Genomic DNA, 72,089 nt, shown 5'->3' with positions numbered 1-72,089 from the left:
GAGCTGGTAGAAGTTTCTATAATTTTGATATTATTTGTATCAATAGTAGTACACTACACTGTAAAAATCTTTTTGAGATAGAGCAGGTGCGATTTTTTTAATTTGAATTTATTGTCTAAAAGAACTGCACTACGAAATAACTGTGTTCTCGGGCCTAAGAGATGAATTCCATAAATGTAGATTTTGTACTTTGGCAACTTTCCTGAATGTTTTGCTGGTTTCAATTTGTCAAACTCAATAAAAGTAAAGGATTTACATCTTTGTTTGACAGAAATTCTGTTAAAATGTCCCATTTTGGCATTATACGGCTAAAATAAGCATTTTAAAGCAGTTTCCATTTTATGCCTAAGAGCCATGCTGACTTTTCTATCTGACAGTTTTTTATGTTCCTGATATTTGTGTTTATTTGCTTAAATCAAATTTAATTAACCATTTGTGAACTCTGAATCTAGAGAAAAGTAGATTATCACAGACAAAAATGTGCAGAATATTTGTATTTATGTCCCTGGTTAAACGGCCTGTTTGATGTATATGAAATGTGAACAGCTTTGTACATAAAATCTGTAGTCCATCACAAATATTTCACTTAGTCTGTAAAAAAAACACTCTACAATGATCAGTACACCCTATTCATTACATATGCTACCATAATTTTCTTCTTTAGGATAGTAAGTGGTTCAAATATATACCAATTGAGACTAAAACTACATGCAAGTTTTTCATTGAAAAGTGAAAAACTGGTCATCAGACCATATTGTCTGCAAAAAAAAGTTGAATTCAAGAGTCCTTTTGCAATTAGACTTCTTGTATCATGACATCTTAGCATAGAAATGAGCAAAAAGTAACAGATTTCCATTTCTTATAGCCTCTGTGTGCATTTTTATATGTAAAAATTGGCTACAGCCTAAATCGACTCTAAATAATTCTCAGTCTTTATTGGCCTAAGACCATTTTATACTCATGTGGTATGCTTTTTGTAACTTTTCCTTATATTTAAAGTACATTTAATATATATGAAAGAATAATGTATGGGTTAAAAAACTTCAAAAACCTCAAATTGGTTGAAAAAAATGCATGTTTATGTAAGACTTCCCTTAATTCGAAAATCTCTTATTTTCAGGCACAGGCTCATATAAATTTGACTTTTGAATAGCTGTAATAAATCTGATAAATCAAATGAGTGTTCCGTTGCTTTTAATACTTATTATATTATATTCAAGAGTATTTAAAAAGCAAATTTTTGCAATATTTAAATTTTTTAGGCCAAAATCTTGACAGTTGAAAATATTTGATTTAAACGTCAAAAATAAACATCCAAATTTTAATATTAAAATGGCCCTAGTTTCTATAATATATATCCTATGGCCATGAAACTTGGCCACCTATCTTATAATTTCCTAAGCTTAGGTCATGCAAAATTTTATTATGTGAACAGTGTATAACTTGCATTTTTTTTGATACACTTTCCCAATTTATTTCTTGATATTTTATGCATGAAATATTAAGTAAGGGGATGAAATTACATGTTAAAAAAATTTGGGTGCTGAATCTTTATGTTAAGTAGTGATTTGGTCCAGTTAAAAAAGGTCAAAAATTAGAATGTCTGAAGCTGTCAAACTGAATTTTAGCCCCCCTTAACACAGAATTGTCAATATTTTGAGTTAGAGCTGGTAGAAGTTTCTATAGTTTTGATATTATTTGTATCAATAGTAGTACACTACACTGTAAAAATCTTTTTGAGATAGAGCAGGTGCAATTTTTTTAATTTGAATTTATTGTCTTAAAAGAAATGCACTACGAAATAACTGTGTTCTCGGGCCAACTCCCGGGACCCCCCCCCCCTCCCTCGGTTACCCATTGGCAGATCTGGGGGTGGGGGTTCTGCGGTTTGGACCCGACTTTAATTTAAAAGATAAATGCATTTGAATGGTTGGACCCCTCCCCCCTTTTCTCTTGAGTTGGGAACCCCCAGCTGGATCAGCCCCTGTTTGCCCCCAAAAAGGGTGTTCCTAAATATCAAATCTGTATCTTTGTATGTTGAGCGAGTCTGGTAGTCGGGTCACACCTATCCCTTAGTATGTCCGAATATGAATGTTTGTTTATTCTCGAGAAGAAAAGGGGAGAGGGTTTATACCGTAAGATATAAAATACAGTTATGATTACCTTTATTACACTGATACAGGTAAGTACTTTTGGTTATAATATTGCCTTTTTCTTAAGTCTCTTCTACCAAATCCAACGCTTGCCACAAAACGTCGTCCATCTTATACCCGTCCATATTGACAACTGCATACAAGGAGCATGATGTTTTTTTGTTTTTTTTTGAAATAAGAATACACGAAACGGTCAACCTTGACCTGCTGATCCATTTTAGCACATGGATTTAACGGGAATATGCAAAACAACTTTGACATATGTAAAATATACTCACTTGTCAAAGTTTGAACAAAGATACCATCAGAAAGGTTACTAGTGGGGTATCCTGTAATAAAAAAAAAAAATCTTATAAATCATGGTTTGATATTGTCAATAAATATGCAATCGGGTTTTTTCATTTAATAATCAATGTTAACAAATATAGGGTTAAGAATGGGGTGTAAGTTAGTTATACACCTCGGGATATGGCGTGTCTGGATAAGAAACCCCTCCGGCCTCCGGCTGACGGGGTTTCTTACCCAGACACACCTATCCCTCGGTGTATAACTATTACAAAACTTGCCAACTCTTACCATATTTGGTAATTCATGAATAGTAATGACATATATAAGTTCATGTAATTTTGAATTGTAGCTTTAAGTAAAAACTGTTCACAGTTGAATGTTAAGTGATTTCTAGTTTAAGAAAATTATAAATTAAATAGATTTGTATGACTTTGCCCCCAGCAGAGCTATAGAAAAACAGTAAATTAAGTATATGTTAGAGAATAATAATCCCTTTCTTCATGATTAAGTACGAGCATTAGCGAATATTTATCATGAAGAAAGGGATAATCATTCTCCTACACGGACACTTTTTATGAATAGTCACTCGTGCATTCAGTGAGTTCATAGGCACTTTATTGTACAACTTGTGACATAATTACCTGCGAGATTTATGAATATAATTTATACGAAAAGTGTTCATAAAAATTATATTTATAAAAAAGCTAACTATGTCCCAAAATGCTGTAATTAAAACAAGTGTCTACGAAGTAACTGACTGCAAGAGTAACTGCAACCATAAAATGTTTCCATGTACAAACATTTCGTGGGTTTGCTTAGCAGTTAAGCTGACGAATCTTGTAAATCAAACTATACGGAGGATTTCCCATTTTCTCTTCGTGTTCAAGAAATTTGTTTAAGTCGAATTGTGATCGCAAAATCAGTCTAAACGTCAAATAAACAACAACTCATTTTGGCTCAAGGGGTGGAAAATAAAAAAAAAAAAATATTGTGTCATGTGATCAATACTTGGGTCTACTCGAATATCCCATTACTGTAATGAGCATAAAACTAAACCAAAAAAATTGATTTCCAAAATAAGTGGATAAAAAAAAGTTAAAACGAAAGAAAATCAATTATATTTCATTACATATTTTTCCCCATAAAAGAAGAGAAACATTTTTTTTTAAAATTCATATATTTTGTTAATTATTTTATTGATTTTATACTTATACATGTTCTATTACGTTCTATTTACGTTTGTCTGATTACTCTTTCTTATTTCATTTTCATACGTTGTTAAATCTGTTATTCATATTCTTGTTGAATAATTTGGTTTTGTTTTTTGTTTTTTTAGGGGGGGGGTATGAACCAGGGAAGGGCCACATTTTCAAAATAGGGGAGGGCGGAGGCAAAGCAAATTTCTTTGTTTGTTTTTGATTGTTTGTACGTATGTATGCATTTTTCTGAGGAGGGTTATACATAAATGAAGAGGCGTAGGAGCCTGGAAAGGGAACCATAACCACATTTCATTCACACTTGCAAAAATGAGGAGCAAAATTTTAAGCGCCACCCCTCAATTTTGGCAATTTATTAGCTATCAAAATATAAAATGACTACAAAAGAGGACATTAACTTATTTCTAGACAATCAGACTATTATGAAAGAAAATATCAAATAAAGGTCTTTTTTTAAGAAGTCCCCATTCCACCCAACTTTTCAACCTACTTCACTGATATGAATCAAAGAAATAAGCAATAATTTTACTCACACACAGTTTATAAAATTGAGAAGAGCTATACATAGTGTTAACGCAAAATACATAATTTATCAAAGACTAAATATCTCCAAGCATCGTAGTACATAAACCAGTGTGCACATTTTTTGTGTTCAATCTTTTTAAGTGTGTAATCGTCATTTAATGCAGATGTATTACTTTCTAATTAAAACGTCGTACAAGTCAGATACAAAACAAAAGTAACAAAAGAAACGGGATGGTAACAACCAGCCGTACAGTTTTCTCTGCACTTGTAGTCAGGTGTAATACCTGACCCTTCCCTAGATTTTCCATCAAACATAATGGAATTTTGTGATGGAAAAAATGCCATCACATTTCATCATGTTGATGGAGTATTAGAACAACTTTCCATCAATGCTGGAAAATGGTTGATGGAAAAGGTTTGATGGAATTTGTGTTCATGATGATGGAAAATTGATGGCATAATTTCCATCTGATGGATAATTGATGGTATTTTTGCCATCTGATGGATAATTGATGGTATTTTTGCCATCTGATGGAAAACTGATGGTAATTTTGCTATCAGATGGAAAACCAATGGAATATTTCCATTACATGTAAAATGCATGGAAACTTGATGGAGAATTGACCATCAGATGGAATTTGATGGATGAGTAAGGAGAATGTCCTTAGAAAATCTTTCCATTTATGGCATTTTCTGTGATTTAATAAAACAATATTTGTTCTCTGTTGTCTATAGGTAGTCCTGTTACATGTGTGTATCTTTTCGTTCAGTGTCCCATTGAACTCGCTGTCCTTAAAGTTGAATTTGTTGATGGCAAATTCTGCAAAATAAAAGTAAAAGAATCTAGCATATAAAAGAATAAGTTAACATTGTACAGATATAAAGTTAGTTAGTTACATTTGTTGTCAATTCTGAAATTATCAAATGAAAATAACACTTTTTGAAAAGATTTGTATTAATGTGTCACTTGCAGGGTCAATTTCTAAGAGTGTCAAATCCTTCTAGAAATTTAATATTCAGAGGTGGATTTAGGAAAGGGGGCTCCCCCTTTCTGAGCTTTAGAGCTACATAACTTATTGCATAGAAGTTTTATAAGTCTTACTCCTAATGTTGACTTAATTGCCACCACCACCACCCTGGTTCAGCAGCTGATATATAACTGTACAATACATTAAACCTCATATCAGTACTAAATTATCATCATTATAATAAGTGACTGTCCCTAGAAATAAAGAGGTTGTCCTTTCTTTTTTGTTTAATATTTGTTTTTCATAATCATTGTACTATAACATAATGGGTCTTGCCCATGTTTTATATCATACTTTTGGTGGGTAGTGTATATACTATACATGTATATATAAAGATATATTATTTTACCATTTGTGGATATATAAATGTCATATTGTCAGTCACACCACAGATCTCTAATTTTATAGCAAAATTACTTTTTCAGTACTATTTTATAAAACAAATAATGTTTTAAAATGATACAAAATATGACTCATGTCCTACACAATTTTATGATATGTATATGCATATTTTTTGTGTCATTTGGTCTCTTGTGGAGAGTTGTCTCATTGGCAAGCATACCACATCTTCTTATTAATACTTTTTATAAATCTATGACCTTCTTTTTTTCTTGACTCTTAAAAGTTAATAAACACTTTAAATGTCACTACTTTGAACTAAAAGAGCATGCACATATATTCAAAATTGTGGAGATTCTAATACATTGTACTTACCAAAAGATAAATCCAAAATATGTTTACACCCGAGACGTCCCAAAAATATATATAGGTGGTGCTCCTATCATTGGCGGTAACACTACACAGTTTTGTACATACACATGGCGACACGAAACAATCGGAAATCCATTTTACGATATCAAATGTTTCAAAACTGAGTGGAAAATATCGTGCGCCACGTGCATGACGTGGGCGCTTACATTTGTCACTCTATGCACCATTTCTGGTCGAAAAGGGCAATTGGCGCAAGGCGGACGTCCTTCCCGATCACTGTGTTTAATAGCTTATTTAAATGGCGGTCAAGTTCCCATTAAAAAAAATTGACTTGTATTTATTTTAATGTCAGATCCTTAAACTCCCATCAAAATTAGATACTAGTACTTACTACTAGCAAATTTGTTGGCCATTTTTAATGGCTGCTTAGATTGTTAAATTACCAATCAAAATGGTTCCCTTCCCCACCCCCTCCTCCTCATGTTCACTAATACCCTTAAGCATTTCATTGTCTTAATTCAATAATTGTATTTAGATACACATTGTTCACCATGGCTTAACGATGCTTGCTGTTCAGTTTCAAATATTATAAGGCCTAAAATAAAATATTGTCTGTTTCCCCAATCCCTACCGACCCTGCAAAAAGGGGTCCGACTCATAAAATTTTATTGTCAAAACTAAGTCAAATATTATTTTATTCAGTTCCAATTTTCAGGCTTGCCAGATCGACCGATATTGTTCCAGCTTTTTGGAAAAAATAAAATTATTTCCCTACCTACCTACCCACACCTGGCTTGGCGGTGTCGGGATTGGGGAAACAAACAATATATTAATTTAGGCTTAATAAAAATCAGATATAAAGGATACATGTTAAGTTCTTCTCCTTTCTGTAATTAAATTTGCTGTCTCTGTACTTCCAACTAGTATTGCTGAGTAAAGGTAACTGGAATCTGCATGCAATCTGTTTACTATCAAAGTTGGCAGCTCCATTTTAAAATCATTAAATCCCCTAAAAGTAAAAAAAAAATCCACAAAGAATCAATTGTTCAAGACGTTTTGAAGCAATAAATTCAATAGAAATATTATTGCATGTTTATACAGTACATTGGAAGCCATTTGGAATCAAATTAATTACCCTCCCCCTTTTTTCATCCCCTGCAGATTAAAAACCGGCGACTTATTATTTTCACCAAATAACCATTCACACAACTGAATAATTTAATTTTGGATGTGTTACGCGTCTGCTGATTGGCTGACGTTGTTTTGTTTATCAGCTCATAGACATAATTTAGTCATGTGACCGTGACGTCATCAACGTTTTTTCATTGTTTATACTCCGGTTTAAAATGGAATTTAGAATTAAATTATAACAAATAACTGTAATATTTTATCTGTCTATTCGAAATAACATAAAAAATGTGATGCACACTTTAAAATAACCCACTACGCGGGTTATTCAGTGTGCATCACATTTTTGATGTTATTTCTTCATAGACAGAAAAAATATTACAGTTATTCCTTAAATATTTTTTTACATGTCTACCAGTTATGCCTGTTTTCAGTTTATGATTTCAGACTTTCTGATGTTGATTTGCTCAAATAAAAACAATAAAAAAATCATAGACATATAGTTCCTCAATAAATTATAATTTATAATCATAATATACACATGTTGAATTAAATTTTTAATGCACTTATCTGAAAACATCTGCATCGGATTTTCCAGCATCAGATTTTCAAGTTTGACCTCCATATCAGCGTAATCACATTTTGATGACGTATTTCTCAAGTGCGCTAACGTCGAAGTGACAATCTCACCCCATATTATATCAACCAGAAGTTGATCCGTTCCCGTACCGGTATTATGAAAATAGATCAAGGGTGTCGCATAAAAATATTGCAACTGGCCAGTTTTAAATAAAAATAAAAAAACAACGTTAAATTCATCGGCACAGGGTGCATGCGGATGAACTATTGGCCGCATTATCTAGAACGGTATTTTCTAGTGTCGAACTGTTCAGTACAATTACAAAAAACATGTGGTCATGATTTGTTTACATTTTACACAAGTTGAGAAACCTATGTTTCACCAAGGATTTGCACTATACAAATCCTTGGTTTCACGATGTCGATCATTGACAAAGCTGTTGGCGTTTCTCGAGTTCCCTGCCGTTTATATCGCGAAAATCTCGGCATTTTTCTTACTTTGAAATGGTATCGGGTCCGTTTGCACCCTTTTTTTTTTTATTCAAAAACCTGATAAATTTTTAGATGTTTTGTAGATGTTTATATCAAAATATTTTTATTTTCATAAATAAAAATTCGGGAATTTTTAAATGAAATATAGTTTTAAATTGATTTGATGATTAATTATTAAATGTTAATTATGTATGATTACTGCTAATTGGTATTTATTCACAGCCTAATTTGGTGTTATTGTTGAGTGTTTGAAAATCATGGTTGTTTTAACTTGCGTTGATGTAAATACTAAAATTGAGAATGGAAATGGGGAATGTGTCAAAGAGACAACAACCCGACCATAGAACAGACAACAGCAGAAGGTCACCAACAGGTCTTCAATGCAGCGAGAAATTCCCGCACCCGGAGGCGTCCTTCAGCTGGCCCCTAAACAAATATATATACTAGTTCAGTGATAATGAACGCCATACTAAACTCCAAATTGTACACAAGAAACTAAAATTAAAAATAATACAAGACTAACAAAGGCTAGACGCTCCTGACTTGGGACAGGCGCAAAAATGCGGCGGGGTTAAACATGTTTATGAGATCTCAACCCTCCCCCTATACCTCTAGCCAATGTAGAAAAGTAAACGCATAACAATACGCACATGTATTTAGCTTGGTATGAGTAAAACTTTGAAGATTTTAAATAAAAAACATGAAAGATAATTGTTTTTAACTGCTTGGCTCCTTTGATCTCATGTGTGTCAGAATCTCACTTTATTCATAAACAATGAAAAAAACTATTTATAGCAATACACTATCCAAACATGATTAAAAATTATTCAACACAAAAATAAAATACTGGTCGTCAGAATCTCACTTTATTTAAAAACAATGAAAAAAATTGTTTATAGCAATATATTTACCATGACACAAAAAAAAACCTTGTCAGAATCTCACTTTATTTAGAAACAATGAAAAAATATATATTTATAGCAATACACTTACCAAAACTCGTTTACAAATTATTAAAAACAAAACCAATAAAAAATGGGCGCGAACGTTTGAAATACGGTCAAACTGAAATTCGTAATTCTTCCATGAACAGGAAGTTCAGCTACCTGTGTAAACTGTAAAATTAAGTGACCCATTAAGTGCATGGCTTCACCTGACAGCTTTGGTGTCAAACACATTGTTAATTAAACACCAATAATCTTTGCTTTATGTCAAAAACAATTTGTCTGCTTTCAAAAATGTTTGCCAAAAAATAAAAATGAGTTACTTACCCTATTTTATCACCTTTTCACAATATATTCCGTTAATTTATGGGTTTTTTTTCCGTAATTAAATAAATATAGAACAAATTGAATGCAAATGGATATTAGAATATTTCTTTTAATTATTTTTTTTAACCTGAAAACACTTAAAATATAAATATTTTGAAAATTGTTTTTTTTTCATCTTCACCTCCATTCATTGATCTATCGAGTGCATTAAAATAATAATTCAAATTGGTTTATGTAAACCGACCGTGCGAGGGATGTACATCCAGTCAAGGTCGTTAAACACTTCCAGTTAGTTAGTTTATGTAAGTTTGCATAAGATACTAAAGATATGTAACTTACAGGTTAACTTATATGAAACTCATAAGCCACTAAATATTTAAATACAGCTGCAGTGTGAACATGTTATTAGTCACTATGAATGACCCGAGATTTTTATAAAGCTAAACATAAAAAATTGTGCCAAAAGTATTGAATTTTATTACTCCCCTTCAACTGAAACTTGATTTTACCTTAGTGCCTAAGTTTTATTTTAGTTTAATTGCCCTTTTTTAAATGACATTTTACGAATAAAATTGTCATTTTTCTGACTAGAGCACCCTGCCCTTTTTAAATCCTGGCTAGAACACTGTATCTTCATGTGAATGTGAATATATATATATTTAACAAACAATAGTTAATTTCAGTCCCAAAGATTTTCTTTTTTATTTGGTTGAATTTGTAATACAGATTATATTTTTTCTTAAGTCCCAATACCAGGAATCATCCAGGACTTTTGTTTTTTTTTCCCATTCAGATAGAATTTGTAAATGTCCTGAAAGTTGGATGAATGATGATCGACAAAGTCCTGATATATTCTGGTTTATATAATATGATTTTTGAAAGTCTTGAGATATCCTGAGAATTCCCCCAGTTTTAAGCTGCTTGATTTGAAAGTCGTGACATTTCTGGAATTCTCCCATTAAGTTTTTTCTTAAAAAAAGGACTTATAGCCTAACAGGATATTTTCAGGATATCCTTATTATAAAAGTTGTCAGGATTTATTTCTGCAAGGGGTGTATACATCATTTGATGGAAAATGTAAAAATAAAAGTATTGGTTACAGAACAGTCATATAAATAGTGAACCAAAGTATTCTTGAAATCCTTTCCTGTTACAAGATATCATAAGTGTATTGCACAGTTTAGTTAATTGTTTGTTGCAACTTTCTAGCAAACAAACTCTTTCTTGCAACATTGCAGCAAAATACTGCAACTTTCTCACGAACAAATATTATTGCAGTAACATTGAGAGATTATGTTACAGGTTACAGCTGCAACAACATGTAACTTTCTTGCTAGTACTTCTTGTAAACAAATTTGTTTGCTCCAATATAATAGAAAACTTTTTACTTCAGTAAGGGATGTTAAATTTTCAGACACAATTTTGCTGAAATTTTCTAAGTTTTTTTCCATCAAGCAAAATGACAGAGTTTAAATACCATCACACTTTTCATCAACAAAATATTCTAAGTCCAAATTCCATCTCACATTCCATCAAAGAAAATGTTAAAGTCCAATTTCCATCAAACGTCCTTCATTTCCATCCTATTTTCCATCATATGGAATAAATGCCATCATATTTTCCATCAGAGGGTAAAAATGCCATCCAATTTTCCATCAGGGGTTAAAGATGCCATCAAATTTTCCATCAAAAGAATGCAGATGGAAATAAAATTCCTAATTTCCATCATCCTTTGATGGATTTTTTTGGTTTAGGATGGAATTCCATCAAGTACTATCAACTTTCCATCAATTGTCCATCAAGTGTTGATGGAAAATGAAGAAATTGATGGAAGATCTAGGGAAGGCACCATTGTTTTTCCCGTTAGTCTTTGTTAAATTTGAACTTTTCAAAAAATTGTGCAGAATTTATCCTTGTTTCAAATAAAGAAATACTTGGTATCAGTAAAGTTTTATCCTGTCCAGTACTATATATATATACAGACAAAATTTCACATAACATTTCATTGCAAAGAAAATAACCATCACTGGAAGTTAAACCAATCAAATTTTTGACCTTTTTTTTTCCCTGTACATGTACAAGCTTTAGTAACCATGTAATCTCAAGTTTCCAAAATATTCTATAGAAACACCAAATAAAAAAATAATGGTGCTCTGAAACACCCAAGATATATTTTTGACTCAGAATTTTTTTACTGCAATGAAATGTATGATTAATTTCCTACAGCTCTCAAATTCAAGGGAATATTTTTTTCTACCCTTTTTCGTATGCAACCCGATGTGACGTACTATGACTTGGTGGTATTACACACAAAGAAGACAAATATAAAAAAGAAGATGTGGTATGATAGCCAATGAGACAACTTTCCACAAGAGACCAAATGACACAGAGATTAACAATTATAGGTCACTGTACGGCCTTCAACAATGAGCAAAGCTCATACTGCACAGTCAGCTATAAAAGGCCCCGGAATGACAATGTAAAACAATTCAAACGAGAAAACTAACGGCCTAATTTATGTACAAAAAATGAACGAAAAACAAATATGTAACACATAAACAAACGACAACCACTCAATTACAGGCTCCTGACTTGGGACAGGCACATACATACAGAATGTGGCGGGGTTAAACATGTTAGCTGGATTCCAACCCTCCCCCTAACCTAGGACAGTGGTGTAACAGTGCAACATAAGAACGAACTATAAAAATCAGTTGAAAGAGGCTTAACTCATCAGATAGATAACAAGAGGCTGTCAGAGTGACAGCAAACCAGATTTTCCTGCAGAGCTCGAACCTTGAACAGTTGAGCAAGTATGGACACTACATTTAAGCTTAAAACAGCTCTGAATTTGGATTGTGATTGAATATTTGACACAGCATAGATTTGTGACACAAAATGAATGTGGTTTAAGAACTGAAATACTTGAAATTGGACATTTAAATACCCAATATCAAAAATCTAAGTACCTATTAGAATCAGCATATCAAAGAACCCCAAGAATTCAATTTTTGATGAAATCAGACAAAAGTTTAATTTAAGACCCTTTGGACCTCAATGTGGACCAATTTGATAAAGGAGCCCACAATCCAAAATCTCTCAATACATGGTTAGATTCAGCATTTCAAAGAACCCCATAAATAATTTTTTTGTTGAATCAAACAAAGTTTAATTTTGGACCCTGATTTGGGCCAACTTGAAAACTTGGTCCAATAATCTAATATTTAAATACAGGTTTAGATTCAGCGTTTGAAAGAACCCTATATATATTTAATTTATGTTGAAATGAAACACAGGTTAATTTTATCCATAATATTTTCTGTGCAAAGGGAAATAACTCAAACTGGATAAATAGTTCTCTAAAATAAGATATGATGCAATTTTTCAAATTATAATCAATAATATAATAATGTAATATTTTAATGTTTTGTAAATATTGACCTCTAGTTAATTTGACTTTATAACTGTTTATTTGTGTACAGAGAAAATTAATGATGCCAGGCTAATTTGACAAATGGCTAGTTTTATTATCTGCAGTTAAAGTTGAACTGTCAGATGTAATTAAGACAAGTAGCGATGTCTTGGGGTGTAGGGTAATAAAATTAGTTATGCCTATTTGTTTGTCTAGAGATGCAGTAATTAAACTCTATGATAAAGGTCAGTTGGTCAGAGACTGGCAGATTGTGTATCAGCTGTGATACTGAAAGGATGTGTATTCCTTAAGTCTTGAATCAGAAAAGATTCTGGAGGACTTGTTTTTAAAGTTTATATGTTTAAACTTTGTAGCTAACTTTGTCAATAAGTCGATAGTAATGTACATTTGTAAATAAACTTATATATATATATACCGTATTATTTAGTTACTGGGAATTTACCACAGGATATATTGTCGTGCCATAGATGGCTATGTCCGTCCGTCTGTGTCGATGGTGTTGACCTCTCCTCGGTCACGTTACAATTTTTGGTGGCAGCGGTGTGGATATTATTAACATGGATTAGTTTATTTCTATTATAAGAATTGATGTGCTATTTGGAAATTAACAATGTATTTTCGCAAATTATATTCTGTGGATTTATAGTAATATTCAGATAATTTTGTGTGAGAGGATTATTGCAAATGGAATAGAATATTTCTTGTGCGTAACCAAAGTAACTGTAATTAAATTGTTATAAAATGGATAAACGTGATTCTTCTGATAGAGAAATTTATTTCGGAGGTGCAAGACCTAAAGTATCAATGGATACGGGAATAGGATTAAGTTCAACTGTGTTATCAGCTTCAACGCCTAGAATGATTGAAACCCAAAGAGAAATTCAGCGTTTAACTAAAGAGTATGAATTAAACTCTTCAGGAAGAAATTTCAAGTGCTCCGACGCCGAGAAGATCACCAATTCCATCTGTGTTCCAACCTTCTCGTAATCAAGGATCGAATTCACATAAGCATATGGGATCTGAAAAGCCAGTTGTCCGACCCTCTAAATATGATGGTTCTGTTTCTTGGGAAAATTATAAAATTCAGTTTGAAATGATATCCGAATTAAATTGTTGGGCGGATAATCAGAAAGCAATGTTTCTTGCAACAAGTCTAAGTGGGAATGCGCAAAGTGTTTTAGCCGATATTGATCCGATAAAGCGTAAAGATTATCAATCGATATGTGCAGCATTAACAAGTAGATTTGGAACCGAAAACAGAACAGAGCTTTTCCGTGTGCAGCTTAAGAATATCCGTAAAAGAAGAGATCAAGAATTGCCTGAATTGGCGCAGCATATCAAGAGACTAAGCCGTAAAGCATATCACAAAGCTCAATTGGAACTACAAGAGATGTTGAGCCGAGATCATTTCATTGATGCATTAGATGACGCGGATACACGGTTGCATATACATCAAGCTCACCCAAAGACACTAGATGATGCAGTTAAGTTGGCTGTTGAGCTTGAGGCTTTTTATATTGCGGATAAACACAGTGACAAACCTTCAAGTGTTCGGAATTTTGCTATATCGGAAAGTTCAGAAGTGTCTGGTCAAATCAAAACACTATCTGATGTGGTAGAGGAACTCCGACGTGAGTTTCAGTTTCTTAAGAGCGGTATGAGTCAACAGAGAAGCGGATTTAATAACAATAACAACAAGCCGGGAAAAAGAGGATGTTGGACTTGTGGAGATACAGGCCATATCAGAAGAAATTGTCCTAAATATGACAAAAGTAAAACAAATTATCAACAAAAAGACAGAGTAAGAACCGGTCGTGTAGCGAGTGGCGATGGAGGAATGTATATTTCTGGTAAATTTCAAGGTAAAAACATCCAATGTTTAGTAGATACAGGTGCAAATGTGACAATTTTGAACAGTAAGGTATACGATTCTCTGTCCGATGGAAACAAAGTGGTGTTGCGTCCAACACATACAAACATGAAACTTGCCGACGGTAAACCAGTTAAAGTGAGAGGAATAGGTAAAATGAACGTTGAAATTGGAAGGACACTTCTCACACACGATGTGTGGGTAGCTGATATAGATGAAGATATAGACTGTATTATCGGTTTTGACTTCATGAAACAAAATATGTGTTGCATTGATGTGGCTAACAATACAATGACTGTTAACAAAGAACAGATATCTTGTGCAGTAGTAAATACACAAGGTGTGCGATGTTGTCGGGTTGCTGTGTCAGAGACAACAGTTATTCCGCCGGGTGTCGAGCAGATTATTCCGGGGAAAGTTATTGATATTGGTTATGCTCCAGATTGTAGCATGTTAATAGCTTCAGATAAATTTGTGGAGAAACATCAGCTTCTGTTGGCTAAAACAGTATTTAATTCATCATCAGATGTTGTTCCGATGCGAGTATTGAACGCAACAGATAAGTCTGTTAAAGTATATGCAAATTCAATTGCAGCGACATGTGAAGCAGTAACCATACTTAATGAGTCAGTTTGTTCTCAAGAATTGTCAACAGAAGATATTCCTGAACATTTAACTAGTTTATATACAAGCTCATGTGTACATTTAAATGAAAACCAGAGAGAAAGACTCAGAGCCTTACTTTTGATGAATCAAAGTGTATTTGCCAAAGATAAGTGGGACATAGGACGTACCGATATTGTAACGCATAAAATTAATACTCAAAATACAGACCCGATTCGTCAAAAACCGCGCCGATTGCCATTTGCTCAAAGATCTGAACTAGCTTCTCAGATAGATAACATGTTGCGCAGTGACATCATTGAACCGTCCGAGAGCCCATGGTCATCACCCCTAGTCCTTGTAAGAAAGAAAGATGGTTCTACGCGGATATGTTTAGACTATCGCAAGCTCAATGATATCACAAAGAAAGATTCATTTCCGGTTTCTCGTATAGATGATAAACTAGATGCGTTGTCCGGAGCAGAATGGTTCCATGTACTTGATCTTCAAAGTGGATATTTTCAAGTAAAGTGTGATGAAAACGACCGTGAGAAAACTGCCTTTGTGACAGAAAATGGACTATACCAATTCAAAGTAATGCCAATGGGTCTTTGTAACGCACCTGCAACATTTGAGAGACTAATGAACAAAGTTTTAAAAGGCCTATCATGGAAAACTTGCTTGGTATACTTAGATGATATTATTGTCTTCGGAACGGAATTTGAATCTTCACTACAGAGACTACAAGAAGTGTTTGACCGTTTGCGTATGGCAGGGTTAAAACTCAATCCAAAGAAATGTATGTTTCAAAAGAGTGTTAACTACTTGGGACATGTTGTTTCTAAAGATGGTGTTCGCGCTGATCCGTCAAAGATTGAGGCCATCAGTAATTGGCCTAGACCGACAACAGTAAAAGAAGTACGGGCCTTTCTTGGAATATGCTCGTATTACCGACGATTTATCTTTGATTTTGCAAAATATGCACGACCATTGAATAAGCTTACTGAAAAGCAGAAATTGTTTGAATGGACAGATCTATGCGAAGAAACATTCAACATTATGAAATCAAAACTTTCTAGTCCGCCGATTTTAGCGTATCCGGATCCGTCTGGTTTGGAGTTTATACTTGACACCGACTGTAGTAATTCTGGGCTAGGTGCAGTGATTTTGCAAGTTCAAAATGGTCATGAAAAGGTGATTGCGTATTACAGTCGAGCGTTATCTAAATCCGAAATTAATTACTGTACTACAAGAAAGGAACTTTAAGCGGTGATTAGCAGCATCAAACACTTTCATTGCTATCTTTATGGAAGAAAATTTACTGTTCGAACAGATCATAGTTCATTGCGCTGGATTACTAAATTCAAGGATATAGAGGGGCAATTGGCGCGATGGTTAGAAGTATTAGGAACTTACGACTATGAAATTGTGCATAGGCCTGGATTAAAACATTCAAATGCGGATAGTTTATCGAGAAGGCCGTGTTTAGATTGTTCACACTGTGAAAAAGTAGAATTGAAATATGGTGTATCTAGCACACAGTGTAATGTTATTAGCGATAATAAATCTAAAGTGTCAAATTCAAATAGTTGGATTAATGGTTTATCTGATAGTGAAATAAAATGTGCACAACGGGAGGATAAAAATTTAGCATTGATTATCAATTTGATGGAGAATAGTGATCATAAACCTACTTGGCATGAAATCTGCTCGGAAAGCGTTGTTGTGAAGGCATTGTGGTCACAATGGAAACGACTTGAAATACGAAACGACATCTTATACAGGAGATGGGAAGACGACACAGGAAAGAAAATTTCATGGCAGCTAGTGGTTCCAGATAGCTTTAAAACGGACATTCTAACGAACCTGCATGATGCCGTAACAGCTGGACATTTGGGAGTCAACAAAACTTTAGGTCGAATTAGAGAACTATTTTATTGGCCAGGCGTTGGGGAAAATGTCAAAGAATGGTGCCGTCGATGTCATCAATGTGGTTCACGAAAAAGACCTCCAAAAACATTTAAGGCGCCAATGAAAACATATAATGTAGGAGCTGTTATGGAAAGAGTTGCTATGGACATAATGGGACCATTACCGCTCTCTGAACGTAATAACAGATATGTACTAGTTATCCAGGACTATTTTTCGAAATGGGTAGAGGCATACGCATTACCCGACCAGGAAGCAGAAACTATAGCGCAAGTGTTTGTTGAACAATTTGTGACCCATTATGGTGTGCCAATGCAGATTCACACGGACCAAGGTACGAACTTTGAATCAAGACTATTCTGTGAACTCTGTAAACTCTTAGGAGTGGATAAAACGAGAACCACTGCACTTCATCCCCAATCTGATGGGATGGTTGAGCGTTACAACTCAACAATGGAAGCAATGCTGGCTACATGCGTGAATAAAGATCAGAAGAACTGGGATGTTCTACTTCCATTACAGATGATGGCATATCGTAGCGCGGAACATGACACGACAAAATACTCACCGAATGTGATGTTATTCGGGCGTGATGTAAGACATCTGATTGACGTGTTATACGGAACTGTTAGTAATAATGAGAATTTTGATAATCTCCCGGATTATGTGATGCAAATAAGAACATATTTAGACAATGTACATAAATTTGCTCGAGAAAACATTAATAATGCCAGTGATAAACAGAAATGGTATTATGACTATAAAGTTAATTTTAAACCGTATTCTGTTGGAGATGCCGTATGGTTACATGATCCAAAGAGAAAAGTTGGGATTAGTCCGAAACTACAGTGTAATTGGGATGGACCTTATCTTATTATAAACAGTATTAGTGACTTAGTATACCGCATTCAAAAGTTAGAATCGTCAAAACCAAGAGTTGTTCATTACAACAGACTAAAACCATATCATGGAGATTTTGACAATTGGCTAATTAAAACGGTAATTCAAAAAGACACCGAGTCTCACGCTACCGCAATCGAAGAAAATAACATTGAGTCTGACATTGAATTGAGTGAAAATGAACAGTGCGATATGTCTAATTTTCCAACTAACAATATTGAATACGGTCGCTGACATCGTGTGAAACGTCCACCCAACAGATTCGTTCCTGATTAAAACTTTAATTGAACTTTATAAACTATGAACATTTAAAATGAACATTGAAATTAACATTGCATGTTTTCATGATTATGATTGAATTATTTGACTTATTTTATTTTTCAAATGTTGAAATTGTTTTTATTTTATTGTGCCAGAGTGTAAATTGTTTTTGATACATTTTGATTTTTCCTTGTATATTTTATTGCGTATTGTTGTTTTATTTTTGAAAAGTGGTCTTCCATACTTTAATAAGTTAAAGATGTTTTTTTTTATAACATGTGAGACACATGTTTTTCAAAGAGGGAGGCAATGTAATATTTTAATGTTTTGTAAATATTGACCTCTAGTTAATTTGACTTTATAACTGTTTATTTGTGTACAGAGAAAATTAATGACGCAAGGCTAATTTGACAAATGGCTAGTTTTATTATCTGCAGTTAAAGTTGAACTGTCAGATGTAATTAAGACAAGTAGCGATGTCTTGGGGTGTAGGGTAATAAAATTAGTTATGCCTATTTGTTTGTCTAGAGATGCAGTAATTAAACTCTATGATAAAGGTCAGTTGGTCAGAGACTGGCAGATTGTGTATCAGCTGTGATACTGAAAGGATGTGTATTCCTTAAGTCTTGAATCATTAAAGATTCTGGAGGACTTGTTTTTAAAGTTTATATGTTTAAACTTTGTAGCTAACTTTGTCAATAAGTCGATAGTAATGTACATTTGTAAATAAACTTATATATATATATATACCGTATTATTTAGTTATTGGGAATTTACCACAGGATATATTGTCGTGCCATAGATGGCTATGTCCGTCCGTCTGTGTCGATGGTGTTGACCTCTCCTCGGTCACGTTACAATAACAACATCCAGTGATGACTAAGTTCTTTAAAATTAGATATGATTTAACACTCAAACATTGCTAGAATCATCATATCAAAAAACCAAAGAATTCAATTTTTGATGAAATTAATCAAAAGTGTAATTTAGGACCCTTTGGACCTCAATGTGGTATTATCTTATTGATAATAAAAAGAAATACAGGTTTAGATTAAGCATTTCAAAGAACCCTATATATATTCAATTTATGTTGAAATCAAACAGTTTAATTTTGGACCCCAATTTGGACCAACTTGAAAACTGGGCCCAAAATCAGAAATCTAAATATGTTTATTAAGGTAGTTCAGGGGTATAGAAAAAAAATGTCAGAATTTTCTTATACTTTGCCAAAATGAAGATTTTACTATGCATTTTTCAAACAAATAATAAAAAGTATGGGTCACCGCGCTATTTTGAAAGGTACGAGTCGTTCAAAATTGCCAAAATTTGCTTAGATTGTTCATGAAAAAACATATTTTTGTGCATAAATAGAAATCTATAAGACAGAATTTTGGAATAAAATATGAGAAGATAGGTTTTATAATATATTTTGAGAAAACAGAAAGAAAAAATGGTGTCACCGAACTTGTTTTCTTACTACAAGTAAAAAATGAAAATTTCCCTATATGTCCAGTAGAAATTTTGTACTAAAAGAGTTATCTCCCCTTAAATGGCTTATTTAAAAAATTGATTCTAAAAACACAAATATTTGTTATTTGTTAAAACATTTTCGATAATGCAATGAATCATTAAGTTTTCTTTATATAAATAAACAATGTAACCAATAAATTGCAAATCTGTCTCCAAATTTGCAGATTTGGGCAAAGAACCAGATTTGGCCAAAGAACTAGACTGATTTATATGTACTGTGATTGTACAATTCAAGATGGTGGTATACCCCTGAACTACCTTAATAGACAATATAAGCTTAGTTTTTAAAGGAGTTTACTTCATAAAAAAAAAATATATCTTGCATTCAGAAAATTAGTTTTTACAGAATAACAAACAAACTTGCCACAAAATTCTACAAACAATTTACCAACGAAAAGAAGAAAAAATCCAAAATTTTATATATCATTAATATAATGTCATTTCAAATTCTATAAAACTTATCAGTAACAAGAAATAATTGTAACAGAATGCTGTTACGAAGTCTCCAAAACAAAGCTCCAATAATTCGTCATTCCCATTGTCGCTTGACACTGGGCAATGTCCAGTACAAATTGGTTTATGATATGCATTAGTAACGCCTAAGGATTGACCCTGTATGTCATTCAAATCTTCATCAAATTACGAACAGGAATTTATATGGTTTAGGAGTGGAGATCTCGACCGTTTACAAGTTCTCAAAAGGGGGGGGGGGGGGGTGATCCCCAGGGGACTCTCCCTTTATTTCATATGATTGTCCTGTACAAGAATATATATGGTTTAGGGGTAGGGATCTTGACCGTTTACAAGTTCTCAAACAGGAGGGGGTGGGGGTGACCCCAGGGGACTCACCTTATATTTCATTTAATTTGTTTTATGGTCCCATACAAGAATATATATGGTTTCCGCATGGGGATCTTGACCGTTTACAAGTTTTCAAAAAGAAGGGGGTTGGGGTTACCCCAGGAGATTTCCCCTTAATTTCATTTGATTTGTTTTATTGTCCCATTCAAGAATATATATGGTTTAGGGGTGGGGATCTAGACCGTACGTTTACAAGTTATCAAAAAGAAAAAAGAAGGGGGGTGGGGGTGACCCCCATGGACTTCCCCTATATTTCGTTTGATTTGTTTTATTGCATACAAGAATATATATGGTTTAGGGGTGGGGACCTCGACTGTTTACAAGTTCTTAAACAGGAGGGGGTGGGGGTGACCCCAGGGGACTCGCCTTGTATTTCATTTGATTTGTTTTATTGTCCCATACAAGAATATCTATGGTTTCAGGGTGGAGATATTAAAAATGGCGATAACTCACAAAGGAGATATACTTATATCTTGAAAATTGAACTATACCTTCATTAAGTCCCAGGAAACAACATATTTAAATTTGAAAAAAATTTGTTAAAGCGTTTTCATGTTATTGTGCTGACACTGTTTGGCAGCTGCCCGTAGGTCCGCCCAGTAATGCACAGAGTACGTTCGTTAAAATAAAAAACGTCACAACAGACACGGGCATAGCGAACGAGTTGTGAAATATAAACACCGTAAGATGGTGCCAAAGGAACATCACCATCCAAAAAGGGAAAATTAACAATAGGAAACGAAAAATCGTCCCTTTTTGTCTTTAATTTTAGTGTGGAGTTTCCCGTGTAAAACCGAAATATCTAAATCTAGGAAAGGACAGTTGTTACCGTTTAAATTTGATTTATTTAAAGTAAGTTCCTTTGGGTAAATTTCGGCAGTATATTGAGAAAATTCTTGATTATTTAACAAAAAAATATCATCAAGATAAAGGTAAGTGTGACTTAGTGTTGTTGAATTTATCAATTAAATGCAATTTAGACGGGTCTTTACTGAGTTTGGTCATAAACTGTGATTCATAACAGTACAAAAACAAGTCTGCTATTAAAAGGGCGCAATTAGTACCCATGGGAATACCTACAACCTGTCGATAAAATGTTTGTTGATTAAACTGAATGTGATATTTTTCCTTTGTAATACTGGTTATTTTAAGTATTACTATCAAGTTTTGTCATAATAAGTTCAATAGTTTGAGAAAAATCTAGTATAATGTAAGACAACATCTACAGTGATTCGCGCAAACTTTTTTTTCGAAAAATCCAAATCAAGCCGCATCATGATAGAATATAGTGTGGACCAATAAATGAACAAATATTTATCTCATCTGCCTACAAACAGTTTAATATGTTACAAAAGATGATTCTAGGATGATAAATATCACAATGGACCTCTTTGTCTTCATTATAAGGTCCCTTTTGCTCCATTTATACCTCTCATTTCCTCAAAATTTCAATTTTTTAGGCCAATAACTAAAAATTTTGGGGTAACATTCAGTCATTTATGAAAGAAAAGTGATAATAAATGAGTAATTGAAGTATTCAAGCTGAATGAACTATCCATATAAAAGTTTACTGATTCCATGGAGGTTTCAATACCTCCTTATGTAAAACTTAAATTTACTCCGCGTTCCAGAGAGGGACATAAAAAGCTTCCCTTTTAGTGAATAATTTATTGTTACTGCTTCAAACATAATTTCATTTACTTATAACAATATATTTATTAAAGTATCACTTAGGAATACGTTTTCTAATATAGCAAAAAATAAGAAATAAGGAGATAAAGTCAGTAAAAGCTCTCCAAAACATGACTTACTCTGCCTACTAATATTCATGGTAGAGTCCTATTTCAAGGCAATTTTCTCATAATATGTGTTTTTGAGACTCAATCCACTCAGAATATTTCATTTTTGTAATGTTTCACTTAAATAGCATGACATTTTAACAAATGAGAGTACACACAAGGTCAAAGGTTGATGTGCAACTTCCCATAATAGGTGTAATACCAACATTGTTTTCCCCTATTAGTCTTTGTTAAATTTGCAATTTTCAAAAAATTGTGCAGAATTTATCCTTGTTTCAAATAAAGAAATACTTGGCATGAGTAAAGCTTTATCCTGTCCAGTACTATAGACAAAATTTCATTGCATATAAGAAAATAACCATCACTGGAAGTTATATAACCAATCAAATTTTCACCCCTTTTTTTCCTGTGTTCAAGCTTTAGTAACCATGTAACCTCAAGTTTCCAAAACATTCTATAGAAACACCAAATAAAAAAATAATGGTGCTCTGAAACACCCAATTGCAAGATACATGTTTATGACTCAGAAATTTTTTACTGCAATGAAATGTATGATTAATTTCCTACAGCTGTCATATTCAAGGGAATATTTTTTTTCGACCCTATTTCATACCGGTATATAATCAAATGCAAATGGATGTAACGTGATTTGGTGGTATTACACCTAGTTATGTACAGGTCCTAGGCTATGGCCTCGGACTTGACCTGACTACTTGTGCAGAAAACTATACGGCAATGGTTGTTACCGGATGGTTTTTTTGTTACCTTTGTTCTGTATTTAATACAGAACTGGATTATAAATTTCCTCAATATATTGCAATTTGATATAGTTCATACTTTCATTATGAAATAATTAAATATCATGTATTTAGAATTATACTGTTTCATCAAACCATCTCAACTACTTAATTTTAAATGTCCAAAAGAAGATTTTTAATGTATATTTTGAGAAAATTTATTCAGATGTGCTCTGTATAATTTGTTTTACATGTGGCAAATTTTTGGCATTTAAAGAAATGTAATAAAAAACCCATCCAAAATAGGAAAAAATAGTTTGTTTATATAAAAACAAGAGGCTCCATTGAGCCAGTGTTGCCCACCTGGCATTAAGGATTCTATTTTTTTACTCTTAAGCTTGTTATCTAGCGTAACCATTATCATATAGTGGTTACAAATTCTGATATGTTGTAATGTTTTTATTTCTGGACATATCTATTATCTAAAGGGTTAAACTTTGCTGATTATTTTTGTCTTTTTACAGTTTCTCTCTTTTTAAAGGAGTACACTGATTACTTAAGCCCCTTTGACTTATTTGCAGATCTTGTTTTTTTTAATTTTTTTTATCATATTCGCTGTTCAATAACTATAAGTTATAGTTTTCACGATTATAGCAACAAAAAAAACAAAACAAAGAAGGGGTAAAAAATGTCATTCAAGGGCAATTACTCCTATAAGGAGTCGACTCACGATTTCCTCCAATGACTTACATATAAATCTTATTAACTGATCATTTGTGCCATTTAGAGATTTTAACCTTTTACTAATTTCAACAAAAGTACAAAAAAAAAATCATAAAAATTGTCATTCAGGGGTAAGAAAATAACAATTTTGGCCTTTTAATTTAATTGTAGATCCTATTGTGCTGAATATTTTTTCTATTTTCTGTTTCTGTCTGTAAACAAAGCGGCTGCATATAAATCAATTGAACCACAATTCTCTTTCTATTAATAGTATCTATGGGAAATAATTAAAGATGTAAAAAACTTATCCCTAAGATGAAGCACCTTTAAAAGAAGCAAAAACGACATGCAAAAATTGTCTATGATAAACTTCTAGTGAACCTGGTGAAGTTTACTACCCTAAAACCTGTGGTGAACTCCTGTCTACCATTCCTGGTCAACCTTTACCTAACAATGGTATACATTAAATAAAGACAACACATCAGACATTGGTTCAGGTCATTTGAATGACAAGGATAATAAACTGAATCATTTTTAAATGAATGTGGTATTCAATCTAAATGTCTAAATCAAGATATTGCTGTTACCCTGTATTTTAGTTAACAAGAGTGTATACATGCTGAAATGTCTCACCTGCTTTAAAAGTACTTATCATGAATTTATGATGAAAGTGGGAAATATGAAGGTTTTACTGCCAGACAGACATGTACATCTTACAAACATTCCTTACACCAAATATAGTTAGCCTATTGTTTATAGAATATGAGAAACAGACCTAATTACAAAAATAAACATGACCAATGAACCATAAAAATGAGATCAATGTCAGATGAACCCTGTCAGACAGCATAAACAAAATGCAATCATTCCATACACCAAATATCTGATTATCAGACAAAACCATTAAAACTTAACATTGACCAATAAACCATAAAAAAATGAGGTCAAGGTCAGATGAACCCTGCCAGACAGACATGTACACCATGCAACCGGCCATTCTATACACCAAATATAGTCGACTTATTAATTATAGTATCTGAGAAACAAATGTAACCATGAAAACTTAACATTGAATAATGGACCATGAAAATGATGTCAAGATCAGATCAATCTTGCAGACAGACATCTACACCTTACTATCATTCTACAAATCAAATATAGTTAACCTGTTGCATGTAGTATCTGATAAACAGACAAAACCATGAAAACTTAACATTGACCAATGAACTATGAAAATGAGATCAAGTTCAGATGAAACCTTCTAGAGAGACAGAACACACCTGTTACTCATAATATAAGTGAGTATTTCACATGCTTCTTTCGTCACAGGCGAGACAAAGATATTCTTGTATTTGTTAACGCTATAACTGATCGAGTTTGATGATTCTAAGTTACCAGATGGTTACATTTATTTTGCCAAAAAATAGAAAAGGGGTGTAAAAAAATCTGGGGGTATAGTAATGTGGTATCTTTTAAAAAATGCAATTGATATTATGAATGAAATACATCTTTTATAATTTATTTCATTCAAAAGGGTATCTATACCCATAGAGAGGTATAGTGAGAACAATATCTTCTTTAAGTTCTAGCGATCCTTCATTTATTGAAGATCATTATTCACCAGGCATATCCATATGCATATTCATGTAAATAGTTTTGGTATAATATTTATAACATAGGTATGTACCTTCTGCTGTACCTTATGTATTGCAAATGGTAGATTGTATCAGGATAAATTTATTGAAAAACACACTTGTAAAGATGCAAGCCTAGTTGATGAGGGTTGGGAAAGGGTATACATAATGTAGAAAAATGGACATCCAATAAAGTATAGAAACAAGAGGCTCTCAAGAGCCTGTGTCTCTCACCTGACTCTACTTTGGTTTTAGAATTCATGTAAAGATAGATAGAAATCATAACAGATACCCAAATAATGATTGAGGCCAAATTTGGTTTAATATTGGTCCCGTTATTTAATAAAATATCCTGGTGGCCATCTTGAACAGTAAATCGGCAACAAAGTAGCAACACTTGGTCAGCACCTTATAATGAACATTCATGCCATGTTTGGGTTCATTCCATTCAGTGGTACTCTAATAGAAGACATTTGTATGTATTTCCCATAGGGTCCTATGTTAAACTAAGTCCCCCCTGGCGGCCATCTTGGATGATGGATCGGCTGCAAAGTAACAACACTTAGTCAGCACCTCATAAGGAACATTCATGCCATGTTTTGTTTCATTCCATTCAGTGGTTCTCTAAAAGAAGACATTTGTATGTATTTCCCATAGGGTCCTGTGTTAAAATAAGTCCCCCGCTGTTGACCATCTTGGATAATGGACTGACTGCAAAGTAACAACACTTGGTCAGCACCTCCTAAGGAACATTCATGCCATGTTTGGTTCCATTCCATTCAGTGGTTCTCTAAAAGAAGACATTTGTATGTATTTCCCATAGTGTCCTATGTTAAACTAAGTCCCCTGCTAGTGGCCATTTTGGATGATTGATTGACTGCAAAGTAACAATATTTGGTCAGCACCTCATAAGGAACATTCATGCCATGTTTAGTTCCATTCTATTCAGTGGTTATCTAAAAGAAGACATTTGTATGTATTTCCCATAGGGTCCTATGTTCAACTAAGTCCCCCGCTGGCGGCCATCTTGAATGATGGACCAACTGCAAAGTAACAACACTTGGTCAGCACCTAATAAGGAACATTCATGCCATGTTTGGTTTCATTCCATTCATTGGTTCTCTAGGAGAAGTTCAAAATGTAAAAAGTTAACGACGACGGACGACGGACGCCAAGTGATGAGAAAAACTTTGGGCCAGGTGAGCTAAAAATGGGGTGCTGAAATATAAAGAATAAAAAATAATGGTCTAAAAAATTTAAAATAAAGGACATAAAGTACCCCAATCCAGAGTCCAGGGCCGTAAATTACATAGAGGCATGTAGGTAGTTGCCTCCTATTGCGGATTGACAAAAAAAAAAAGAAGAAAAAATTGTTAAAATCAAGCATTTATATTTGAATAGCACTGGTTGTTACTTTTACGTCTATTAATGAGATTGGGTCAAAATGTACAATAGAGCAAGCAATCAAACACATGCACTTCTACCCAAATATATATTTAATCAAATACTATATATATATATATATATATTGCTTCTGTTAGCCTTGCCAGTTGGGTCCTGCAGTTGTGAGAGATGGTTTTCTGTGCTACGGCGCCTTAAATCATGGAACAGGTCAACAATGACGGAAAGTAGATTACTTGGTCTGGCTATGCTACACATAGAAATGACAATGTTGGCAATATTGAATGCATAGAAGTGCTAAAGAGATGGGATTCGTCCGGGCACAGAAAAATCCCCTTAGCAATTGACAAAGCCTAACCGAATAAAACTGTAAAAGTGTTACGTTACAATAATTTGAATTTGATAATTAAAAGTTATGAGTTATTAAGTATGCATTTTCATTTTAAGGTTTGAAAATTGTGTCTCTGAAACGAAGTCAAAATAGCTCAATTGGGACAGCCAAAAAAGCATGATAAACCACAAAAAAGGCTCAACTTTAGGGGGCCTTTCATTTTAAGTTTGTAAATTGTTTCCATAAACATAAGTAAAAATAGCTTGTGAAGAGTCATAAAGCAGGATGAAGCGTAAAAATCTTACTTTACCCGCACACGTAATCTGACTCTGAATTATAACTATTTTCAATATATTCCAGGAGCTTATTTATTGAAATATAACAAAAATTTAACAAGTGGTGAATTCTGAGGAGGTACATTGCATACAGGGAAAAGGCCCGAAAAAATATCATTTTCTGCTTAAAATGGGTCAAAAAAAAATTTTCTTTACGGCCCTGTCAGACCCTCGTTAATTACCAGATTTTGTCGATTTACATTTGGGAATTCGTTTGTTGTTGTCACGGAATTCTAAATATTTTTAATTTCATTTTATAATATCAGATGAACATTTTGTCATTTTTCATTAACAATTAAAACTGCACTAAACATCCAAATAACAAAAATAACACTTACGTCAGTTGGATATCCAGTGAACGAAAACAAAAGCACTTTTCTTATGAGAGAGTCTCGAAAGATCTTTCGGGTCACCAATTTTCTGAGTGTTCTAAAATGTCCTTAGCATGTTACAATTTCCCAAAGTATGCTTATTTTTTTCACACCTAAATTATCGAGCACACCGCTGCTCGGGTGTTGCTAAAAGGCGGAAACAGAATACGGAACGGAAAACGGAAACAGAAAGAATTTACTGTTATTCTGAAATTGTATTTGCTGTTAGCTGTTATTGTCATATTCCTTGTTAGCTGTTATGGGACTATTTTCTTTTTTGTTATCTTTTATTGTGAGAATGTATTTGCTGTAAATTGTTGTTGAAAATTGGAATGAAGTTAGCTTTTTGACAGCCAATCTTCGGTAGAAAATGAAAATCATTGTATATTGGGGTTTTATAACTGGTAATATGGTGGTCCCTTATTCTGAGAATAAAATTGAGAATGGAAATGGGGAATGTGTCAAAGAGACAACAACCCGACCATAGAGCAGACAACAGCCGAAGGCCACCAATGGGTCTTCAATGCAACGAGAAACTCCCGCACCCGGAGGCGTCCTTCAGCTGGCCCCTAAACAAATATGTATACTAGTCAGTGGCGGATCCAGGGAGGGGGGGGGGTTCCGGGGGTTGGAACCCCCCTTTTTTGACGATCAACGCATTTGAATGGGGACATAAGGTTGGAACCCCCCCCCCCCCCCCTTTATCCTGGATTAGGAACCCCCCTTTTATAAATGGCTGGATCCGCCCCTGATAGTTCAGTGATAATGGACGTCATACTAAACTCCAAATTATACACAGGAAACTTGGACAGAAGCTTGTTTATGATCATAAGATAGTATCTAGAAGGACATTTTGTAAAAAAAAAATGATGTTTATCCGTATTTTACTTATAAAATGACTTAGTTTTTCTGCCAGTTAACTTTACTTTCACTCTGTGGTTAAAGTTTTAAATATTTTAATAACTTGGACAGAAGCTTGTTTTCGATCATAAGATAGTATCCAGAAGGACATTTTGTAAAAAAAATGATGTTTATCTGTATTTTACTTATAAAATGACTTAGTTTTTCTGCCAGTTAACTTTACTTTCACTCTGTGGTTAAAGTTTTAAATATTTTAATAACTTGGACAGAAGCTTGTTTTCGATCACAAGATAGTTTCCAGAAGTAAAATTTTGTAAAAAAAATCCTGTTTATCCGTATTTTACTTAATATAAAATGACATATTTTTCTGCCAGTTAACATTACATTCACAGTGACACTCTGTGGTTAAAATTTAAATTTTTCATAATTTTTTCCCCATTTTCATTGAGCCAGCTGCGACTAACAGCAAAAGTAAGCGAGACACTGCATGGTGAACACTTTTCAAAGTTTTGTATTTTATTAAACACACTTAAATTGACGGTGGAAGATCGTGGAAAGGTTTCAACATGCCTGCCACTAAGAAAAGAAAAGTTAAACCCACTGATAAAGCAAATATGTTATTCTGGCCTTGTGGAATATGCCGTAAAAAATATCATGGGTTGTAACCAGTCCCGAGAGCCCAGCAAGCGGTAATGGGGTAGCGTTCGTGGAATATGTTGGCATTTTCCCAATAACAACAAGTTTGCATGGAAATATTAAAAATGGACATGGCGATTACATCCGAACAAATGCACAAATTGTTGATGGTATCAAGGGAATGGTAAAGACACAGATTTGCAGGGAAATTTATACCGATCTATGCGTTAGATGATTTAATGAAAACAATAGTAAATGTTTTTTATGCAGATGCTGATATAGATTTATTATATCTTGTTATAAAACTAAAACTGTTTTAATGGCTATGCTTATCTGTGTTTTAATGCTTAGTTTTAAATTTAAACCAAACTCCTGCTTTTACCCCCTTGTTCTAACTCCGGTACATGTATAGTACTGCTTTATTTGCTGATTTATTATATTTTTTTCATAAAACCAAAACTGTTTAAATCGCGGCATGCGATTTGTAATGCTTGTCGGTGATTCAATGTTATTTGTTTAATACCAAACACCTGCTTTTAACATGCCGCTTGCGTAGTATAATTGTTTTATTTGCTGGTGCTGATATGCATGTGCGTGTCACTTTTATCGTTCTTAAATAATGTGTTACTCTTTTAATTTTGTAAAATTAATATTTATCTATAAAAATTTAAGTTGTTTTTGCATTTTCATTTTGATATCGTTTTCTAACATTTTATAAATCTTCAGCATAAACTGTGATCCATATATGTCTTTCGAAATAGTATTTATATATTATTGTTAAAATTGAAACATTCATACTTGTTTTTGTGCTTTATCACAAATGTCTATTATCTGAATTTGCAAAATACTTGTCTAAAATTAAAAAAAAAAATCAATGTGCATAACTTATTTCATCGACACAAAGTTGTCTCATGCCAAAACAATATCTACATATTTTCCCAGGGCGCCTTTTCTTTTTCCCGGGCGCTTTTTTCTTCCCCGGGCGCTTTTTCTTATCCCCGGGCGCTCCCGGGCGCTTTTTAGTAGGACCCGTTCCGCTTAACCCTTACGAATTTTTACATATGTCATGTATATGCGCTTGAAGCTCGGTTAATTTAGTCAACCATCTGACTTTTAGTTTTTCTATGTTGTGCTGTTACACCACTGTTTAGGATAAAGTTCCCACAATATACAAATAAGGAGAAATGGTAGAATTGCCCATGAGACAAAGAGGTTATTACTGCCACATTCTTTAGTTGTTTGTCCAAAGCCTCAGTAGATCTTATAGTAGTCTATAATTGTTGGTTACCATAATATTTTTGCGTGAACCCATGAGGGTTCACGCATATTTATTAGTTAGAAATATATGGAGGAATATTCGGAAGTTAAATTATTGTTCATTCGGAACACCTATTCATCTTATCTGTATTAGCTTCCTGCAATTAAGAGCACCTCCATACGGTGTATCTAAGATATTTAAACTGACATGGCAATAAAGAATTTTCACAGATCGCTAATTCACTTATCTGATATATGATAATAAACAATCTATAGATCCTTTTCAAACGTGTATTTATTGTAAAACTACATTTTATGCATTTCAAGGGTTGCCTAACTTGAGCAAAGTTGACAGTTGTACCCTTTGATAAACAAGTGAAAGCTAAATGGTCAAGATTTAATTATAACGACCTATGGTATCAAACATCTGTGTCTAGATATTCACAGAGAGATATATTAAAATGGTGCTGTGGTTTCTGCATAATGAGTTAAAGTGGGCTTTTGGGATTTGATTTGTAACAATAAAATCATTATGCACACTTGTCATTTTGACAAATCAGATAAAAAAAAATCTGTTTCAAATGAAAATAAAACAAGTAAAATAAAGACGGTTCGTTAATATACATTTTTACAACTTTTACTGTTTCCTTTTTACAGTACTCTCTATCAATTAAGTTATCTTGTAAGATAATTAAATGTTTATTTAATTCATTGATGTCACTATTATTTCAGTGACCGCTGCAGAAAGTCTTGACTCGTTCAAGAGACTACTGCATGCACATTAAATTTCAAGTCCCGTGTTTTTATTTGCACCATGTATAAATGTTATGTACAGCACAAATTATTTCCTTTCTGTTAAAATTATTTTTGGACTTGTAATAAAAGTATGCAAGCGCACACCAAACAGTGACAGGATAGTCAACCAAATGGCGGTGGTCACTTAGTGGTAGAAGTAGAAATTTCTTATATTATTCACACATTGTAATGCTCTTAAATTTATGTGTGTTTTGGATGTGCACTAGTGATTGGTAAATATTGATACGTTTCTGTGTTTTTAATATATGTGACTTAACATCAAGAATTCCATTATTATGGAATCGTTCACTTTTGTACACTTTGGTATCTAAATAGAGGGTGGCAAAAGGGAGGGTCTGAACACGGAAACACCTGAAATAACAAATCACAAAAACGTTGCACGAAAAAAAACACTCTGGAAAAACGGAGCCAAGGAATAAAATCGTAAATATTAAGGAAAATAGTACCAAAAGTTATTACTCAGCCGTTCTTGGAGATCATGCAGTCATTATAAATGGACATAGCGACCCTGCATGTGGTCACCTTTTAGCGTCCGTTAGTTGCATCCGATTTATCATAGTAATACAATAGGCTATTGATAAATATCTTGGGACCAGTTAATTAGTTTATTATTCAAAACAATATTTGGGCTGACGTTGAATTAGTCCCGGTTTACTTTTTAATCAAATGCGGAACAAGCACGAGAAAATAAGAGTACCGACACGAAACACGGAAAATAATTAAGGGAAAACACGAAGCACGCACATCGAACAAAACACGAGAAAACGAGAAATAAAACGTCGAAACACGGAAACACGTGAAATAAAAAAGGCCGAAAACGTTACACGAACGTGAATAACCCTTTACCACCCTCTTAATAGGCCATACTAGATGTCGACACCTCATATCAGAACTTAAGTAGATGGTCAATTTCGTTTGCAACGTTAAAGAAATATTCAACTTGCTCTAGTTTGCCTGTGAAGACCATAAAACCGTCATCCCTATTGACAGTGTAATTTGATGTTTTCTCTCCATTGGAACTTATCTAAGATTTTAATGAATAGGGCAGACAGATGCAGATCTGTGCATGTTGGTGACAATGGGTGCTCCCATAATGTGTTTGTATAACAGTCCATTAAACTCAAATTCATTGTTTCTAAGAATGAATTTAACAAATGCAGTTAAATCTATTTTGTTGAGAATCTTTAAAATATATTCTCCTGTGTGTCAATAAATTCTAATGCATTGATAACAGTTTCTTCTAAATTATCAATGATCATATGCGTGTACATTGACGTACATCATAGGCAATAAGATTGCATACTTTTTTTACCTCGTGTGACTCTATTTTATTAATGATTTTTTTTGTATCTTGAATGTAAAAGTTGCATGACTCTTCAATAATTGGATGTTGGATTTGTACTTATTGATAATTTAGTCTTAGATGCATGATTTTTTTAATTAGTTGTTAGTGGCTTTGAACTAGCTGTCAGTAACTGCGAGTACTCTCAGATCTGTACTTAGTGTCTATTTGTTGTTGGGATATACAAGTACCCGGCCACGTCCACTCTGTGTAGTATTTCTGTTTGTATCCATCTGATGAGTTAACTTGCCTTTTTCAACTGATTTTTATAGTTCGTTCTTATGTTGTACTGTTACACCACTGACTCTGTCCCAGGTTAGGGGGAAGGTTGGGATCCCGCTTACATGTTTAACCCCGCCACATTCTGTATGTATGTGCCTGTCCCAAGTCAGGAGCCTGTAATTCAGTAGTTGTCGTTTGTTGATGTGTTACATATTTGTTTTTCGTTCATTTTTTGTACATAAATTAGACCGTTAGTTTTCTCGTTTGAATTGTTTTACATTTGTCATTTCGGGGTCTTTTATAGCTGACTATGCGGTATGGGCTTTGCTCATTGTTAAAGGCCGTACGGTGACCTATCGTTGTTAATTTCTGTGTCATTTGGTCTCTTGTGGAGAGTTGTCTCATTGGCAATCATACCACATCTTCTTTTTTATATTTATAATCACTAGTAGATCAAGTAAGTATCTCTCGAGGGAGAGTTACACTTATTGATGATTGGTTGGTAACGAAAATTAATGTGTCCTGCTAGCTGACCAGTTCGCAATGCCTCATTACTTATTTCTAGATTAATTTTATGAATTTTTGGAAGAAGGTACATGTGTCCTCCATGTTTTGAATTATTATTATTCTTTAAGAAATTATACGTCTGGGAATCTTTTTTTCTCTCTCCTTGCTTTATATTTAACACGTCTCTCAACATGCCAAAATTGTAATGATTTACAACGAAAAGAAAATATTATCCTCCACACACATGGCCAAGATAACACTGATATATAATTTCTTATTCAGTTGAATTAATAATTAGAATAAAAAAGTTCTAAGGTTCACGTATTGTCTTTTTTTTTAAAAGCAACTTGTTTTAATGTCGATCATTAGCTTCAATCAAGTCATTAGTTTTCTCTGATGTATTTTTTCAAGTTTTTTTTCTCGGGCTGTAAAATTACAGCTTACTTTATTTGTTATGGATTTTTTCTTATATTTTAAGGCTGTGAGGTATTGGAGGGGGGGGGGGGTGTCTTCCTATATCTATGGCTATTACATCTATGGTTAAATATATCAATGGTTAGAAATTTATATGTAAATGGTTTATAAATGTGAATTAATGGTTCCATGTGGATAACATCTAAATAACATGTCACAGATTGTATTTAGATAGCTGGGAAATATTTCAAATGGGTTAACTTGTCTTATGAAATATATGTATAGGTATATCAATAAAATGGTGATGGTTTTTAAACCCCAGCCAAACGTCTGTACCAAAGTTTATATGTTGACAGAGGCGGATTAAGAGGGGGGCCCAGGAAGCCCCGCCCCCCCCCCCTTTTTGTGGGAAAATTTGGTTGATTATGTAGGGAATCACTGATGCATGACTGGAGCGGGCACCCTCTTTAGCAGTCAGTGGGCCCCCCTTTTGAAATTTTTTCTGGATCCGTCACTGGTTGAGACATCCCTGTGCTGTATGATATTCTATATTTGTATGCATCCTTTTAACATTGTCCTTTGTCGGATAGTGGTCTCATTGGCTGTCATACCAAAGGTCCTTATTTTATATTTAAAAGAAAAAAAATTGTAAAAAGAAGGTCATATAATTAAGTTATGGCAATACACTCTTAAACATTTATTTTTAGCCATATTGGCTTACATACATAGTTGACCTATTATTCATTATAATTGAGATACTTACCTATTTGTGTCTTAAAAGGGTTCTGTATAGCTCCCATAGAATTTGTGCATAAAATTGATATTTTGCAATAAGAATAATTATGATTGTTTCTGGGCAATTAAGTCCTTAATAAAGTTGAATGCTAATTTTGGCCATGTCAATTGATTGGAAAAAAATAATCCTAATTGTATTTTTTGCTGTTTCAATCTACTGTAGTTTCAACAAATAAACTGTTAAAACAGTCTCGCCTATCTGTTATTTTGATAATGCAAATAATGTTGAAATTAAAATAGCAATATTTTAACATGTAAGTTATGCAAATATTCAGTCAATGAACCAGGGCTAAACAATCTCCATGGAAATGAGATGTGTCAATGCTAATACAACTGCAAACCAAATACCATTGACTTTTCATAAGTCGTTCCCTTTAAACCAATTTTTTACCTAAACACAAACAGTAACTTGTAAACTAAGCAAAAGTTTCAAAGTCAATAAACCATGACTGAGGGGTAAAGACCAAATATTCTCCATGGAAATGAGATGTGCTAATGCTTATACAACTGCATACCAATTATCACTGACCTACCACTAACAGTTCCCCTTAAACTGACATAATCACAATCTAATACATGAAAACTAAGCAAAAGTTTCAAAGTCAATAGACCATGAATGAGGGGGCGGGGCCAAATAATCTCTATAGAAATGAGATATGCCAATGCTTATACAACTGCATATCAAATATCATTGACCTACCACTAGTGGTTCCCCATAAACTGACCTAATCACTAACTGATACATGTAAACTAAGCAAAGTTTCAAAGTCAATAGACCTTGACTGAGGGGGCGGGGCCAAATTATCTCCATGGTAATGAAATGTGCCAATGCTACTACAACTGCATACTAAATATCATTGGCCTACCACTAGTGGTTCCCCATAAACTGCAAGTACTCTCAGATCTGTACTTAGTCTTTTTGTTGTATGGATGTACAACTACCCATCGTTACCACGTCCATTGTAATTGTATTTTATCCATCTGATGAGTTAAGCCTCTTTCAACTGATTTTTATAGTTCGTTCTAATATATTGTACTGTTACACCACTATCCCAGGTTAGGGGGAGGGCTGGGATCCCGCTAACATGTTTAACCCAGCCACATTCTGTAGGTATGTGCCTGTCCCAAGTCAGGAGCCTGTAATTCAGTGGTTGTCGTTTGTTTATATGTTACATATTTGTTATTCGTTCATTTTTTGTACATAAATTAGGCCGTTAGTTTTCTCGTTTGAATTGTTTTACATAAAAACTTTGAGAAAATAACAAGGGTTTTACAAGATTTTCAAATATGGCTTTTTAAACTATATGTTATAAAATTATGAAAAGAAAAGTAGGGCTTAGTGGCCGGGTTACACTAATGACAGGACGATTGCCCGGATAGTGACAGGACGATTGACCGGATGAGATATAATTAGATATATCTATAAATATATTTATAAATCTCACAGATTCCAGAATTTCATGGACAAATATTGTAAAACAAAAGAGATATTAACACTTGTTGTCGACTAGTTGAATATATGTATAGCGTACATCGGCGAATGTGAATACCGTCCGGTCAACTTTTTTTGCAGAAAAACATTTTTTTTTACTATAAAGTTTATATTTTCGTATAATATATTTATAAATCTCGCAGATTCCTTAATTTCATGGACATATATTGTAAAACAAAAGAGATAGTAACACTTGTTGTCGACCAGTTGAATACATGTATAGCGTATACCGGCGAGTGTGAAATCCGTCTGGTCAACTTTATTTGCTCAAAAATATTTTTTTTCACTGTTTTTGTTTGATTTTCATAAAATATAGTTAAATATCTCCAAGGTCTACAAATATTAAAAAAATCTACCGAATATCAAAAAAGTTCTGACTATTTATATCTCATCCGGTCAATCGTCCTGTCACTATCCGGGCAATCGTCCTGTCATTAGTGCAACCCTTAGTGGCCAAAATGTTTTAATGGCACTACATGGATAAAACCAGAGGATTCCGAATATCTGACAAAATTCAAAAACAAGAGGAGCGAACATCTGAAATGTCTGGCCTGCTTTAAAAATACTATTTATAATTTATTTTATGCTGATAGTTTTAGGTCATGTTCAGATAAAACAAGCCAGAAAGATACCTTACAATCATTACAAACACAATGGGGGGGGGGGGGGGGGGGGGGGGGGGGGGGGGGGGGGGGGAGGGGGGGGAGTGTTACTTCCTATATTTTTAGTGGTACGAGTGTGGATCGAGCAAAACAGGGTCGCTTTTTCATGCCCTGTTGGTTAGAACAGGGTACGTTTTCATGTCCTGCTGGTTAGAACAGGGTCGCTTTTTCATGCCTTTCTGGTGAGAACAGGCTTTTACAGAGCCTTTTTTTAAACAAAGTATTTGTCTAGACCAGGATCGCTTATAATTAACTGTTTAAGATACAGTCTAGAACCTGGGTCTAGGACAGCATCTATTCTACCGGTACATTTTCTCGAGCGTGTCTAGAACATTTAGAAAATTGACTTTTTTTTGTTTTGAATATTATTATTAATCCGGAACAGGGTATGTTTTTCAATATTTCTGTTTAGAACAGGGTATATTTTTCAATGTTTTCTGGTTAGAACAGGGTATGATTTGGCAAGTGCTGTCGGTACAGTTATACCTGAAAGGATAGTCAGTAACCCCACCCGGGCAAACACCAAATATAGTTGACCTACTGCTTATATAGTATACAAGAAAGACCAATTAATATATATAATTAAATCATGAATACTAGACATCGATAAAAGAACCACGAAAATGAGGAAATCTGCCAGATATGTACACCTTACAATCATTCCATACATAATTTACACCGATGCATAGGAACTATTTTGTTTTAAATATGAACTACTTTCCAATATGTTCATTTTTTTAACCAGGCCCGATTAGAATGCATCTTGCAATGTATTCCACTCAAACCGCTGCTAGGTGTTATCCTAAACTTGCAGTGCAAGTGAGGCAATTTGTGTTTGCTCTGTGTTGAAGGCCTCACTGTGACTGAGATAACGAAAAACAATTAAAGCTCTCTTCCTTAGACTTTCCCAGGTTAGAGGAAGGTTGAGCCCTTGTTAAACCCTGCCACATTCTTTAAGTGCCTGTGACGAAGTCAGGAACCTGTAGTTCTATGGCTGTTGTTGGTTCATGTCTCATATTTGTTTTTCACAAATAGTTTTGTTATAAATTACGTCATTTGAATTGTTTCATATTTTTCATGTCAGGGCCTTTTAAAGCAGACTACACGGTATGGGTTTTTCTCACTGCTGAAGGCTGTACTATTGCCTATAATGCTTACACCCACTTCATTTGAACTTTAGTTGATAGTTGTCTCATTGACAATCATACCATCTCTCCTTATTTTCATATTAACCAGGAAAACTTAACATTCAGACAAAGAAAATGAGGTCAAGGTCAGATAAAACCTGCCAGACTGACATGTACACCTTACAATCATTCCATACACCAAATAAAGTTGAACTTCTGCTTACAGTATCTGGGAAGCAGATCAAAACATGTGACTTTCACCTTGATCAATGAGGTTGAGGTCAGGTGAACCCTGTCTGAAGAACATACAGACATTGCAATGACCCATATCAAATCATATTACTCATTATTGAGAAATTCAAATAAAAAAAAATCTTTTAAGCAGTTGCTGAACCATGAAAATAAAATCAAGGACAACAGACATGTGACAGACGGAAACTTCCAAACATATGGCATCTGTCTGTATTAATGGTATGATTAAATCCTCAAAGCCTATCAATTTCTGAAATATAAAGCTTAATACAAATAGTTTCTGCCCCCGCCAGATCCCAATGTCTTGCATTCTGAAGTTTTTGTGGCAGGTGAGACAAAACCATTTAATACAAATATCCTTAATGACAAGAAAAATTTGTATCACATATTATTTTAATACTGAATGGAATTCAAACGTTAAAAGTTAGAGTTAACAAAGACATTCAAAATTACAATATTGCAGAATTTAAGACATTGTTATACACAGTATAAATATATACCGAGATGATAGGTTTTATCTCAAAACATCTAAAATTGAAAGAATTCTACTTCCATTTAAACATTCAAACTTTAAGGCCATTTAAGAATTAAAAAAATACCCACTTTTTACACCACCCTTAATGTTTATTATCTAGAACTCTGCAATTTTGTTTTCATATTATTTTTTTTTTTTTTTACAGAGCTCTAGATAATAAAAATATTGGATGTCTAAGGTTAGAGGTATAAGCAAAGACAATCAAAATTAGAATATTGCAAATTAATGACACTTTTAGAGTGTAATAAATGGAGAAGAATAGGTTTTGTCTCCAAATATCTAAAATCAAAACAATTGTACGTCCAATTAAACATTCTGACTTTAAAGTTTTAAATTTCATAAATACATTGGTGAAAAAAAGAATATTTGAAATATGCCCACTTTTTACACCACCCTTAATGTTTATTATCTAGAACTGTTTAAATTTTGTTTTCATATTATTTTTTACATTTTTTTTTAAACAGAGCTCTAGATAATAAAAATATCAGATGTCTAAGGTAGACACATCAACACAAGCCATGAGTTTGGTTGAAGACAAATTTACCAGTTGCAATAATTGTTAATTATTTCTCCCCACTCATCATCATAAGTGTTCTCCCTTTCCCACTCTGACCATTCTACATCTTTCTCTCTCTCCCACTGACCATATACAATTATGAAATTTCAGTCATATATTTTAATTGCCAAGAATATTTTGTCTCTGAAGTGTTCATTGTTCAACTATGCTGATAATCTGTTAAGCTTGTTATAAGTTCATCAGTTGAGTCAGTTAGAGACCTAACCTCTGAGATGGTGATGAAGCAGCTGTTATGTTGATTATTGCTCTTATTAATTTCAAAGTGTTGATAGTTTCGTCTACCCTTTACTCTATGAGTTAATCTTTCTCTTTTCTTATTCTAGGTGGTCTGTTTTTACCCTTTACTCTATGAGTTAATCTTTCTCTTTTCTTATTCTAGGTGGTCTGTTTTTACCCTTTACTCTATGAGTTAATCTTTCTCTTTTCTTATTCTAGGTGGTCTGTTTTTACCCTTTACTCTATGAGTTAATCTTTCTCTTTTCTTATTCTAGGTGGTCTGTTTTTACCCTTTACTCTATGAGTTAATCTTTCTCTTTTCTTATTCTAGGTGGTCTGTTTTTACCCTTTACTCTATGAGTTAATCTTTCTCTTTCCTTATTCTAGGTGGTCTGTTTTTACCCTTTACTCTATGAGTTAATCTTTCTCTTTTCTTATTCTAGGTGGTCTGTTTTTACCCTTTACTCTATGAGTTAATCTTTCTCTTTTCTTATTCTAGGTGGTCTGTTTTTACCCTTTACTCTATGAGTTAATCTTTCTCTTTTCTTATTCTAGGTAGTCTGTTTTTCTTATGTATACCTTTCAGATGTTTCCAAGCTCATCAGTTCAATTGTTCCTCCTCACTACAAACAACAATTTAATTAGTTAATTCAATTGGATAACAAAAATTTTAAAAGAATATGGGAACAGCACTTGAATTTTGAACAAAAAGGTTTTACAGCAATAATGGAGAGCAGTTCAGTACTATTCTGAAAACTTAATGTCACTACCATAGAAATATTTTCCCCGATTTAGGTCCCTCAAGCAGGCTTAGATTAAAAAATTCTCAAAACAGCGTCGTTATGTTCTAATTTGAGATATGAATACAAAAAAGTGAGGTATACGGACAAAAACTAAAAATAAACAAAATACATTGACAATTATTTCATTCTTTTGACGTCTGATAATCTTTTCATAAAATTTTCCTATTTGGTCTCTTTATTTAATACAGCTGATACCTCCAGTTGGAGTCATGTTACCATTATTGCACATATAATGTTCAAGTTGACCATAGGGGTCATCTTGACATTGTTATTAAGTATAAACATTTCAGTTCATAGGTGAATACTCTACAGCAACTGTTATGATGAAGAACAACAATAAAAGTAGTTACTTTAATCAACTGGTTATTTCCAGTACATCATGTTCATAAGTTGACTGAGTGAAACAGTTTTTAAGCAGCTCTGTCACATTGCCAACCGAGAAAGATATATTTGTAAACTTCCACATCATTTGGTCTCTGGTGGAGAGTTGTCTCCTCGGCAATCAAACCACTTCTTCTTTTTATTAGAACATTGTGACATCAGATGGACAGATAATTAATTTGCTAAGGAAGTAAGAATACCAACCTTGTATGAGGTGAGATCCTGCTCCTATGTTTTACTCCCATCAAATAATTTTGCTGGTATGATACTTGTAGCACGATTTGTCGTACATCTGAAACACAGAAAATATGTCTTAGAATTTTGGATCATCTGCATGAACAATATTTATTTATACTTTACACCTTTAAGAATTTTACAGTATTCTGAAAACATTGAGAATACCCTTACAATATTAGAAACAACTTGAGCTTATTATTTAGTCCGATACATCTCACATTTATGCCAGTAGTACTTTTTTATCAATCCGATCAAATTTGCAAAACAGAATGACAGAATTACAAGAAACTACTAGGTATTTAGAAAATTGACTTTTTTTTGTTTTGAATATTATTATTAATCCGATCAAATTTGTAAAACAGATTGACACAATTTCAAGAAATTACTAGGTATTTTGAAAATATTTTTTTTTCTTTTGAATATTAAAAGCATATGCTGGCTTCTATTAGAGTGCTGTACAATGGTTCCAATTCCATATTAATTCAGGTGATTGTATGCATCACAATCAACCCACCAGATTCCTTAAGGTAAACACTTACCATTAATTTATCAGAATATTCTTCATAAGTCTAATATCAATATTGTGATGGATCCTTGATATGAGATGTCCAGCATAAATTTTAAGAATTTCTCCTTTCATTGAACATTGAAATCTGGAATAAAAATAATTCATTTTTATGAATTGGCAGTCACATACTTCACATGAAATAATCATTTAAATTAAAACTATTTAATTAAGATTTTTGTATTCTTTTTTTTATTTTATAAGAAGAAGATAATCAAACTAATTGATTTCATTTGGTCACATTATCAAAAATATATTAGCCACGAAAAATTCACCTTCCATAAATTTAAATATTCAAGAAGCATCATAAATCAGGAACAAGAAAAATCATAAAATAAATCCTAATTAACAGGTTTGGCCATTAAAATTCAAAATTTAAATCCTGTGCAAATAATACACTTTTTACAGACTTAAACTATCAATACCTTGTGTTTTTCTTGAGAAAACGTCAGAATATGTAATGAACTGGAAATCTAATCAACTATGTGTTCTGGATAATTTCATTGCAAAAGGAAACTGTCTGTCTGTCTTCTGAATACTTCATTGCAACTTAGGAACATCTGTTTGTGCTATAGAACATCTGTCTTCACTATAGAACATTATGTAGGAACATGTCTTCTCTATAGAACATTATGTAGGAACATGTCTTCACTATAGAACAATATGTAGGAATACGTCTTCACTATAAGACATTATGTAGGAACAGGTCTTCACTATAGAACATTATGTATGAACATGTCTTCACTATAGAACATTATGTATGAACATGTCTTCACTATAGAACATTATGTAGGAACATGTCTTCACTATAGAACATTATGTAGGAACATGTCTTCACTATAGAACATTATGTAGGAACATGTCTTCACTATAGAACATCTGTCTTCATTAATGTTATTATACAAGTCCATAATTTTATTTTAATAGCTATTTAACTTTTATCTTGAGTGTGCCAGTTGTCTGACTGTACATAATCCACCAATCTCATAGAAAACCTTTTAGTATTTCTGTCTTTCGTCTCTAGATATCATTGAAAACTTTTGTTGGATCTTTCTTGATATAAAAAAGTCAGTTTCTACACAGAGCTATATTCTATTGTCCTCAATTGCCATGACAATCATTGAAGACTGAATAAAGACATCTCAAATAAACACAGTTCTAAAGTTTCACAATTTTCCAAGACTTCAAAATAAACATTTTTACAAATTATACAGTGCACTATTCATAATAATAAACAAAATTTTAAATATGCCTACTTTTTACAACATCCTCAATGTTTATTATCTAGAACTCTGTTTACAAACGATTTTGTTTTCATATTATTTTTTGGTATTTTCTTTTTTTATATTTTTTACAGAGCTCTAAATAATAAAAATATCAGATTTTAAAGGTTAGAGGCAAAGTCTTTCTAAATCAGAATATTGCAAAATTTTAATGTTGGTTGATTTTCTCATTGTTGAAGTCCATACAGTAACCTATTTTACATCAACATCATTTAGTCTCTGTAGGACTGTTGTCTCACATCTCTTCATTTCATAACCAATCAATTTGTAGGTTCTATAAAGTGGGCCGATGATGAAGGTAAGGGAAATTTTGACTGCCAACTGAGAGGAGGATATGTTGGGCAGAAATTAAGACTTGCAACAGGCCACCTACTGACCCCTCAAAGACTTGTGGCAAGGGTCCTTTAAAGTACATAGTGGCACTGTCCCTACACATAGGAACTATACTTTTTAAATTGCCATTGCAATTTTTGTTTGTTTTAAACATGATAACATAAGAAGACTTTAAGGTGGGGGTCATAAAAAATATTACAATAATCCCACCTTTTACACCACCCTCAATGTTTATTATCTAGAACTCTGTTTACAAATGATTTTGTTTTCATATATTATTTTTTGGTATTTTCTTTTTTTATATTTTTTTTTACAGAGCTCTAGATAATAAAAATATCAGAGGTTAAAGGTTAGAGGTATTAACAAAGTCATTCTAATTCAGAATATTGCAAAATTTTAATGTTAGTTGATTTTCTCAATGTTGAAGTCCATACAGTAACATGCAACTTCATTTGGTCTCTGTAGGATAGTTCTCTTTCATCTCTTCATTCCATAACAAATCAATTTGTAGGTTCTATAAAGTGGGCCAATGAAGAAGGTAAGGGAAATTTTTACTGCCAACTGAGAGGAGCATATGTTGGACAGAAATTAAGCCTTGCAACAGGCCACCTACTGACCCCTTAAAGACTTGTGGCAAGGGTTCTTTAACGTGCAGAGTGGCACTGTCCCTACACATAGGAACTATATACTTTTTAAATTGCCATTCCAATTTTTGTTTGTTTTAAACATGATAACATAAGAAGACTTTAAGGTGGGGGTCATAAAAAATATTACAATAATCCCACCTTTTACACCACCCTCGTTTTTTATTATCTAGAACTCTGTTTACAAACGATTTTGTTTTCATATATTATTTTTTGGTATTTTCTTTTTTTATATTTTTTTGATATTTTTTTTTACAGAGCTCTAGATAATAAAAATATCAGATGTTAAAGGTTAGAGGTATAAACAAAGTCATTCTAATTCAGAATATTGCAAAATTTTAATGTTAGTTGATTTTCTCATTGTTGAAGTCCATACAGTAACATGCAACTTCATTTGGTCTCTGGTAGGATAGTTCTCTTTCATCTCTTCATTCAATAACAAATCAATTTGTAGGTTCTATAAAGTGGGCCGATGATGAAGGTAAGGGAAATTTTGACTGCCAACTGAGAGGAGCATATGTTGGACAGAAATTAAGCCTTGCAACAGGCCACCTACTGACCCCTTAAAGACTTGTGGCAAGGGTTCTTTAACGTGCAGAGTGGCACTGTCCCTACACATAGGAACTATATACTTTTTAAATTCCCATTCCAATTTTTGTTTGTTTTAAAAATGATAACTTTAGAAGACTTTAAGGTGGGGATCATAAAAAATATTACAATCATCCCACCTTTTACACCACCCTCAATGTTTATTATCTAGAACTCTGTTTACAAATGATTTTGTTTTCATATATTATTTTTTGGTATTTTCTTTTTTTATATTTTTTTTTTACAGAGCTCTAGATAATAAAAATATCAGATGTTAAAGGTTAGAGGTATAAACAAAGTCATTCTAATTCAGAATATTGCAAAATTTTAATGTTAGTTGATTTTCTCATTGTTGAAGTCCATACAGTAACATGCAACTTCATTTGGTCTCTAGGATAGTTGTCTCGCATCTCTTCATTCCATAACCTATCAATTTGTAGGTTCTATAAAGTGGGCCGATGATGAAGGTAAGAGAAATTTTGACTGCCAACTGAGAGGCGGATATGGTGGACAGAAATTAAGCCTTGCAACAGGCCACCTACTGACCCCTTGAAGACTTGTGGCAAGGGTTCTTTAACGTACATAGTGGCACTGTCCCTACACATAGGAACTAGACTTTTTAAATTGCCATTCCAATTTTTGTTTGTTTTAAACATAACATAAGAACACTTTAAGGTGGGGGTCATAAAAAATATTACAATAATCCTACCTTTTACACCACCCTCGTTGTTTATTATCTAGAACTCTGTTTACAAACGATTTTGTTTTCATATATTATTTTTTGGTATTTTCTTTTTTTATATTTTTTTTGATTTTTTTTTTTACAGAGCTCTAGATAATAAAAATATCAGATGTTAAAGGTTAGAGGTATAAACAAAGTCATTCTAATTCAGAATATTGCAAAATTTTAATGTTAGTTGATTTTCTCATTGTTGAAGTCCATACAGTAACATGCAACTTCATTTGGTCTCTGTGGGATAGTTGTCTCGCATCTCTTCATTCCATAACCTATCAATTTGTAGGTTCTATAAAGTGGGCCCATGATGAAGGTAAGGGAAATTTTGACTGCCAACTGAGAGGAGGATATGTTGGGCAGAGATTAAGCCTTGCAACTGGCCACCTACTGACCCCTCAAAGACTTGTGACAACAGTTCTTTAACGTACATAATGGCACTGTCCCTACACATAGGAACTATACTTTTTAAATTGCCATTGCAATTTTTGTTTGATTTAAACATGATAACATAAGAAGACTTTAAGGTGGGGGTCATAAAAAATATTACAATAATCCTACCTTTTACACCACCCTCAATGTTTATTATCTAGAACTCTGTTTACAAACGATTTTGTTTTCATATATTATTTTTTGGTATTTTCTTTTTTTATTTCTTTTTTTATATTTTTTTTTATATTTTTTTTACAGAGCTCTAGATAATAAAAATATCAGATGTTAAAGGTTAGAGGTATTAACAAAGTCATTATTATTCAGAATATTGCAAAATTTTAGTGTTAGTTGATTTTCTCATTGTTGAAGTCCATACAGTAACATACACTTTCATTTGGTCTCTGTAGGATAGTTGTCTCGCATCTCCTTATTTCATAACAAATCAATTTGTAGGTTCTATAAAGTGGGCCGATGATGAACGTAGGGGAAATTTTGACTGCCTACTGAGAGGAGGATATGTTGGACAGAAATTAAGCCTTGCAACAGGCCACCTACTGACCCCTTAAAAGACTTGTGGCAAGGGTTCTTTAACGTGCAGAGTGGCACTGTCCCTACACATAGGAACTAATACTTTTTAAATTGCCATTCCAATTTTTGTTTGTTTTAAAAATGATAACTTTAGAAGACTTTAAGGCGGGGGTCATAAAAAATATTACAATAATCCCACCTTTTACACCACCCTCAATCTTTATTATCTAGAACTCTGTTTACAAATGATTTTGTTTTCATATATTATTTTTTGGTATTTCCTTTTTTTTTATTTTTTTGATATTTTTTTTTACAGAGCTCTAGATAATAAAAATATCAGATGTTAAAGGTTAGAGGTATAAATAAAGTCATTCTAATTCAGAATATTGCAAAATTTTAATGTTGGTTGATTTTCTCATTGTTGAAGTCCATACAGTAACCTATTTTACATCAACATCATTTAGTCTCTGTAGGACATTTGTCTCACATCTCTTCATTTCATAACCAATCAATTTGTAGGTTCTATAAAGTGAGCCGATGATGAAGGTAGGGAAATTTTGACTGCCAACTGAGAGGAGGATATGTTGGGCAGAGATTAAGCCTTGCAACTGGCCACCTACTGACCCCTCAAAGACTTGTGACAACAGTTCTTTAACGTACATAATGGCACTGTCCCTACACATAGGAACTATACTTTTTAAATTGCCATTGCAATTTTTGTTTGATTTAAACATGATAACATAAGAAGACTTTAAGGTGGGGGTCATAAAAAATATTACAATAATCCTACCTTTTACACCACCCTCAATGTTTATTATCTAGAACTCTGTTTACAAACGATTTTGTTTTCATATATTATTTTTTGGTATTTTCTTTTTTTATTTCTTTTTTTATATTTTTTTTTATATTTTTTTTACAGAGCTCTAGATAATAAAAATATCAGATGTTAAAGGTTAGAGGTATTAACAAAGTCATTCTAATTCAGAATATTGCAAAATTTTAATGTTAGTTGATTTTCTCATTGTTGAAGTCCATACAGTAACATGCAATTTCATTTGGTCTCTGTAGGATAGTTGTCTCGCATCTCTTCATTTCATAACAAATCAATTTGTAGGTTCTATAAAGTGGGCCGATGATGAAGGTAGGGGAAATTTTGACTGCCAACTGAGAGGAGGATATGTTGGACAGAAATTAAGCCTTGCAACAGGCCACCTACTGACCCCTCAAAGACTTGTGGCAACGGTTCTTTAACGTACATAGTGGCACTGTCCCTACACATAGGAACTATACTTTTTAAATTGCCATTGCAATTTTTGTTTGTTTTAAACATGATAACATAAGAAGACTTTAAGATGGGGGTCATAAAAAATATTACAATAATCCCACCTTTTACACCACCCTTAATGTTTATTATCTAGAACTCTGTTTACAAACGATTTTGTTTTCATATATTATTTTTTGGTATTTTCTTTTTTATATTTTTTTTACAGAGCTCTAGATAATAAAAATATCAGATGTTAAAGGTTAGAGGTATTAACAAAGTCATTCTAATTCAGAATATTGCAAAATTTTAATGTTAGTTGATTTTCTCATTGTTGAAGTCCATACAGTAACATGCAATTTCATTTGGTCTCTGTAGATAGTTCTCTCGTATCTCTTCATTTCATAACAAATCAATTTGTAGGTTCTATAAAGTGGGCCGATGATGAAGGTAGGGGAAATTTTGACTGCCAACTGAGAGGAGGATATGTTGGACAGAAATTAAGCCATGCAACAGGCCACCTACTGACCCCTTAAAGACTTGTGGCAAGGGTTCTTTAACGTGCAGAGTGGCACTGTCCCTACATGTAGGAACTATATACTTTTTAAATTGCCATTGCAATTTTTGTTTGTTTTAAAAATGATAACTTTAGAAGACTTTAAGGTGGGGGTCATAAAAAATATTACAATAATCCCACCTTTTACACCACCCTCAATGTTTATTATCTAGAACTCTGTTTACAAAGGATTTTGTTTTCATATATTATTTTTTGGTATTTTCTTTTTTTATATTTTTTTGATATTTTTTTTTACAGAGCTCTAGATAATAAAAATATCAGATGTTAAAGGTTAGAGGTATAAACAAAGTCATTCTAATTCAGAATATTGCAAAATCTTAATGTTGGTTGATTTTCTCATTGTTGAAGTCCATACAGTAACCTATTTTACATCAACATCATTTGGTCTCTGTAGGATAGTAATGTCTCACATCTCTTCATTTCATAACCAATCAATTTGTAGGTTCTATAAAGTGAGCCGATGATGAAGGTTGGGAAATTTTGACTGCCAACTGAGGGAGGATATGTTGGGCAGAAATTAAGCCTTGCAACTGGCCACCTACTGACCCCTCAAAGACTTGTGGCAACAGTTCTTTAACGTACATAGTGGCACTGTCCCTACACATAGGAACTATACTTTTTAAATTGCCATTGCAATTTTTGTTTGTTTTAAACATGATAACATAAGAAGACTTTAAGGTGGGGGTCATAAAAAATATTACAATAATCCCACCTTTTACACCACCCTCAATGTTTATTATCTAGAACTCGGTTTACAAACGATTTTGTTTTCATATATTATTTTTTGGTATTTTCTTTTTTTATATTTTTTTTTATATTTTTTTTACAGAGCTCTAGATAATAAAAATATCAGATGTTAAAGGTTAGAGGTATTAACAAAGTCATTCTAATTCAGAATATTGCAAAATTTTAATGTTAGTTGATTTTCTCATTGTTGAAGTCCATACAGTAACATGCAATTTCATTTGGTCTCTGTAGGATAGTTGTCTCGCATCTCCTCATTTCATAACAAATCAATTTGTAGGTTCTATAAAGTGGGCCGATGATGAAGGTAGGGGAAATTTTGACTGCCAACTGAGAGGAGGATATGTTGGACAGAAATTAAGCCTTGCAACAGGCCACCTACTGACCCCTTAAAGACTTGTGGCAAGGGTTCTTTAACGTGCAGAGTGGCACTGTCCCTACACATAGGAACTATATACTTTTTAAATTGCCATTCCAATTTTTGTTTGTTTTAAAAATGATAAATTTAGAAGACTTTAAGGCGGGGGTCATAAAAAATATTACAATAATCCCACCTTTTATACCACCCTCAATGTTTATTATCTAGAACTCTGTTTACAAACGATTTTGTTTTCATATATTATTTTTTGGTATTTTCTTTTTTTATATTTTTTTTATATTTCTTTTTTACAGAGCTCTAGATAATAAAAATGTCAGATGTTAAAGGTTAGAGGTATAAACAGAGTCATTCTAATTCAGAATATTGCAAAATTTTAATGTTGGTTGATTTTCTCATTGTTGAAGTCCATACAGTAACCTATTTTACATCAACATCATTTAGTCTCTGTAGGACAGTTGTCTCACATCTCTTCATTTCATAACCAATCAATTTGTAGGTTCTATAAAGTGGGACGATGATGAAGGGAAAGGAAATTTTGACTGCCAACTGAGAGGAGGATATGTTGGACAGAAATTAAGCCTTGCAACAGGCCACCTACTGACCCCTCAAAGACTTGTGGCAAGGGTTCTTTAACGTGCAGAGTGGCACTGTCCTTACACATAGAAACTATACCATAGTGCATAGTTCTGAATCTCGGTCAAGGTTTTACTATATTTTTGGTTTAAAGTTCTTAAATGATTGTATTGGGTTCTTGACTTTCCAATAGTTTAGCCTCAAATATCACTGTCTGGAGAGATTTTGTTGAAATAATTTCAAAATGAATTTCTCAAACGTTTTCTGATTATTTTTGTTTAAAAAATATTCATATTTCCTTAAATAACAGTTTTGTTGACTGAGTTCGATCAACAATACAAAAATTCCAACAGAAATGACCCCAACCCTCACCTCCTGTATTATGGGATGAAAATATGTTCTATTTATTTTAGAATACATGTTCCGCCAAAATGAAGTCCATAGGTGTACTTATTCAAGTTTAACCTGGAAGATATGTTATTACTTTTATGTATGCAGCTGGATTAGTGCTATATGCAAACGGAAAGTCTATGAATAGTGAATTGGAATCATTGGGTTTTAACCAAACATTAGCTGTCAAATTCTGGTTCAAGAATCTGATCCAAATTCTCATATTTGTATTAAACTATTCTAAAACATATATACAATTTACAATAAACTGCTTCGCTGAGCACAGCTGGATACGCCCGCAGAGGTCTAACCCTGAACAGTTGGGGCAAAAATGGACACAATATTCAAGCTTGATACAGGTCTGAATTTGGATTGTAATTAAATATTTGACATATTATAGGTTTCTGAATAAATGTAGTCAAGAATTTAAAATTGGTTATATGAATTGAATTTATATCCAATTAAAGATTTCTTGCTGTTGTGCAATACACTGTGCTGTTGCGCAATGCTTAGTAAATCTGTTGTCAGACTATTAACAAATAAAATCTTATAACTCGGACACCTAAATTCGAAAACTTATAAAAATCAAAAGGGAGCTTACAAAAATAGATATAAACAATTTACCAAAGTTTCATAAATTGAGTTATTGTCGGAAAACTGGAAAATCCCCCTTTTTGTAATGAATAAAACCCCATGAATTGGAAATGTGTAGTCTAAAATTTATAAAAATCAAAAGGGAGCTCATGTCGATAGAAATTAACAATTCATAAAAGTTTCTTGCAAATTGATGAAAATGTTTTTGAGTTATTGTCCGAAAACTGGAAAATCTCCCCTTTTTTAATGAATAAAACCCCAAAACTCGGAAACAGTAAATCGGAAATTTATAAAAAACGAAAGAGAGCTCACGTCAATAGATATAAACAATTCACAAGTTTCATGCAAATTGGTGAAATTGTTTTTGAGTTATTGTCCAAAAAGCTGGAAAATCCCACCTGTTTTAATGAATAAAACCCCAAAACTCGGAAATGGTAAATCCGAAATTTATAAAAAAATGAAAGAGAGCTCACGTCAATAGATATAAACAATTCACCAAAGTTTCATGCAAATTGGTGAAAGTGTTTTTGAATTAATGTCGACGAAGGACGGACAGACAGACAGTCAACGTATACCATAATACGTCCCATAAACGGGCGTATAAAAAGTCAAAAAGAAACAATGAACAATGCCTTGATTCCCCAAAAAAGTAAAACATTTGTATAAATTTTAGACTAGACACCATTAAATTAAATCTTGAGAATATGGCCTCTGAAGTCTGCAGATGTTCATATCAAATGATGTACACATAAATATAAAAAAAAAGTCTGCAGATGATCATATCACATGATGTACACATAAATACAGACAAAGACATGCAATGGTCTAGTACCATTTGAATTAGTGGTTTGATTTCATGTCAAAGATTAAAAATTTCATAAGGGGTTGTGTGGAACCTAATGTATTGCCTGCTATAGCTGCTGTCAGTGTAATATAGAATTTAAAAATAGAGAGAGTCTATTTATCAGTAAAATACAGAAATTAAAAAAAGATCAAACTTTTGTCTTAGATGCTGTTTAATTTCTTAATAATTTACAAACTTATATTTGTATCCATCATACACCATTATAAGTATTTAATATTTGAATAATTTTTTATTTCTAGAATTTTGGTTAATCATGAATAAATCATACAAAGAAATGAACATGGACAACAAGGTCATGGTTTTCTCCAACTGTTAATGATGTCTTTACACTAAATCCATTGGTGTGGATGTGTACTGATTGATATTTTAGTCTTAGATGCATAATTTTTTTATTAGTTGTTATTGTCTTTGAACTAACTGTCAGCAACTACTTAAAGCTTGTACTCTTATCAGATCTGTACACGGTAGTGTTTTTGTTGTTGTTGCGAGAATGTATAAGTACCCTTCTCCTTCCGGTCAGTTTTGTGTATTTGTTAGATGAATTTCTGCTTTGTATCAATCTGATGAGTTATTAGCCATCTTCAACTGATTTTAATAGTTTGTTATGTTGTACTGTTACACAACTGTCTCAGGTAAGGGGAGGGAGGGTACTGGAACATTCAAACTAGTTTAACCCCAAACCCCTTGTTCTGTATATGGTTGTCCCACGTCAGGAACCTGCAATTCAGCGATTGTCATTTGTTCATGCTATATATCATGTTTGTTTTTTTGTTCATTATTTTGCTTTGTCGTTTTAATTGTTTTATAGGTGTATTTTCAGGGCCTTTCATAGCCGACTATATGCTCATTGTTGAAAAATTTCACATTTTTGGATAATTATTCATAAATTTAAAATATGCCCATTTATAAAACCACCTCAATGTATATTATCTAGAAATCTGTTTTGTTTTCATATTAATCATTTTATCTTTATTTTACATTTTTTTTTTACAGAGCTTTGGATAATCAAAATATCAGATGTTTTTAATTTCATAAACATATTGAAACATTAATAGTTCATGTGTCCATGGGACACAAATTATACCCTTGCTTTCATATTAAAAGGGACACAACTCGAAAAAGATAAAAGTGACGACAACCAAATTTAAACTTGATCTACGTTTTGTAGTAAATTGAGCGTTGTGTACACATTTTATAACATAAGGTCCAGTCCGGCTAAAGTTAGGAGAATGGAGACCAATTTTGGAATGAATGTACAGCGAGTGAATAAATAATATTTAAAATAATCCCACTTTTTTCACCACCCTCCATGTTTATTATCTAGAACTCTGTTCACAATTTTGTTTTCATATTATTTTTTGGTATTCTATTTTTTAACAGAGCTCCAGATAATAAAAATATCAAATGTCAAAAGTAAAGGGGGGGTTGGTGCTTTTGCTTATTATTGAAGGTGTACGGCAACTTATAGTTGTTAATTGCTATGTCATTTTTGTCGTTTCTATGCATGTTCCATTAGGGTTTATTTTTGTTGCACTTCAGTGTTTCTGTTGTTTTCCTCTTATAGTTGATGTGTTTCCCTCGGTATTAGTTTGTTACCCAGATTTGTTAATTTTTCTCTCAATCGATTTATGACTTTTGAACAGCAGTATACTGTTGTTATCTTTATTCATTTTGGTCTCTTGTGGAGAGTTGTCTCATTGGCAATCATACCACACATTCTTGTAATTATGTTTACAACTTTTATCATTAAGAACCCTTGGTTCAGTGATATCCTTTAAAAACAGCAAACATTTATTAAGGAAAAATGTCGTACAGCACATGCAAAGAGTGGAATAATCAACATGGTGATACAAAATCCACATATACAAGTATAACTGGATTCATGCTACATAGTATTAGAAGGTTCACAATCAGAAAAAAGAAGTCTCCTTTGTTGTAATTTTTTATAGTTCCCAACTGACCTCACCAACAACCCCCAGGCTAAGGTCAAGAAATGAGCCAGTTCCTGTATTGGATGCTCCTTATAACTAGTTATGTAGGAATTACAGAAGGATCGAATCAATAATGTCAACAAACTTTGAAAAAAGAAATGCCTAAATTGGGAAATGTGAAGTAAAGTACAATGCAAGTTCCTCTGTCTTCCCCAAGAAGCCCCTGAATCAAGTCTAATTCATATGTAAAAATGAACGATAGGGTGGATATCTAAAACCAGCAGCATACTTGTCCCAATGGCAATCATACCACATCTGATGTTTATATGTAAATGAGATTTGAATATGAAATATTACGTCATTGCTCCATTGTTAAAGACCCTGTATCAATCTCTTTCATTTGGTCTTGATGAAGAGTTTGTCTATTGGCAATCATATCACATCTCCATATTTGTATTCTAGAACAGCATTTAATTGTTGAAGACAGTATGTTTACCTAGTTATTATGTGTCTTGGCCATATTTTGTTGTTGGTAAGTAAATGCTGTCTCATTGACGTTAATTATCCCACATATCCTTTTATACATATGCTGAGTCATTTTTAGAACAATTACTAGATAAGATAAAGACTCCTTAAGAAAAAGATCTAGTTTTTCTTCAAAGCCAACTTGTCTTTGCTCTTTCTCTTTAGTTTTTTTTGGGTAGTGAAGGAATATAGCAATACCAGTTTTGAAGTCTCTACCTTTGACTCAGCTGGAGCGTGGAATAAAGGATTATTGAGACTGCTACAGGGGGATGACCAAGACTAGAAGAGGAGCATACTGTGAACCAACTCATTTTTCGGACAATTCATTTAATAGACTTCAAAGAAAAGAAGTAAGCCGAATATAAATCACGAGAATTTCAAAATAGAACTGTCTGTTGTATGAAATTACCCGAAAAATTAGATAATCACGAAACATATCCATGTGAAATATGCTAAAAATAGCTATATGGTTGTTAAGTCTTTTCGTTTGAATTGTTTTACATTTGTGATTTCTGGGCCTTTTATAGCTGACTATGTGGTTTGGGCTTAGCTCATCGTTGAGGGCCGTACAGTTATCTATAGCTGTTAATTTCTGTGTCATTTAGTCTCTTGTGGAGAGTTGTCTCATTGGCAATCATACCACCTCTTCTTTTTTTATATATACATGTAAGCAGAAAAAATCCTATTTGAAATATGAGAGAATGGCGATACGCGAAAAAAAATATCAGCTGCAAATTATGATAGAAATGTCTATATGGTCGTTAGTTTTTTCCTTTGAATTGTTTTACATATGTGATTTCTGGGCATTTTAAAACTGACTATGTGGTTGGGGCTTTGCTCATCGTTGAGGGCCGTACAGTTACCTACAATGTATAGCTGTTAATTTCTGTGTCATTTAGTCTCTTGTGGAGAGTTGTCTCATTGGCAATCATACCACATCTTCTTTTTTATATATACGTGGAAAAATTCCTATGTGAAATATGATAGAAATGGTGATACGCGAAAAAAAATATCAGCTGCGAAATATGAAAGAAATGTTGCTACGCAAAAAAAAAAATCAGCTGTGTAATATAATAGGAATGGCGCAACACAAATAAAATGTCCATAAAATAAGTTGGTTTACAGTAGTTGGTTCCTATAGAAATGTCAACTGTGTTACAAAAATAGGACATTAAATTGGTGATAAACTGAGTTTAAAAGGGAGGTGGTCATTTATCTGTACCCCATTAAATTGAAATTTGAATAATATAATAATGGTCAATCGAAATGCAAAGAACAAATGTAAAAAAAATTGTAAACGTGAAATTCGGTCTGAATTTTACATTTCATCACCCCAAAGAGATTCCTTATTTAACTGTCCCATTCTGAATTTTAGGTATTAGGTACATATTCATCTGAAGTTTAATATAATAAACATGTTAGACTAAATTTATGGCACTTTTTCTTTTTTTGAAAGTTATTTACTAACGACAGTAAGTCTCAGCCCAATAAATTCTATTGTGCACACATAATAAATATAAAGCAACCATATCCCTCCATCTGGTTAGTACCCCAAACCCTTATTAGAATGTCATACATCAATCTCTCTCTCCCTTGCGCCATCTATCACGCCACTAATACCTAACAACCTATTTAGGAAGTATCATGTTAGTAAACCCCCCAGGTTAGTGTTGATACTTCAAAAAATAAAAAGATTTTTAAATGAAGTACTAGACATGGAAGGACAAGTATAATTTTTTAAAGAAATTAAAATATTTCATAAACTTAAATGAATGGATGTTACAATTTTCAGTGTAGCCAACTGGTTAGTGGAATAACCTTCATTAAGATTGCCAGACACCAAAACTTTGTGGAGCCAAAAACAAAGTTTTTCATGATCATTAAAAAGCCAACCAAAAGAGATAAACTGAAAATTTAGAGGAATAAAAATAATAATTCAAATTTCTAAAAGCATTACTGCAGACCTTAATACTGATTCAGAATGAGAAAAAGGTTATAATTAATTAAATAATGAAATAATGTTGAAGAGGGAGAATTTTTCTTCATCTGAAAAAAGGAAAAAATGGCATAAGAAAACTATTAAAAATTTAAAAAAAAAGAACTAAAACAAACTAGAGGCTCTCAAGAGCCTGTGTCGCTCACCTGATTCTACTTTGGTTTTGGAAATCATAACGGATACCCTATTGATGATTGAGGCCAAATTTGGTTTAATATTGGCCCCGTAATTAAATAAAAAATCTTGGGGTATGACTATTTCCCATAGAGTCTTATGTTAAACTAAGTCCCCTGCTGGCAGCCATCTTGAAGGATGGTTCAGCTACAAAGTAACAACACTTAGTCAGCACCTCATAAGGAACATTCATGCCATGTTTGGTTTCATTCTATTCAGTTGTTCTCTAGAAGAAAACATGTGTATGTATTTCCCATAGGGTCCTATGTTAAACTTACTCCCCCTGCTGGCAGCCATCTTGGATGACAAATCAGCTACAAAGTAACAACACTTGGTCAGCACCTCTAAAGAAACATTCATACCAAGTTTGGTTTCAATCCATTAAGCGGTTTTCTAGAAGAAGACATTTGTATATATTTCCCATAGGGTCCTTTGTTAAACTAAGTCCCCCTGCTGGCATCCATCTTGGTTGATGGATTTGCTACAAAGTAACAACACTTGGTCAACACCTCATAAGGAACATTCATGCCATGTTTGGTTTCATTCCATTCAGTGGTTCTTCAAAATAAGACTTTTGTATGTATTTCACATAGGTAGGGTCCTTTGTTAAACTAAGTTCCCCTCTGGTAGCCATCTTGGATGATGGATCGGCTTCAAAGTATCAACACTTGGTCAGCAGGTCATAAGGAACATTTATCCCATGTTTGGTTTCATTCCATTCAGTGGTTCTCTGAAAGAAGATATTTGCATGTATTTCCCATAGGGTCCTATGTTAAACTAAGTCCCTCTCTGGCTGCCATCTTGGATGACTGATAGGCTTCAAAGCAACAACACTTGGTCAAGACCTCATAAGGAACATTCATGCCATGGTTTGTTTCCTTCCATTTAGTGGTTCTCTAAAAGAAGACATTTGTATGTATTGTCCATTATGGTCCAATGTTAAACGAAGTCCCCTGCTGGCAGCCATCTTGGAAGATGGATCGGCTACCTTCAAAGTAACAACACTTGGTCAGCACTTCATAAGGAACATTCATGCCATGTTTAGTTTCATTTCATTCAGAGGTTCTCTAAAAGAAGACATTTGTATGTATTGTCCTTAGGGTCCTATGTTAAATTAAGTCCCTCTCTGGTGGCCATCTCGGATGATGGATCGGTTTCAAAGTATCAACACTTGGTCAGCAGATCATTTGTATGTATTGTCCATAGGGTCATTTGTTAAACTTAAGTCCCAAGCTGGCGGTCATCTTGGAAGATCGATCTGCTTCAAAGTAACAACACTTAGTCAGCACCTCATAAGGAACATTCATGCCATGTTTAGTTTCATTCCATTCAGTGGTTCTCTAAAAGAAGACATTTGTATGTATTGTCCATAGGGTCCTATGTTAAACTAAGTCCCACCCTGGTGGCCATCTTGGATGATGGATCGGCTACAAAGTAACAACACTTGGTCAGCACCTCATAAGTAACAATCATGCCATGTTTTGTTTCATTCCATTCAGTGGTTCTCTAAAAGAAGACATTTGCATGTATTTCCCATAGGGTCCTATGTTAAAATAAGTCCCTCTCTGGTGGCCATCTTGGATGACTGATTGGCTTCAAAGTAATAACACTTGGTCAACACCTCATAAGGAACATTCATGCCATGGTTTGTTTCATTCCATTTAGTGGTTCTCTAAAAGAAGACATTTGTATATGTATTGTCCATTATGGTCCAATGTTAAACAAAGTCCCCTGCTGGTGGCCATCTTTGAAGATGGATCGGCTTCCTTCAAAGTAACAACACTTGGTCAGCACTTCATAAGGAACATTCATGCCATGTTTAGTTTCATTTCATTCAGTGGTTCTCTAAAAGAAGACATTTGTATGTATTGTCCGTAGGGTCCTATGTTAAACTAAGTCTCATGCTGGCGGCCATCTTGGGTGATGGATTGGCTACAAATAAACAACTCTTGGTCAGCACCTCATAAGGAACATTCATGCCATGTTACATTCATTCCATTTAGTGGCCTCTCTAAAAGAAGACATTTGTATGTATTGTCCATAGGGTCCTTTGTTAAACTTAAGTCCCAAGCTGGCGGTCATCTTGGAAGATCGATCTGCTTCAAAGTAACAACACTTAGTCAGCACCTCATAAGGAACATTCATGCCATGTTTAGTTTCATTCCATTCAGTGGTTCTCTAAAAGAAGACATTTGTATGTATTGTCCATAGGGTCCTATGTTAAACTAAGTCCCACCCTGGTGGCCATCTTGGATGATGGATCGGCTACAAAGTAACAACACTTGGTCAGCACCTCATAAGTAACAATCATGCCATGTTTTGTTTCATTCCATTCAGTGGTTCTCTAAAAGAAGACATTTGCATGTATTTCCCATAGGGTCCTATGTTAAAATAAGTCCCTCTCTGGTGGCCATCTTGGATGACTGATTGGCTTCAAAGTAATAACACTTGGTCAACACCTCATAAGGAACATTAATGCCATGGTTTGTTTCATTCCATTTAGTGGTTCTCTAAAAGAAGACATTTGTATATGTATTGTCCATTATGGTCCAATGTTAAACAAAGTCCCCTGCTGGTGGCCATCTTTGAAGATGGATCGGCTTCCTTCAAAGTAACAACACTTGGTCAGCACTTCATAAGGAACATTCATGCCATGTTTAGTTTCATTTCATTCAGTGGTTCTCTAAAAGAAGACATTTGTATGTATTGTCCGTAGGGTCCTATGTTAAACTAAGTCTCATGCTGGCGGCCATCTTGGGTGATGGATTGGCTACAAATAAACAACTCTTGGTCAGCACCTCATAAGGAACATTCATGCCATGTTACATTCATTCCATTTAGTGGCCTCTCTAAAAGAAGACATTTGTATGTATTGTCCATAGGGTCCTTTGTTAAACTTAAGTCCCACGCTGGCGGCCATCTTGGAAGATGGATTGGCTTCACAGTAACAACACTTGGTCAGCATCTCATAAGGAAAATTCATGCCATGTTTAGTTTCATTCCATTCAGTGGTTCTCTAAAAGAAGACATTTGTATGTATTGTCCATAGGGTCCTATGTTAAACTAAGTCCCACGATGGTGGCCATCTTGGATCTAGTTCTCTAGAAGAAGTGTAATTAAAAATGTATTTATATTAAAAAGTTAACGACAACGACGGACAACAACAACAGACGACGGACGCCAAGTGATGAGAAAAGCTCACTTGCAGGTGAGCTAAAAATGTTGACATTGCTATGGGAACCCTGCCCCCTTTAAGACAGACTTCATACAGGCACTTATCAAGGATAAAAAGAATCAAGCATTATCCCTTAATTTCACATTCCACATTATGTAGGTGATCTCTTTTAATATATATATAACTCAAAAGTTGATCACACCTAACCCACTGAACCAGAAGAAGGATACAACAGATACGGCATACTGTGCATCAAAACTTGCCGTCGCCCAGAAACTATCAGCAAGGACCAGCTGAGAGCTAATAATTTGACAAAAGAGACTTCAATTTTCTGATTGTGAACTTTTCTTATGTAGCAGCAATCCAATTATACCTGAAAATGAATTTCATGTCTCCTTGCTGATTATTCCACTCTTTGCATCTCATGCATGTAGGTATTTCCTTTAAAAAAACAGTTGCTGCTTATGCTTAAAAAGAAACTTCTAAAACAATGGTTGTTAATGATCAAGTTGATTGAAAGTCACTCTTTATATGATTTATTGATTACAAAAATTCTAGATGTGAAAAAAATAATCATATACAGTCAAACCTGCCTTAAGGTCAACACCTTGTTTAAGAGGTCAACTATCTCTAACATTCTCTTGGTGACCCTCTCAAGCATTTTCTCTATATATTTAACTCATTTCAGAGATCACCTGTCTGATGCGGTCACCTTATTATATGCACGAAATCATCATTTTACTGTTTTTAATTACAATTATAATCATGATGAAAAATATATGTGTTCAGTATCAAAATCAAAATGAGAATCGGAACCCGTTTCACGGTTTGCAACATAGATCTTGCAATAGGAAGTAAATTGGTGAATCCTTGTATTCCACTCCCTTAAATTAATACCATTGAGAAGCATTTCACAGACTTGTTTATCCAATTATATCAACACCTTTAAATCAATAAATGTCTTCTTCAAATTGACAGTGCAAGAGTCCACCTTTTAATATTTGTCTGCTCACACGAACGAACTAACAAACAAACGATAAATCTTCCAACTAAAACACTAAACCTAGTTGCATTCCCAGCCACAGAAACTCTTTTTAAAGGTCAGTTTTCTCGAGCCGTCCCTTTTGATACTTCCCATGAGTGACATGCTTAAAACAGGTTTGACTGTACAAGATCCTTAATACTTATATCTTTATATTCAAATTTTATAAAAACTCAAATCCCACAAATTTTCAGCAGTATCATATTTTTTTCTCATATCTTTTTTTTTTCTTTCGTTTTTCTTAAATATACTGCGGTCCCAACAAAAGATGTGTAATATAAAGGGTAGATTCATGGGAAATTCTAAAATTTCATATTTTATCAAAATTTTTACCTTAATTGCAATGGCTGTTTAAAAAGAATCTATTGAATAAATAAATTATAATTAGGGTTTAAAAGATAAAGTTGAAAGTCAATTCTTCCCATGATTCCTAAACTAAAATTCAGCATATAGTTAAACTGCAATAAGTCATCTGCAGACTTCATTTCTGGGAGCATGTGTATTAAAAAATAAAGGAAATAGATCTTCACCCTTATAAAACATGCTTTAAATAAAATGCTTCGCTGGGGCGCAGCTTGATACGACCGCAGAGGTCGAACCCTGAACAGTTGGGGCAAGTATGGACACAACATTCAAGCTTGATACAGCTCTGAATTTGGATTATTAAATATTTGACACAGCATAGGTTTCTGACACAGAAAGAATGTGGTCTAAGAACTTGAATTTTTTTTAATTTACCTATTATGGTCCAATGTCCAAAACAAAATACATGGTTAGATTCAGCATATCAAAGAACCCCATATATTCAATTTTTGTTAAAATCAAACAGAGTTTAATTTTGGACCCCAACTTGGACAAACTTGAAAACTGGGCCCATAATCAAAAATCTAAACACATGTTTAGATTCAGCATATCAAAGAACCCCAAGAATTCAATTTTTGCTAAAATCAAACTAAGTTTAATTTTGGACCCTTTGGACCTTAATGTAGACCAATTTAAAAAACAGGACTTAAAATTAAAAATCTAAATACACGGTTAGATTTGGAATATCAAAGAACCCCAATAATTCAATTTTTGATGAAATCAAACAAAGTTTAATTTTGGACCCTTTTGACCTCAATATGAACCAATTTGATAGTGGGGCCCACAAATAAAAAATCTAAATTCATGGTTAGATTCAGCATATCAAAGAACCCCATATATTCAATTTTTGTTGAAATAAAAAAAAAAATTATTTTGGACCCCAACTTGGACCAACTTGAAAACTGGGCCCATAATCAAAAATCTAAACACATGTTTAGATTCAGTATATCAAAGAACCCCAAGAATTCAATTTTTGTTAAAATCAAACTAAGTTTAATTTTGGACCCCAATTTGGACCAACTTGAAAACTGGGCCCATAATCAAAAATCTAAATACATGTTTAGATTCAGCATATCAAAGAACCCCATATATTCAATTTTTGTTGAAATCAAACAAAGTTTAAATACTGGACCCTATCTTGGACCAACTTGAAAACTGGGCCCATAATCAAAAATCTAAACACATGTTTAGATTCAGCATATCAAAGAACCCCAAGAATTCAATTTTTGTTAAAATCAAACTAAGTTTAATTTTGGACCCTTTGGACCTTAATGTAGACCAATTTAAAAAACAGGACCCAAAATTAAAAATCTAAATACACGGTTAGATTTGGAATATCAAAGAGCCCCAATAATTCAATTTTAGATGAAATCAAACAAAGTTTAATTTTGGACCCTTTTGACCTCAATATGAACCAATTTGATAACGGGGTCCACAAATAAAAAATCTAAATACATGGTTAGATTCAGCATATCAAAGAACCCCATATATTCAATTTTTGTTGAAATCAAACAAAGTTTAATTTTGGACCCCAATTTGGACCAACTTGAAAACTGGGCCAAAAATCAAAAAATGAAATACATGTTTAGATTCAGCATATCAAAGAACCTCATATATTTAATTTTTGCTAAAATCAAACAAAGTTTAATTTTGGACCCTTTGGACCTTAATGTAGACCAATTTGAAAACTGGACCCAAAATTAAAAATCTAAATACACTGTTAGATTCGGCATAACAAATCAATAAATGTGATCCAAGATTTTACAAATCTAATGCGCCATACTGTGCAATTAAAGATTACTTCTTGAAATTTTTCAATATTTGAAATTTGAAAAAAAAATAATATTTGAAGAATAATTCTTTTTAATTTCTGAAATCTGAAATGAGAAAAAAATTGACCTCCCACAATTTCTTTTTATCCCCCCCCTTTTTTCCCCAAAAAAATTCTTTCCCTCAAGATATGGTCATAATCTCAATTCAAATTTCCAATGGAGTTGGCAACCATAATTACCCATTTAAATTTACCATAGTGCTAACTTAATCTATTTTATAATAGAATTAAAAATATAATGTCAAATCTTTCATATGGATTTTTTTGTAAAAAAAAATGATGCAACATTTGCAGATATTTTTACTGGTCTTCCTTTATAAATATGCATTTCTTTAAACATAATTTAAAAGCAGTGTAAGGGAAGTAACCAAAACGTTGTATTTGGATTACCTCCCTTACACTGTTTTAAATTATCTTTATTGTTCATTAACCATTACTTTATACATAATTTAAAAGCAGTGTAAGGGAGATAATTTCAATGATGTATTTGATTTATCTCCCTTACACTGCTTTAAATAATGTTTTGTACTAAAGTATTTGTCCATTAACCAGGACAACCTTGTTTTTCCCCCTTTTTTGCCCCTAATTCCTAAACGGTTTGAGCCATAACCCCCCAAAGCAAATCCTAACCATCCCTTTGTGGTATGGAAACTTGTAGTATAATTTCAGAGAGTACTATACACCGTTCCACAGTTATTGTCTGGAAACTAGAAAATGCTTATTTTTGGCCCCTTTTTCCTTAACTGTTGGTACCATAACCCCCAAAATCAATCCCAACCTTCCTTTTGTGGTATTTAACCTTATGGTAAAATTTCAAAAAGATCCATTCACTTAAACTAAAGTTAGAGTGCGAAAACCAATGTGTCTTCGGACGACGACGACGACGCCAACGTCATACCAATATACGACCACAAAATTTTTTTGCGGTCGTATAAAAATAAAGGTCTAATATAACAAATCTTATAACCAATTTCTTTGAACTCAAATTAAGAGAAACTCAAACCTCTTTATCACACAGGTTTTCAGCAGTATCATATTTTTTTCTTCAGTTCTCCACATTTTTTTTTTTACTTTTTTCATTTTTCTTAAATATACTGCCGCGCCAACAAAAGATGTGTAATATAAAGGCTAGAGTTTTTTTGGGGAAATTCTAATATTTTGATATTTCAGCATAATTGCACCTAAATTTTGGTGGCTACTTAAAAAGAATCTACTGAATAATTAGGGTTTTTAAAGATAAAGTTGAAAGTCAATTTTTCCCATGATTCATAAACTAAAATTCAGCATGTAGTTAAACTGCAATAAGTCATCTGCAGACTTCATTTCTGGGAGCATGTGTATTAAAAAATAAAAGAAATAGATCTTCACCCTTATAAAACATACTTTAAAAAATAAAGGTCTAATATAACAAATCTTATAACCAATTTCTTTTAACTCAAATTTAAGAGAAACTCAAACCTCTTTATCACACAGGTTTTCAGCAGTATCATATTTTTTCTTCAGTTCTCCACATTTTTTTTTTTACTTTTTTCATTTTTCTTAAATATACTGCCGCGCCAACAAAAGATGTGTAATATAAAGGCTAGAGTTTTTTTTGGGAAATTCTATTATTTTGATATTTCAGCATAATTGCACCTAAATTTTGGTGGCTACTTAAAAAGAATCTACTGAATAATTAGGGTTTTTAAAGATAAAGTTGAAAGTCAATTTTTCCCATGATTCATAAACTAAAATTCAGCATGTAGTTAAACTGCAATAAGTCATCTGCAGACTTCATTTCTGGGAGCATGTGTATTAAAAAATAAAAGAAATAGATCTTCACCCTTATAAAACATACTTTAAAAAATAAAGGTCTAATATAACAAATCTTATAACCAATTTCTTTGAACTCAAATTTAAGAGAAACTCAAACCTCTATATCACACAGGTTTTCAGCAGTATCATATTTTTTTCTTCAGTTCTCATTTTTTTTTTACTTTTTTCATTTTTCTTAAATATTATCTGCCGTGCCAACAAAAGATGTGTGATATAAAGGCTAGAGTTTTTTGGGAAAATTCTAATATTTTGATATTTCGGCATAATTTTTTTTTTACTTTTTTCATTTTTCTTTAATATACTGCCGTGCCAACAAAAGATGTGTGATATAAAGGGTATTTATTCATTGGAAATTCTAAAATTTCATATTTCATCAAAATGTTTACCTTAATTTCAATGGCTGTTTAAAAAGATTCTACTGAATAATTAGGGTTTTAAAAGATAAAGTTGAAAGTCAATTTTTCCCATGATTCATAAACTAAAATTCAGCATGTAGTTAAAACTGCAATAAGTCAACTGCTGACTTCATTTCTGGGAGCATGTGTATTAAAAAATAAAGGAAATAGATCTTCACCCTTATAAAACATGCTTTAAAAAATAAAGGTCTAATATAACAAATCTTATAACCAATTTCTTTGAACTCAAATTTAGAGAAACTCAAACCTCTATATCACACAGGTTTTCAGCAGTATCATATTTTTTTCTTCAGTTTACCACTTTTTTTTTTTTTACTTTTTTCATTTTTATTAAATATACTGCCGCGCCAACAAAAGATGTGTGATATAAAGGCTAGAGTTTTTTGGGGAAATTCTAATATTTTGATATTTCAGCATAATTTCACCTTCATTTTGGTGGGTACTTAAAAAGAAAAATAACTCAATAATTAGGGACTTTTTAACGGTAAAGTAGAAAGTTGATTCTTCACAGGATTCTGGATGTAGTTAAACTGCAATAAGTCATTTGCAGACTTCATTTCTGGGAACATGTATATTTAGAAAATAAAGGAAATGGATCATCGGCCCTTAAAAACATCCTTTTTTTTTAAATGTCTAATTTAACCAATCTCATTACCAATATCTTTAAGTCAAATTCAGAGAATCTCAAACCTCTACACCACAAAACTCTCAGCATAACTGTCTTCTCAGTACAACATTAGATCTTCTATCTCAAAAGTTTCATCTACGGCTGTCCCCTCCATTATAGTTCCGCTCTATACCAAAAACATCATCTACAATATAAAAATAATTCAATTATTGAAAACTTCAGATTTGTAAACTACTGATATAATTGTAATAGGTGCCATATCCAACTTAGGATAAGCATCTGATTATAAATATCACGAGAACACACCCGCCAAATCGCGGGTATTTAGAGCTTGGTTGAAAGTATGTAAACTGTTATAGGATGAATTTTTGTAAAAGATTTTATGTCTGGAGAATTTCAGAAAAGGTATCAAACTGAGTCATAGGCACTTGGAGACAGGACAATTATTTTAAGTCCTCTTCCTTTTTTTCAAAGTCTGTTATGTTTTTGCTCTCTGTTAAATTCCATGATTTTCTAGTTTCTGTAATACTATGAACAGACATATAATATAAATAAAGTGTATTTGCTATTCATGAACTATCAATTCCAAGTCAAGTTCTTCTCCACGGCGTTCACTGCTATGTTATATAGAGAGTCTCTATATATTATAGGATTATAATCATAGTATACATGCAGAATAGCGCGAAAATAATTATCCTGTCCCCGAGTAATTATGAAAATTATGTTTAAAGAGGGGAGTAAAGGGGGTATCTGCACGGAAGAACGCGAAATAAAATTGCCATTTCACGATGAGCGAAAACATTTAAAAATTTCTTGCACGCTGATCTTTTTATCGATTTCAAGAAACACGGTGAATAACGAACCTTTTTCACGGCTGCATGTGAAATAAAAAGTGACAAAACACGTTGCACGAAAATAACCTTTTACCCCCTCTTTTAAAGTTTAAAATCGGAAGTCTTGGGTATGACTTAAAAGTCAGTCTGATGACGAAAACAATATCCAGACGCCTTTTTCTTCGTTTTTCTCCCAAAATAACCCAAACTGAATAATCATAAGAATGGATGACAAATGCGACTATGCATGGTACCTATAGGACACAGAGGCATGATGATTAATTTATTGGGGAAGGAAGAGAAGCGACACACAAAATGAGGTCTTCTCGTTTAAAAGTATAGATATAAAGTAAACAATATGTTTAAGCCTATTCATGTTAATAATGACTACACATTTTATAAAAACTTAATTGATCAATTTAAACAGAGTTAAAAGTATATGTCAAGTTTGAAATGATCTCAACACTTACAGATATTTAAACTGTGCTATGATATGAAGAGCCTTCGATATACCAAAGTCAATAAGGGAAATAACACAGGTATTTTTTTTATTTCTAAGGTACGTTATGCTGATTTCTGCAGTTGGGCCAAGTTTTGCTAAAAAATTTGAGAAACTCATGTGCAATGCTCAGAACCAAAACTCGTAAAAAGTGTTTTAAATTTGAGCTGTGAGTCACTTATTGTTCTAGAATTATGTCCCTTTATAACCTGGAAAATTGCACACTAATAGTGACATCAAATGCTCTCAAAAAGTATATTTGCTTAATCATAAACACGAAATATGTGAAAGTTTTGATTGATAAATACTCTTCATTAGCCACAGACAAGAATAAGTCAGTTTTAGACAAGCATAATAAGAATAAATATGAAAATCAGAAGAAGTGGTAGTGTATATTGCCAATGAGACCATTCTCCACTAGAGACCAAAAGATGTAGCAGTTAACAATAATAGCTATTGGTCACCAAATAGCCTTCAACATTATGACAAATGTAAAATTAAATAATTCAGATGAGAAAACTTACAGCCTGATTTATATGTATACGTACAAATTTAACAATAGATGATAAAACAAATATGATATTTAGCAAAAAACAACCACCCCTATATTACAGGCTCCTGAATTGGGACAAGCACATTAAAATGTAGTGGGGTTAAACATGTTTGCTGGCATCCAATCCTCCCACTAACTTAATTGGGACAGTGGTTTAACAGCATAAAATTATTATATTAAGAACAAGCTTTAAGTGGTTTAACAGCATAACAAGAACAAACTATAACTAGAGGCTCTTTGTCGCTCACCTTGGGTCTATATGCATATTCAACAAAAGATACTCTCCAACATTGTAGATGAGAATAGAATAAATGACAAAAATCTTGGGTTTTTTTTATCTTATATTGCTGATCATTGAAGTCTGTATAATTTCTCTCTATCTAATTTAGATTTTGCTCCAAACAAATAAGAGGGTAAAAAATAATTTCCAAATTTAAGGGCAACAACTCTGGTAAAGATTTATAAACTACTAATTATATCAGCAAAATTTGACTTGAAAGTAGGTCTTGTCTTGCTAATCATTTTTGATTATTTAAGTTTCTATCTATCTATTATAATTTTTATCATATAATGCAAAATCGTAAAATTCGTCATTAAAGGGCAATCACTCCAGTATTTTGACAACTTCCACCACTCGTCTTAATTGTAGATCTTGTCTTGCTGATCATTTTTTGTTTATATAAGTTTCTTTTTATCTATTATAAGTTATGATATAAAACAAAAATGCAAAAAAATTGTACAAATCGTCATGAAAGGGCGTTAACTCTAATCAGAAGTCAAATGACTATTTCATACTACCCTTCTGATCATTTTTGCAGTTGAAAGTTTCTCTCTGTCTATATAGTTTTCAATATAATAGGCAAATATGAAAATAAAATGCTCCGCTGGGGTGCAGCTTGATACGACCACAGAGGTCGAACCCTGAACAGTTGGGACAAGTATGGACACAACATTCAAGCTTGATACAGCACTGAATTTGGATTGTAATTAAATATTTGACACAGCATAGGTTTCTGACACAGAATGAATGTGGTCTAAGAACTTAAAAAAATTTTATTTACCTATTCAAACCATATCATTATTATTTGCTTTTATATATAAATCAGAAATAACCAATTTAAAATGGAAAATTTGAAAGAAAAAAAAGGAAAAAAAAATCCCCCCAAATTTTTTGAACCCCCTTATGATTCATCACCCCAAAACTTAATCCCAGCCTTCCCTTTGTGGTATGGTACCTTGCAGTACAATTTCAGAGAGATCCATACACTCGAACACAAGTTATTGTCTGGAAACTAGAAAAATGCTTGTTTTTAGGCCCCTTTTTGGCCCCAAATTCCTAAATGTTTAGGGCAATTACCCCCAAACTCAAACCCAGCTTTCCCTTTGTGATATGGAACCTTGCAGTACAATTTCATAAAGATCCATAAACTTACACACAAGTTATTGTCCTGAAACTAGAAAAATGCTTGTTTTTTTGCCCATTTATGGCCCCTTATTCCTAAAATTTTGAGGCAATTACCCCCAAAATCAATCCCAGCCTTCCCTTTGAGGTATGGTACCTTGCAGTACAATTTCAGAGAGATCCATACTCTTGAACACAAGTTATTGTCTGGAAACTAGAAAAATGCTTATTTTTGGCCCCTTATTCCTAAAATTTTGAGGCAATTACCCCCAAATTCAATTCCAGCTCCCCTTTGTGATATGGAACCTTGTAGTACAATTTCATAAAGATCCATACACTTACACACCAGTTGTTGTCCTGAAACTAGAAAAATGCTTGTTTTTGCCCCTTTTTGGCCCAAAATTCCTAAAATTTTGAGGCAATTACCCCCAAAATCATTCCCAGCCCTCCCTTTGTGGTATGGTACCTTGCGGTACAATTTCAGAGAGATCCATACACTTGAACACAAGTTATTGTCTGCAAACTAGAAAATGCTTGTTTTTAGGCCCCTTTTTGGCCCCAAATTCCTTAACATTTAGGGCAATTACCCCCAAACTCAAACCCAGCTTTCCCTTTGTGATATGGAACCTTGTAGTACAATTTCATACAGATCCATACACCTACACACAAGTTATTGTCCTGAATCTAGAAAAATGCTTGTTTTTTGCCCCTTTTTGGCCCCTAATTCCTAAAATTTTGAGGCAATTACCCCCAAAATCAATCCCAGCCTTCCCTTTGTGGTATGGTACCTTGCAGTACAATTTCAGAGAGATCCATACACTTGAACACAAGTTATTGTCTGGAAACTAGAAAAATGCTTATTTTTGGCCCCTTTTTGGCCCCTTATTCCTAAACGTTTTGGGCAATTACCCCCAAACTCAATTCCAGCTTTCCCTTTGTGATATGGAACCTTGTAGTACAATTTCATAAAGATCCATACACTTACACACAAGTTATTATCATGAAACTAGAAAAATGCTTGTTTTTTGCCCCTTTTTTGGCCCCTAATTCCTAAAATTTTGAGGCAATTACCCCCAAAATCAATCCCAGCATTCCCTTTGTGATATGGAACCTTGTGGTAGAATGTCAGAGAGATCCATACACTAACACACAAGTTATGTCTGGAAGTTAGGCCCCTAATTCCTTTACTATTGGTACCATAACCCCCAAAATCAATCCCAACCTTCCTTTTGTGGTATTGAACCTTATGGTAAAATTTCATAGAGATCCATTCACTTAAACTAAAGTAAGAGTGCGAAAACCAATGCGTCTTCGGACGACGACGCCAACGTCATACCAATATCCGACCAAATAATTTTTAATTTTTGCGGTCGTATAAAAACTAAAATTTCCTTAAAATTACCCATTTAGTGGCAGCAACCCAACAATGGGTTATCAGATTCAACTGAAAATTTCAGGGCTGATAGAACTTTACCTAATGAACACTTTAACCTATGTAAGATTTGATCTAAATGCTTTGGTTTTTGAGATATAAGCCAAAAGCTGCATTTTACCCCTATGTTCTATTTTTAGCCATGGCGGCCATGTTATTTGATGAAACAGTAAATAAAACACAACCTTTATTCTAGATACCCTAAGCATCATTCAGCTTAAGTTTGGTTGGAATTGGTTCAGTTTTAAGAGAAGATGTTTGAAATAGTTTACACCAGAAGGACGACGACAGATGACAACGGACGCCAAGTGATGACAAAAGCTCACCGTTCTGAGCTAAAAACTGCAAAATTTCCTTAAAATTACCAATTCAGGGGCAGCAACCCAACAACGGGTTGTCGAATTTGTCTGAAAATTACAGGGCAAATAGATATTGCCCTATTGAACAATTTTACCCTGTCAGATTTGCTCTTAATGCTTTGGTTCAGTGATATAAGCCAAAATCTTCATTTTACCCCGATGTTCTAGTTTTAGCCATGGAGGCCATCTTGGTTGGCAGGCTGGGTTGTTGGACACATTTTTAAAACTAGATACCCCAATGATGATTGTGGCCAAGTTTAGGTAACTTTGGCCCAGTAGTTTCAGAGGAGAAGATTTTTGTAAACGTACATGACGGACGACAGACAACCAATGCATGTTGAAAGGGCTGAACTCATCAGATGGATACAAAGCATGAAAACACTAAAGACACAAACTACAGATCTGAGATTAATCCTAATTACATGTACTGAAAGCTAGTTCATAGCCAATAACTTAATAAATAAACTGCATGTTGACACAGATATGTCACCCTTTTTGTAATTTTGATAGTTAAATGCAAATGTTGAAATTAAAATGGTTACCGTTAAAAGGCTTGTATAGTCCGCGGTTTTATTCTCCAAAATTGAACCTGCCAGACAGGGGTGCGGACTATATAGTACAATAAGCAAGAAATAAAAAAAAAATTGATTTCACGAGGTGGCTTATGTTCCGCCATGTTTGTTTTTGATATTGTAGAGGGCACTCTTATCATTTTTAAAACTAATAATTTTACCTTATCTATATTTATAAGTTATTTTTATTCAATATCAAATTAATATTGATAAATTTAAAAATCAAATGCTTTTTCACTGCATTGCTTAATATAAACTGGAATCTGCTTGAATGAAAGGGAACGAAAAGAGTAAAAAAGTCAACCGTAAACCAGCTTACAATGTGTAAACTACAAAATGTAATCGGTTATTATAATCCGTTTACTATAAATCTTCAGATAGTGTAACAGCCTTTCATGACATGTATAATGTCCTTTGATATTTAAATGAGTTAAGTCACATGGTACAATGAAACAGGTTTAAAGCACATGTCTTATGTTTTTGTTTTGAATGGAAAGCTGTTACACTATTCATACTTACTCCATCAAGTATTTTATATAAAGAAAATAGGAGTAACATAGAGACCTAAATGGGTAACTTTTTTGATTATTGGCCTAAAATTATGATATTCATAGTCAGAGTTCGTATATATCATACATCAAGAAAAAATTTTTTTTCTGAAGATTTATAGAAGTCAAACAGACTATATTCGTTCCGTTTTGGTGTTTCATACAGACAAATATGTTTTGTATTAGCTTAAGACCCTTCAAACATTAATGTGATAGATATATTAAACATTGTTTTACACAAGGATATGCATGCATGCATGGAAC

The 72,089-nt window shown here is 33.2% G+C and overlaps 2 long non-coding RNA genes across 2 annotated transcripts; one reads left to right on the top strand and one right to left on the bottom strand.

Moving 5' to 3' along the window:
* Positions 1-40,033: 40,033 nt before the first annotated feature.
* Positions 40,034-48,651, bottom strand: LOC127721391 (uncharacterized). The gene is made up of 7 exons (XR_007991203.1): positions 48,131-48,651; positions 46,965-47,560; positions 45,950-46,371; positions 42,233-43,633; positions 41,782-41,895; positions 41,210-41,297; positions 40,034-40,444 (listed from the first exon to the last, which is right to left on the bottom strand). It is a non-coding gene; the product is annotated as an uncharacterized LOC127721391 (long non-coding RNA).
* On the top strand, positions 42,421-48,935 carry LOC127721393 (uncharacterized). The gene is made up of 4 exons (XR_007991206.1): positions 42,421-42,482; positions 42,514-43,934; positions 44,522-44,761; positions 48,865-48,935. It is a non-coding gene; the product is annotated as an uncharacterized LOC127721393 (long non-coding RNA).
* The last annotated feature ends 23,154 nt before the right edge of the window (positions 48,936-72,089 follow it).

Source organism: Mytilus californianus, unplaced genomic scaffold (assembly GCF_021869535.1).
Source record: "Mytilus californianus isolate M0D057914Y unplaced genomic scaffold, xbMytCali1.0.p SCAF_12, whole genome shotgun sequence".
Classification (NCBI taxonomy): Eukaryota; Metazoa; Mollusca; class Bivalvia; order Mytilida; family Mytilidae; genus Mytilus; species Mytilus californianus.
The sequence above is the reverse complement of the archived record's forward strand: the minus strand, read 5'-3'. Positions and strand labels throughout refer to the sequence as shown.